This window comes from Mytilus trossulus, chromosome 1 (genome assembly GCF_036588685.1).
Source record: "Mytilus trossulus isolate FHL-02 chromosome 1, PNRI_Mtr1.1.1.hap1, whole genome shotgun sequence".
Taxonomy (NCBI): Eukaryota; Metazoa; Mollusca; class Bivalvia; order Mytilida; family Mytilidae; genus Mytilus; species Mytilus trossulus.
The window spans coordinates 59,523,119-59,595,207 of record NC_086373.1 but is presented as its reverse complement, the minus strand read 5'-3'; the positions used below and the strand labels follow the sequence as shown (position 1 = coordinate 59,595,207).

General features: G+C 32.3%; 1 protein-coding gene and 1 long non-coding RNA gene across 2 annotated transcripts; both read left to right on the top strand.

The window, feature by feature from the left end:
* The first annotated feature begins 14,633 nt into the window (after positions 1–14,633).
* Positions 14,634–15,800, top strand: LOC134709216 (uncharacterized). The gene is made up of 2 exons (XR_010105925.1): positions 14,634–14,723; positions 15,495–15,800. It is a non-coding gene; the product is annotated as an uncharacterized LOC134709216 (long non-coding RNA).
* Positions 15,801–38,229: 22,429 nt separating this feature from the next.
* Positions 38,230–51,797, top strand: LOC134709204 (uncharacterized). Its single transcript, XM_063569380.1, has 2 exons — positions 38,230–38,453; positions 50,887–51,797. Exons 1-2 carry the CDS (start codon positions 38,384–38,386, stop codon positions 51,594–51,596), a joined length of 780 nt encoding a protein of 259 aa, XP_063425450.1. The 5' UTR covers positions 38,230–38,383; the 3' UTR covers positions 51,597–51,797.
* Positions 51,798–72,089: the final 20,292 nt, after the last annotated feature.

The following is a 72,089-nucleotide window of genomic DNA, read 5'->3' as shown; positions in this document are numbered from 1 at the left end:
TTCGGCAAACTGATATATTATATCGATAAGTCGACTTTTTATCTCGATAAGTCAACTTTATTATCTCAATAAGTCGACATTATGGAAGCATCAAATCGACGTGTCTAGATAGTGAACACAACATGTCGACATACTTGTCGCGACAAGTCGACAAAAGATATCAAGGCAACTCGTCTTGAGGTCGAAATGAATGCCAATAACTGCCCTTGTCTTGTTGAATTGTCGAATTAATTATCACAAGTCAGCTTTATTTTCTTGACAAGTCAGCATGCAACGTGGTCGATCGAGACGGGAACCATCGAGACGAGATAGGTTAAAAAAATGTCAATCGAAAAAGGATGAATAATTAAAATTCTTCATACCATGTAAAAGTGTGAATTTTGAACCCCTTGACCTATTTTATCCCGCTTGAGCTAGCACAAATCTGATTAAAAAACACAGACAGGAATTTTCGTTTCGCCTGCGACTTCTGTCGCAGAAAGTGAGACTATTGATAGACAAAGCTATCTGGCGGCGGCAGCGTAAGCTCTTTACTTAAAAGCTGTATATTTCAGAAGGTAGAAGACCTGGATGATTCATACTTTGTATACCTTATGTTACGAACTTTCCGTCTGTCATATGCCCATTGTCCTTAACTTCATTTTCATGGTTCAGTGATTACTTGAAAAAAAATCTTCTTTTTTTTTGCAATGTTAGTTTCTCACTAATCTTATTATAAGCAATATATCAACTAGAATAACTGTATTTAGTTTGTGTGTACCTTGCAAGGTCCTCGTGTCTGTCAGACAGTTTTCACTTGACCTCGACCTGATTTCATAGATAAGTGAACAAGGTTAGGTACATACCTCAGAAACTATAAGCAATAGGTCTACCATATTTGGTTTGTAAAATGATTTAGTTGAACATGCCCAACTTACAGGTACAATGTATCATCTGACCTTGACCTCATGTTCATGGTTCAGTGGTAAAAGATATTTTTTGTGTTTTGCTCTTTTCTCAGATACTATAAGCATCAAGCCAATTATATTTGGTGTATGGGATGTTGCTAATGTATACATGTCTGTCTCGCGATAAACATCTTACCTTGACCTCATTTTCATGGTTCCTTGGTCAAAGATAAATCTTTTTATAGGTAACCTCGGAACAGACAACCTGTGTATATATTGACGGAACGACATACTAACTGTTCATTTTGTTCTTCAGTAGCTCGCGGATCACACGATACATGTATCTTATCTTGTACAATTTAGTTACACGCTTATCGATTGATATCAGCTTATATGTATATTGTAGCAGGTGTTCGATTAACGGATGTGTACTTACGTGCAAGTTCAGAAATTCCACTTATATGTACTTTTCGTGTTTGTCTTTCTCTCACTGGCGATTTTCTCTTCAAGGCACGATTTCTGTATAGAATAGAAACACGTTAAATTAAATATTAGTTTTCTTCTAGCATATTCTAGAAGATGTTTTGCAGTACAGATATTCATTTGATCGTACAGTGTATGCACATACTCATTTTTCAGAATTTCGCCTCAAATTTGCGAAGTATTTTATGGTAGGTTTTGTTTTGCTGTTTCCATGACAACGGCGCGCGCGCGGTCATTTTGAAAATTTCAAGGACAGATGACATTTCAGTAGCACTTAACCGGGAATCAGCTTAAAATTTGTAAGAAAATGGTACTCTGACGTTTTTCCCAATATGAGTCAATATTGCACTTTTATCCTTATCTCCATGGTAACAGCAGCAATCTCAAAAATTCCAACTGCAATAAATTCTACAGTTCATACTGTTGATACACAGGGCAGGTTTGGGGTTGGATCTGTAACGGTTGATTGACTATGAATTAATTAATGAATTATTTTCTTTTTTCACGTTTGGCCTGTTTCCATGGCAACGATAGCCATTTTGAAAAAAAAAATTAGATTTTACGCTTCCGAATGATGAGTTATAATGTCTGAAAAAATCATTAAATTTGGACCATTTTTCATTTTTTTTCACATTTTTGCCGTTTCTATGGTAACTCCGTCCATCTTGAAAATTCCAAACCTAAGTGCACATCTGCACATGGGAATTGTCATTATGGTGCAGTTTTATGAATGTATGCCAAGGCTTCTCTGAGATTTAAGCAAGAAAAAAGTCTGGAAGAATATTTCGGAACAAAAACATTATATCATCCCTATTTCAATAGGGGTGACATAACTATTCAAAGTAACAAAAGTTTGATTACACGTGCAACCAAATATAAAGCACTAAAAGCTATTACTATTATGAAGCTCTCATCTATTGATTGTTAAGATTACAAACTACATCGTGATATATTAAAAAGTATAAGAAGACGGGTGACAACATGTTAAAGAAAATTATTTGCATTTAATATTTCATTCCTAATTCCATTACCACACAACATCTTTTTCCAATATTACTGCATCTGGAAATTAGTAATAACATCACTTAACGTGTAGCGTCAAAATTAATTGCTTCTTCTATGACAAAAGTCGGATAAGATAGTTATCACTTCTATACGTATAAGATGTAACATTCTCAAATTTGAAAGGCCTTCTATGTATAGTAGTCCATTTTGTCAAGTAGTATTCCTCAAAAGTACATGTAGCTTCTATGCATTTTTTTTTATCAAGTTGAAATAGACACAATATGCATTTTATTATAACATCATTCCCTGTTTCCATTCTCAATTTTATTAAGTCTTCCATTATAACCCTGGTCCACCAATTAAACAACTAAAATCACAAATTAGTAGAACAAAAGTGCTTTTTATTTATATTGCTTGGACTGCAATATTCCAATAAAAATAACCTTTACTCACAAACCACTAATCTCAATATGATCCTGGGTAAAATACGACAAGCTTTTAAGAAAAGCTATTACTTGTTGTTTTATGTTATTCCAACATTTTATTATATAGTATTAAGTCATGTAAGGATTGGTTGGTTGGGCGGGTAATCAGATACTTTTTTTCAGATACAACATGTGTTGGGTTCTTCTACATTGGCTAAAGGTGTAGGGAAGTGTTGACATCTAAAAACAAAAGTGTTAATCCCGCCGCATTTTTGCTTCTTATAAGAACCATTTAAACATCCAACTAAAACCATTTATATTGTTTTAGAAATAACGCACCACAACGACCTTTTCTAATCTACAAACTATCGCCAGATTGTCTCCTTTACGAACCATTAAAACTCCAGCTAAAACCATTATATTGTTTAAGGAATAACGCACCACTATGACCCTTTAAATCGAAAAAACCATAGCCAGATTGTTTCTTTCAAGAACCATTGTAACTTTAACTAATACCACTTATAATGTTTTAGAAATAACGCACCACAACGACCTTTTTAAATCGACAAACTATTGCCAGATTGTTTCTTATAAGAACCATTTTAAATTCCAATTAATACCATTGATAAATTTATAAAAATAACGCACCACAACAACCTTTTTTAAACAAATGTACTGCACAACAGAATACAGAATCATAAACGCTAATGATAAGGAACAACACGCAGGGTGAAAATAATAATGACGCTTCATGCAATATTAAGTGAACTTCTCCTTGGTATATTCAAGCAAGCATGTTGTTAATGTTTGTGTCATTTTGGTCTTTTGTGGATAGTTGTCTCATTGGCCATCATACCACATCTTCTTTTTTTTTATATTATGGTTCAGTAAAGAAGTATATGGTGACATACAGCTGCCATCGAAATGACCAGTTGCCCAGATAATTATTTCGGCAAACTGATATATTATATCGATAAGTCGACTTTTTATCTCGATAAGTCAACTTTATTATCTCAATAAGTCGACATTATGGAAGCATCAAATCGACGTGTCTAGATAGTGAACACAACATGTCGACATACTTGTCGCGACAAGTCGACAAAAGATATCAAGGCAACTCGTCTTGAGGTCGAAATGAATGCCAATAACTGCCCTTGTCTTGTTGAATTGTCGAATTAATTATCACAAGTCAGCTTTATTTTCTTGACAAGTCAGCATGCAACGTGGTCGATCGAGACGGGAACCATCGAGACGAGATAGGTTAAAAAAATGTCAATCGAAAAAGGATGAATAATTAAAATTCTTCATACCATGTAAAAGTGTGAATTTTGAACCCCTTGACCTATTTTATCCCGCTTGAGCTAGCACAAATCTGATTAAAAAACACAGACAGGAATTTTCGTTTCGCCTGCGACTTCTGTCGCAGAAAGTGAGACTATTGATAGACAAAGCTATCTGGCGGCGGCAGCGTAAGCTCTTTACTTAAAAGCTGTATATTTCAGAAGGTAGAAGACCTGGATGATTCATACTTTGTATACCTTATGTTACGAACTTTCCGTCTGTCATATGCCCATTGTCCTTAACTTCATTTTCATGGTTCAGTGATTACTTGAAAAAAAATCTTCTTTTTTTTTGCAATGTTAGTTTCTCACTAATCTTATTATAAGCAATATATCAACTAGAATAACTGTATTTAGTTTGTGTGTACCTTGCAAGGTCCTCGTGTCTGTCAGACAGTTTTCACTTGACCTCGACCTGATTTCATAGATAAGTGAACAAGGTTAGGTACATACCTCAGAAACTATAAGCAATAGGTCTACCATATTTGGTTTGTAAAATGATTTAGTTGAACATGCCCAACTGACAGGTACAATGTATCATCTGACCTTGACCTCATGTTCATGGTTCAGTGGTCAAAGATATTTTTTGTGTTTTGCTCTTTTCTCAGATACTATAAGCATCAAGCCAATTATATTTGGTGTATGGGATGTTGCTAATGTATACATGTCTGTCTCGCGATAAACATCTTACCTTGACCTCATTTTCATGGTTCCTTGGTCAAAGATAAATCTTTTTATAGGTAACCTCGGAACAGACAACCTGTGTATATATTGACGGAACGACATACTAACTGTTCATTTTGTTCTTCAGTAGCTCGCGGATCACACGATACATGTATCTTATCTTGTACAATTTAATTACACGCTTATCGATTGATATCAGCGTATATGTATATTGTAGCAGGTGTTCGATTAACGGATGTGTACTTACGTGCAAGTTCAGAATTTCCACTTATATGTACTTTTCGTGTTTGTCTTTCTCTCACTGGCGATTTTCTCTTCAAAGCACGATTTCTGTATAGAATAGAAGCACGTTAAATTAAATATTAGTTTTCTTCTAGCATATTCTAGAAGATGTTTTGCAGTACAGATTTTCATTTGATCGTACAGTGTATGCACATACTCATTTTTCAGAATTTCGCCTCAAATTTGCGAGGCATTTTATGGTAGGTTTTTTTTGCTGTTTCCATGACAACGGCGGTCATTTTGAAAATTTCAAGGACAGATGACATTTCAGTAGCACTTAACCGGGAATCAGCTTAAAATTTGTAAGAAAATGGTACTCTGACGTTTTTCCCAATATGGGTCAATATTGCACTTTTAGCCTTATCTCCATGGTAACAGCAGCAATCTCAAAAATTCCAACTGCAATAAATTCTACAGTTCATACTGTTGATACGCAGGGCAGGTTTGGGGTCGGATCTGTAACGGTTGATTGACTATGAATTAATTAATGAATTATTTTCTATTTTCACGTTTGGCTGTTTCCATGGCAACGATAGCCATTTAAAAAAAAATTTAAATAGATTTTACGCTTCCGAATGATGAGTTATAATGTCTGAAAAATTCATTAAATTTGGACCATTTTTCATTTTTTTTTCACATTTTTGCCGTTTCTATGGTAACTCCGGCCATCTTGAAAATTCCAAACCCTAAGTGCACATCTGCACATGGGAATTGTCATTATGGTGCAGTTTTATGAATGTATGCCAAGGCTTCTCTGAGATTTAAGCTAGAAAAAAGTCTGGAAGACTATTTCTGAACAATAACATTATATCATCCCTATTTCAATAGGGGTGACATAACTATTCAAACTAACAAAAGTTTGATTACACGTGCAACCAAATATAAAGCACTTAAAGCTAATACTAATATGAAGCTCTCATCTATTGATTGTTAAGATTACAAACTACATCGTGATATATTAAAAAGTATAAGAAGACGGGTGACAACATGTTAAAGAAAATTATTTGCATTTAATATTTCATTCCTAATTCCATTACCACACAACATCTTTTTCCAATATTACTGCATCTGGAAATTAGTAATAACATCACTTAACGTGTAGCGTCAAAATTAATTGCTTCTTCTATGACAAAAGTCGGATAAGATAGTAATCACTTCTATACGTATAAGATGTAAAATTCTCAAATTTGAAAGGCCTTCTATGTATAGTAGTCCATTTTGTCAAGTAGTATTCCTCAAAAATACATGTATGTTCTATGCATTTTTTTATCAAGTTGAAATAGACACAATATGCAATTTTATTATAACATCATTCCCTATTTCCATTCTCAATTTTATTAAGTCTTCCATTATAACCCTGGTCCACCAATTAAACAACTAAAATCACAAATTAGTAGAAAAAAAGTGCTATTTATTTATATTGCTTGGACTGCACTATTCCAATAAAAATAACCTTTACTCACAATCCACTAATCTCAATATGATCCTGGGTAAAATACGACAAGCTTTTAAGAAAAGCTATTACTTGTTGTTTTATGTTATTCCAACATTTTATTATATAGTATTAAGTCATGTAAGTCATGTAACCCCGCCGCATTTTTGCTTCTTATAAGAACCATTTAAACATCCAACTAAAACCATTTATATTTTTTTTAGAAATAACGCACCACAACGACCTTTTCTAATCTACAAACTATCGCCGGATTGTCTCCATTACGAACCATTAAAACTCCAGCTAAAACCATTATATTGTTTAAGGAATAACGCACCACTATGACCCTTTAAATCGAAAAAACCATAGCCAGATTGTTTCTTTCAAGAACCATTGTAAGTTCAACTAATACCACTTATAATGTTTTAGAAATAACGCACCACAACGACCTTTTTAAATCGACAAACTATTGCCAGATTGTTTCTTATAAGAACCATTTTAAATTCCAATTAGTACCATTGATAAATTTATAAAAATAACGCACCACAACAACCTTTTTTAAACAAATGTACTGCACAACAGAATACAGAATCATAAACGCTAATGTCTGAGTAATGATAAGGAACAACACGCAGGGTGAAAATAATAATGATGCTTCATGCAATATTAAGTGAACTTCTCCTTGGTATATTCAAGCAAGCATGTTGTTAATGTTTGTGTCATTTTGGTCTTTTGTGGATAGTTGTCTCATTGACCATCATACCACATCTTCTTTTTTATATATATTATGGTTCAGTAAAGAAGTATATTGTGACATACAGCTGCAATCGAAATGACCAGTTGCCCAGATAATTATTTCGGCAAACTGATATATTATAACGATTAGTCGACTTTTTATCTCGATAAGTCAACTTTATTATCTCAATAAGTCGATATTATGGAAGCATCAAATCGACGTGTCTAGATAGTGAACACAACATGTCGACATACTTGTCGCGATAAGTCGACAAAAGATATCAAGGCAACTCGTCTTGAGGTCGAAATGAATACCCATAACTGCCCTTGTCTTGTTGAGTTGGGACAACATTTCTAATGCGCCTTGAAATGAGGAACTCAAAAGTCACGTGTAAAGAAAAAATCTCTGTGTAGTGATATTGGACATGTTTTTACTTTTAACAAATGACTGAACTTAATTATTTGTGGTGATAAGGAAAGTAGAGGGACATAGAATAAATGTGTAAAAACTATGGAGCTATTGAATGTGTTCAAAGTATTAAATTTTCAAAAAACTTGTTGTGTTAAAAAGGGGATATTTTACCACAAGGAGCCGCATCACAAAAGGATGTTCGGGGTTTGCTAATTTACGGAAAAAGTAATCGCACTTCGTACCCCGAAAATTTAACCACATATGTGAAAATGTCGCAACTTCGAAACGAGCTATTATTATACATATCCAAGTTTACGATATGGACTGAGCTACAGGAAAAAACGTTACCATTACGGCCTATGGAAAAACAATTAAAGATATTGAGCCAATTTACAAAAAGATAAATCAGAAGTTTTCAGAGTGGTCTATGGATGATTTCACCTTGTACACCCGGGAAAATAATGAAAATGATGGTTAGTATTTTTTTATTTATACCTAGATATCCCAGATGATATAGATAACCATTATAGATAAATACCAGCAGATACTCAATGAAATTTTCGCTTTTAGAAAGCATTACAGACACGGGGCTGAACACTTTTTTTATGTACAATTCTAACTTTGTTTACACCCCCGAGAGATCCGAAAGGAATTTGTTTATGAATTGAAAAAGGCATGAACAAACATAATAGTTTTATCTGTAAGTAAACATGACACAATACAGTCTTTGTTATGTAATTATCACTCCGGTTTACAGGAATAACTGATAATCAAGGGAGATAACACACTTCATACGAGTAAAGTGAAATACATCATCATCATGTGCTTTTATCCAATAATTTGACCCATGGTCAGTCAGTAGATATCATATGCAGTTAATAAACAGACAAACATGTACATGTATTAAAGAAATCATGAATTATTATTTGTAATGCACACTAGCAAATCACAAGATATTGTCTTTTCTCAGTGAAAAAGGGGGAGGGTCAACACACCTTTTGAAAACAATATTGCTGCACCTTTTCAACTATTAAGCTAGTTAGCTACCACTCGTTGCTTCTAATATAAAAGATTTAAATGAAGGTTGATAAGCCACAAGGGAGAAGCATTTTTCTTTCTTTGCGATAAAACGTTCAAGAATTTGATTTTTGCTCTCTCAATAATACTTATGTATTTAAACTAGTGTTGTCAACGGTTAACCGGTTAACCGGTCGAACGACCGAATACCGAATACTAAAAAACGCTAACCGGTTAACCGGACATTTTTTCAATGTTAATAGATTTTATATATATTAATTTTTTTATCGAAACCATTAAAAAGTTATGTTTTATTTAAAAATTGTAATTTTTAGTAATTAATTTGACAGATCAATTGTCGGTGTCATCCTGGTTTGCCCACTTTTAATTCCATGCATATGTAAACATAGGGGGAATTGTTGTTTTAACAATTATAGTTAATTTCTAAATAAAAGTCATCATTTTTACCTTTTATTTTACCTGTAATTTTTATATAAATGATACAAAATTCTGCTAATAAATCAATGAAAATCTGCAAAAATATTTTTTATTTTAATATTTTTGAGCAGGAAAATGTGCAGAATTTGACATTATACCTCTTATTTGATCTGTATTTTTTTAATTAAAGATACTACATTGTATATTCTGCTATTACTTTTATAATTTATTAACAAAAAGTTTTAATTGTTGTCACATTCTGAAAAATAATAAATTAAAGAATAATATATATATTTTTATTATTTAAATAAATACACTGCTCTGAAATTAATATAACAGATAGAATATAAATGCAACTGCAGCTTAACAAATGCACAATTTGAACAGTAAATCTGTCTCTAAGAGCTCTGAAAGGTAGCATTTTCTTATTTTAAAACAAATCAGAAGCTAAGTAAGGATACATCGCTAAAGAAATTCAGTAACAGCTTCATTTAGAAAAAAATATGAGACAGCAACCAACAACACAGATGGTATTCCCAACTTTATTAAGTGTATTTGTTGAAAGGCACAGAAATGTCGACTACAAACGTATGATAAAGAACATGAAACATCACTTGATTTAAAAGAAGAGCCGCAGTATAACCTCTTGTTCCACCCCAACTCGTTGAGGACGTTTTGCAAAAACAGTTTAGAAGTCATTGGTGAAGCTGACAAAATACTTGCTACAACATTACTGACTGATTATGTGACAGAATTCTGGGTTAAAGTATATCGCTTTCTATGGAACACCAAAATTATGATGAGACTCCAACATGCCCATCCTACGAGATAAATGAGTTAATGAAGAAGTACCAGGCACTAATAGAAAGAAATGTTATCCAGTATGCAGGAGGAGCCCGCCCACCAAAAAGGAGAAGATGCAAAGTAATAGACACCAGATACCGACAAGGAATCGTCAGAGTGATAGACTATTCTGACATAGCATCCCCTCATCTCAATTTCAATTGAACAACTTAATGAAATATTGTTTTAGTGTCTTTTTAAATATAATGTTTTGCCAATTTTTTTCAAATTGATATGATATATAAAATATTCTATTGCCCTTTAGTATACATACAGTGCCCATGTTACACCTTATTACTTATTTTACCATGACAGTGCTTTATTTATTCCCTGTGTAATGCACTTATAAACTTTGATTCATATATCATATAAATTATGTTTGCAATATTTGTATTGCAGTTTTTATATCATGAAAATCATTCAGAAACTAAAAAAATATGAAGACACTTTTATTACTGAATGGCATTCAATTGTTTTGTCGTTAGTTGTATGTTATATGATAATATTGAATTGATATCAAATTATTGAGAGAAAACATATTTGATTTATTTATTATTTTTCTTTAAAAATTATAATAAAAAATAAGTAAATATAGTAAGAAAACACTGATAAACTATATACCTAAGTTGGAACAGACTATACAATTGTATGCTCATTAAACCTTTTGTCTTTTTTGTTTTCTTTGCTATTAGATAATTGGTAGGATTAAAAGTGGGCAAACCAGGAGTAAACCCAATTGTCCAGTCTATTGATTGCTATTGTTAATCCGGAAATAAAACCCATTAAATTAATTAGAAAATGTCGCTCAGCTTGGAGCAAGATCTCAATGACACATAATTAGTATACATGTTATTATAACAGTTACTTTAAATCAGTAATACGATTAAATTTTACGATTCACTTTATTATTTTATTTTTGATCTAATAGCGTGTAGACCTACTTCGATATGTGCACCCTCCGTCGTGTAAGGCTTTGTAATACTTTAAACGAAATGCTAACTAAAATATTGAGAAATGCAAACCAATGTAAATGTAGTTAATGTATACGTGATAGTACGAGTAAGAGTAACATGCTTAATTATTTCAAATTGTAACACTTCACATTAATTTTGGAGACAAGAGAAAAGAGTAAATAATCGTTTTCAGACATATTCGACTTCGTCCTCAGTCAATATACTTCTTTCAGGTCAATATATCCTTGTATCGACCTCATACAAAGGCTATATTTGTATAATAACATCACTTAACGTGTAGCGTCAAAACTAATTGCTTCTTCTATGACAAAAGTCGGATAAATAGTAATCACTTCTATACGTATAAGATGTAACATTCCCAGATGATATAGATAACCATTATAGATAAATACCAGCAGATACTCAATGAAATTTTCGCTTTTAGAAAGCATTACAGACACGGGGCTGAACACTTTTTTTATGTACAATTCTAACTTTGTTTACACCCCCGAGAGATCCGAAAGGAATTTGTTTATGAATTGAAAAAGGCATGAACAAACATAATAGTTTTATCTGTAAGTAAACATGACACAATACAGTCTTTGTTATGTAATTATCACTCCGGTTTACAGGAATAACTGATAATCAAGGGAGATAACACACTTCATACGAGTAAAGTGAAATACATCATCATCATGTGCTTTTATCCAATAATTTGACCCATGGTCAGTCAGTAGATATCATATGCAGTTAATAAACAGACAAACATGTACATGTATTAAAGAAATCATGAATTATTATTTGTAATGCACACTAGCAAATCACAAGATATTGTCTTTTCTCAGTGAAAAAGGGGGAGGGTCAACACACCTTTTGAAAACAATATTGCTGCACCTTTTCAACTATTAAGCTAGTTAGCTACCACTCGTTGCTTCTAATATAAAAGATTTAAATGAAGGTTGATAAGCCACAAGGGAGAAGCATTTTTCTTTCTTTGCGATAAAACGTTCAAGAATTTGATTTTTGCTCTCTCAATAATACTTATGTATTTAAACTAGTGTTGTCAACGGTTAACCGGTTAACCGGTCGAACGACCGAATACCGAATACTAAAAAACGCTAACCGGTTAACCGGACATTTTTTCAATGTTAATAGATTTTATATATATTAATTTTTTTATCGAAACCATTAAAAAGTTATGTTTTATTTAAAAATTGTAATTTTTAGTAATTAATTTGACAGATCAATTGTCGGTGTCATCCTGGTTTGCCCACTTTTAATTCCATGCATATGTAAACATAGGGGGAATTGTTGTTTTAACAATTATAGTTAATTTCTAAATAAAAGTCATCATTTTTACCTTTTATTTTACCTGTAATTTTTATATAAATGATACAAAATTCTGCTAATAAATCAATGAAAATCTGCAAAAATATTTTTTATTTTAATATTTTTGAGCAGGAAAATGTGCAGAATTTGACATTATACCTCTTATTTGATCTGTATTTTTTTAATTAAAGATACTACATTGTATATTCTGCTATTACTTTTATAATTTATTAACAAAAAGTTTTAATTGTTGTCACATTCTGAAAAATAATAAATTAAAGAATAATATATATATTTTTATTATTTAAATAAATACACTGCTCTGAAATTAATATAACAGATAGAATATAAATGCAACTGCAGCTTAACAAATGCACAATTTGAACAGTAAATCTGTCTCTAAGAGCTCTGAAAGGTAGCATTTTCTTATTTTAAAACAAATCAGAAGCTAAGTAAGGATACATCGCTAAAGAAATTCAGTAACAGCTTCATTTAGAAAAAAATATGAGACAGCAACCAACAACACAGATGGTATTCCCAACTTTATTAAGTGTATTTGTTGAAAGGCACAGAAATGTCGACTACAAACGTATGATAAAGAACATGAAACATCACTTGATTTAAAAGAAGAGCCGCAGTATAACCTCTTGTTCCACCCCAACTCGTTGAGGACGTTTTGCAAAAACAGTTTAGAAGTCATTGGTGAAGCTGACAAAATACTTGCTACAACATTACTGACTGATTATGTGACAGAATTCTGGGTTAAAGTATATCGCTTTCTATGGAACACCAAAATTATGATGAGACTCCAACATGCCCATCCTACGAGATAAATGAGTTAATGAAGAAGTACCAGGCACTAATAGAAAGAAATGTTATCCAGTATGCAGGAGGAGCCCGCCCACCAAAAAGGAGAAGATGCAAAGTAATAGACACCAGATACCGACAAGGAATCGTCAGAGTGATAGACTATTCTGACATAGCATCCCCTCATCTCAATTTCAATTGAACAACTTAATGAAATATTGTTTTAGTGTCTTTTTAAATATAATGTTTTGCCAATTTTTTTCAAATTGATATGATATATAAAATATTCTATTGCCCTTTAGTATACATACAGTGCCCATGTTACACCTTATTACTTATTTTACCATGACAGTGCTTTATTTATTCCCTGTGTAATGCACTTATAAACTTTGATTCATATATCATATAAATTATGTTTGCAATATTTGTATTGCAGTTTTTATATCATGAAAATCATTCAGAAACTAAAAAAATATGAAGACACTTTTATTACTGAATGGCATTCAATTGTTTTGTCGTTAGTTGTATGTTATATGATAATATTGAATTGATATCAAATTATTGAGAGAAAACATATTTGATTTATTTATTATTTTTCTTTAAAAATTATAATAAAAAATAAGTAAATATAGTAAGAAAACACTGATAAACTATATACCTAAGTTGGAACAGACTATACAATTGTATGCTCATTAAACCTTTTGTCTTTTTTGTTTTCTTTGCTATTAGATAATTGGTAGGATTAAAAGTGGGCAAACCAGGAGTAAACCCAATTGTCCAGTCTATTGATTGCTATTGTTAATCCGGAAATAAAACCCATTAAATTAATTAGAAAATGTCGCTCAGCTTGGAGCAAGATCTCAATGACACATAATTAGTATACATGTTATTATAACAGTTACTTTAAATCAGTAATACGATTAAATTTTACGATTCACTTTATTATTTTATTTTTGATCTAATAGCGTGTAGACCTACTTCGATATGTGCACCCTCCGTCGTGTAAGGCTTTGTAATACTTTAAACGAAATGCTAACTAAAATATTGAGAAATGCAAACCAATGTAAATGTAGTTAATGTATACGTGATAGTACGAGTAAGAGTAACATGCTTAATTATTTCAAATTGTAACACTTCACATTAATTTTGGAGACAAGAGAAAAGAGTAAATAATCGTTTTCAGACATATTCGCTTCTACGAGATCAAGATTTTTAAATATTTTTTTTTCATTCTGAAGTTGATACAAACGCCATAGTAGATACGGTGTAAAGTCAAACTTCGCAAGAAATACCCACAGACAAGCCTTAAACTGCTTAAGGACAAACTTCAATCCAAAAAGCGTAAATTTATGACTTGGATGCCATGGAAGGTTGTCACGTTGACTCTCATACCAAATCTTATAACTATGTGTAGGATACTAAAGATTTAAGGTTTTCAAACACCAACTTAAACTACCTGTTAACCGGTTAATCGGTCGAACGATTATCCCAGTAACCGGTTAGGCAATAGTGTACGATTTGACAACACTAATTTAAACCAAATAATAACACAGCCTGAGTAATTTTTTTGGTCTTATTTCAGTTCCAGATATATCATTACTTTTTAACCTGAGATGACAAACTAGAGGTTTTAAAAGGTCCTGAATAACTGGTAAGCATTTTGTTTTATTTGGCAAGCTCTAAATTGTTTATTTATGGTATTTATGCAATTCAAATTACACTCGGTATGTTAAAAATATACTGATATGAAAACTGTTGCTATGGTCTTGGCATTAAATGAAAATGCTTGGTTACTGATCTTTTCGACTCCATATTTCAAGTTAAACCTTGCGGCAACTGTTCCTCTTGTAACACTGCAAACCATAATTAGCATTATTTTTGTATGTCGTTATTTAATGACGCCATATTACGTGTGATGTCACAATGTTTCCTTTAAAACCTCATGCAAATATCTCACTGATAAAAGATTTTCACTGAAATACATGTAAAAAACATTTTTTCTCAAATACAATCATGTGAAAGAACAAGTTTTGAAAATTTGCACTTCATTGCACTCTAATTATATGATTCAAATGACTTTTACAGTAGTTTATAATGGTTTCTACAGTATAAAATACCAGGTTTCCACTGGCTAGAATAATTAAGTATTTTGGTGTTTTTTTTATGAAATCTTCAATTTTGCATAATTTCTCTGTCAAAATGCACTTTTAGGCACCAGAAAATTTTATTGAATGCTTTAACAGGGTCTGTGCGTTGTAATTTAAGGTTACATTCAGATGTTTTGTCCTTCTTTTGACTAGTGAAGGTATACTGTAAGAAATAAATTATGCATACACTTTGTATTCAAAATAAATAAATATAGCGATAAAAGTGTCATTGCCTTATAGTGCTGAAAGTTTGAAACAACTTTATTTTTTTTCAGAAATGGACAAAAATACACAGATTTATTCAGAATGTCATACCGATGAAGATCACATAAAAATATTTGTAAAAATCAGAACTATGGATTGCAATATGGGACAACATCCCTAATGCGCCTTGAAATGAGGAACTCAAAAGTCACGTGTAAAGAAAAAATCTCTGTGTAGTGATATTGGACATGTTTCTATTTTTAACAAATGACTGAACTTAATTATTTGTGGTGATTATGAAAGTAGAGGAACATAGAATAAATGTGTAAAAACTATGGAGCTATTGAAGGTGTTCAAAGTATTAAATTTTCAAAGAACTTGTTGTGTTAACAAGGGGATATTTTACCACAAGGAGCCGCATCACAATCGGATGTTCGGGGTTTGCTAATTTACAGAAAAAGTAATCTCACTTCGTACCCCGAAAATTTAACCACATATGTGAAAATGTCGCAGCTTCGAAACGAGCTATTAAACATATCCAAGTTTACGATATGGACTGAGCTACAGGAAAAAACGTTACCATTACGGCCTATGGAAAAACAATTAAAGATATTGAGCCAGTTGTCGAATTAATTATCACAAGTCAGCTTTATTTTCTTGACAAGTCAGCATGCAACGTGGTCGATCGAGACGGGTACCATCGAGACGAGATAGGTTAAAAAAATTTCAATCGAAAAAGGATGAATAATTAAAATTCTTCATACCATGTAAAAGTGTGAATTTTGGACCCCTTGACCCATTTTGTCCCGTTTGAGCTAGCACAAATCTGATTAAAAAACACAGGCAGGAATTTTCGTTTCGCCTGCGACTTCTGTCGCAGAAAGTGAGACTATTGATAGACAAAGCTATCTGGCGGCGGCAGCGTAAGCTCTTTACTTAAAAGCTGTATATTTCAGAAGGTAGAAGACCTGGATGATTCATACTTTGTATACCTTATGTTACGAACTCTCCGTCTGTCATATGCCCATTGTCCTTAACCTCATTTTCATGGTTCAGTGATTACTTGAAAAAAAAGTTTTTTTTTTTTTGCAATGTTAGTTTCTCACTGATCTTATTATAAGCAATAAATCAACTAGAATAACTGTATTTGGTTTGTGTGTACCTTGCAAGGTCCTCGTGTCTGTCAGACAGTTTTCACTTGACCTCGACCTGATTTCATAGATAAGTGAACAAGGTTAGGTACATACCTCAGAAACTATAAGCAATAGGTCTACCATATTTGGTTTATAAAATGATTTAGGTGAACATGCCCTACTGACAGGTACAATGTATCATCTGACCTTGACCTCATGTTCATGGTTCAGTGGTCAAAGATATTTTTGTGTTTTGCTCTTTTCTCAGATACTATAAGCATCAAGCCAATTATATTTGGTGTATGGGATGTTGCTAAGGTATACATGTCTGTCTCGCGATAAACATCTTACCTTGACCTCATTTTCATGGTTCCTTGGTCAAAGATAAAAAAAAATTATAGGTAACCTCGGAATAGACAACATGTGTATATATTGACGGAACGACATACTAACTGTTCATTTTGTTCTTCAGTAGCTCGCGGATCACACGATACATGTATCTTATCTTGTACAATTTAGTTACACGCTTATCGATTGATATCAGCTTATATGTATATTGATTATTGTAGCAGGTGTTCGATTAACGGATGTGTACTTAAGTGCAAGTTCAGAAATTCCACTTATATGTACTTTTCGTGTTTGTCTTTCTCTCACTGGCGATTTTCTCTTCAAAGCACGATTTCTGTATAGAATAGAAGCACATTAAATTAAATATTAGTTTTCTTCTAGCATATTCTAGATGTTTTGCAGTACAGATTTTCATTTGATCGTACAGTGTATGCACATACTAATTTTTCAGAATTTCGCCTCAAATTTGCGAGGTATTTTATGTTAGGTTTTTTTTGCTGTTTCCATGACAACGGCGGTCATTTTGAAAATATCAAGGACAGATGACTTTTCAGTAGCACTTAACCGGGAATCAGCTTAAAATTGGTAAGAAAATGGTACTCTGACGTTTTTCCCAATATGGGTCAATATTGCACTTTTAGCCTTATCTCCATGGTAACAGCAGCAATCTCAAAAATTCCAACTGCAATAAATTCTACAGTTCATACTGTTGATACGCAGGGGCAGGTTTGGGGTCGGATCTGTAACGGTTGATTGACTATGAATTAATTAATGAATTATTTTCTTTTTTCACGTTCGGCCTGTTTCCATGGCAACGATAGCCATTTTGAAAAAAAATTAAATAGATTTTACGCTTCCGAATGATGAGTTATAATGTCTGAAAAATTCATTAAATTTGGACCATTTTTCATTTTTTTCACATTTTTGCCGTTTCTATGGTAACGCCGGTCATCTTGAAAATTCCAAACCCTAAGTGCACATGTGCACATGGGAATTGTCATTATGGTGCAGTTTTATGAATGTATGCCAAGGCTTCTCTGAGATTTAAGCTAGAAAAAAGTCTGGAAGAATATTTCGGAACAATAACATTATATCATCCCTATTTCAATAGGGATGACATAACTATTCCAACTAACAAAAGTTTGATTACACGTGAAACCAAATATAAAGCACTAAAAGCTAATACTAATATGAAGCTCTCAACTATTGATTGTTAAGATTACAAACTACATCGCGATGTATTAAAAAGCATAAGAAGACGGATGACAACATGTTAAAGAAAATTATTTGCATTTAATATTTCATTCCTAATTCGATTACCACACAACATCTTTTTCCAATATTACTGCATCTGGAAATTAGTAATATTATTAATTCGTATATTTTAACAAAATTGATTCGTTTAGGGATAGTCACATGTTAAACTATATTTTCGAAGGTAGAGAGAAAACGGCGGATAGCAAAAAGCATTTTGACCGGCAAAAAGCATATCGCACGGTTATTTTTAGAATATCTAAAAACCCGATATACTTTGTGACGTCATGTAATGAATTTCAGGATATTGTTAAACGTTTTGAAACACATGATATCTGTGATCGATTATTTGACGAAAAAAATCTTCAAATACATATGGATGTCCCCAAAAAAAAGTAAATGAAATAACAACTAATATGTTGTTATTGTCAAGGAGACAAGTTAATATCTATAGAATTCCAACAAACCTAAATGACGATTTTGATACAAATATGGTCGGAAATTAATAATATAACAAATATAGCCTTTGTATGAGGTCAATACAGGATATTTCGACCCAAGAAGTATATCGACCTCGGACTTCGTCCTCAGTCAATATACTTCTTTCAGGTCAATATATCCTTGTATCGACCTCATACAAAGGCTATATTTGTATAATAACATCACTTAACGTGTAGCGTCAAAACTAATTGCTTCTTCTATGACAAAAGTCGGATAAATAGTAATCACTTCTATACGTATAAGATGTAACATTCTCAAATTTGAAAGGCCTTCTATGTATAGTAGTCCATTTTGTCAAAGTTGAAATAGACACAATATGTATTTTATTATAACATCATTCCCTATTTCCATTCTTAATTTCATTAAGTCTTCTATTATAACCCTGGTCCACCAATTAAACAACTAAAATCAAAAATTAGTAGAAAAAAAGTGCTATTTATTTATATTGCTTGGACTGCAATATTCCAATAAAAATAACCTTTACTCACAAACCACTAATCTCAATATGATCCTGGGTAAAATACGACAAGCTTTTAAGAAAAGCTATTACTTGTTGTTTTATGTTATTCCAACATTTTATTATATAGTATTAAGTCATGTAAGGATTGGTTGGTTGGGCGGGTCATCAGATACTTATTTTCAGAAACAACATGTGTTGGGTTCTTCTACATTGGCTAAAGGTGTAGGGAAATGTTGACATCTAAAAAAAAAGAAGTGTTAACCCCGCCGCATTTTTGCTTCTTATAAGAACCATTTAAACATCCAACTAAAACCATATTTATATTTTTGAGAAATAACGCACCACAACGACCTTTTCTAATCGACAAACTATTGCCAGATTGTTTCTTTTAGGAACCATTAAAACTCCAGCTAAATTCTTTTATAATTTTTAAGAAATAAAGCGCCACTATGACCTTTTAATCGACAAAACCATAGCCAGATTGTTTCTTTTATGAACCATTGTAAATTCAGCTTATACAATTTATAATGTTTAAAAAAAAAAAAAAAAGAACGACCTTTTTAATCGACAAACTATTCAGATTGTTTCTTATAAGAACCATTTTAAATTCCATTGATAAATTTATAAAAAGAACACACCACAACAACCTTTTTCAATCAAATGTACTGCACAACAGAATACAGAATCAAACGCTAAATAAATGATAAGGAACAACACACAGGGTGAAAATAATAATGACGCATCATACAGTATTAAGTGAACTTCTCCTTGGTATATTCAAGCAAGCATGGTACAGTATACACATACACAGAAATACAAGTATTGAGATACTCATAATGACTAGTTTTGCAATATCCGTGTCAGTATCTATCTTCCCATACCTTTCTTTCCGTACAATGTGAACAATTTAACGAGAACTTAAACAATTTCGAGGCAAGGTTCGCTCAATTCGTAATTTTGACGTGCATGATAACTTATTTCTCCATTAATATAGAACGGTTGTAGAAAATATTGCATTTCAAAATAGAAAATAGTTGTATATGTATATATATTCTTCGATATAAAAAAAAATAAAAATAAGGAGAAACCTATCTTTCTTCTGTATATTGATGTTCCGTCATTGTGCCGGATGTTAGATACCATCGAGTCCGAACAATTTTTGCCGGTGTGGTTTAGACACAGTGAGTACGTATACATGCAGCTTTAAAAAAACACCCATATCAAAGAAAATTCTATTAAATACCTTCCTATGAAATACTGCTGCAGTAGTGAGAACTTAGTTTAGCAACCGTTGTCGCATTAAATCGACGCCGATTTCTTTAGGTCTAGTTCACACCTATTTTGACTAGTCTTTTAAATTAGATTAAATAGTTCATTGATGAGATTAAAAGTAACAAGGTTCTAAAATTGATTTTTTTTTAAAGATATTTGCTTAATAATTACTTATAAGCTAGACAAAATATTTGTCCGTGTGTATAAATTAATGATGTTTATTGACTACCATATATTTTTTTTATATATACTAGTAGTGTCCGAGGTCTGTTAAATATGAATTTATAAAAAGAAATAGCAAAGGTTGCAATTTAATGAAATTATTTGCTATATAATGATTGGTGATTCGCTTAACGCCGCATCAACACAAAAAGACTATTTCGTTGTGAGAGCGATTTTAAATATCATAACCAACCGTTTAAAAAAAAAAAAAAAAACTTTCAAATTACTGAAACTATAGTTGAAAGTGAAAATGCTTTTCACATTGCAAATAAAAAAAATCAATAACACAAAAGTCATGATAAAAGCCTGAAATCATTTAAGACAAATACAATATTTAAATATCTTTTTAAAAACAAAGAAACAATTGCTTCAACAGCAATATCAACATTATATAAGTCATGCATATTATTTATATCATAATCGTTCCCCCCCCCACCCCCCCACCCCGAATATATGAAAAGTCATTACTTTCAATTAAAATGACTTTAAGCAAAGTAAACCTACGATTTGGATTTCTTTTTTAAAAGATACTCGTGTGTAATTTTAGCATGATCAAAATTTTCCCCCCGAATATACATGTATGATAAGTCATTACATTCAATTAAAATGATTTTTAGCAATGTAAACCTACGATTTGGGTTTCTATTTTAAAAGATACTCGTGTGTAATTTTAGCATGATCAATACGGCATCTAGACATAGCACACTGATATTTCCTGCTTATAGATTATTTTAAGATTAACTTACCTATAATAGTTGGTTTCATTTCATGGAATGTATTGCCGTTCTTTTTATTCCATGCATTTTCCCACACATTTAAAACATATTCTTTAAAATCATTATATAAATAAATATTTAACATTTAGATATTGGGTCGTTCAGGACATTTTTTTGCTGCCAAATCTATAAAAAAAAAATGATGTCCAAATTTCTCATTACGTAACGAATTTTTAGAATTTACGGGTTTTTAATTTTGGTGTTTCGTATTGCTTGAAGACATGATATGAATTATATCAGTATTTTTTGTAATTTTACTTTTTATTTGATGCTGATTGCAAAAAAAACTGTAAGATTGTATTTAGCATCCTAATTTTTTTAATTTTTGAAGTGTTGTTGACAGACCTAAAACCTAGCACAATGATATATTATAACATCACGTGAAAACTGAAAAGTCTTGCATCTATCAACAAGTTGGGCTATACAAACCTGAAAAACTAAATTCTAAAGAGAAATAGTTCGTTTTGCCGATAAGATGATGGTTTATTGTGTTTATTGGCACGAATACTGCCTTCTACCGAGCAATTAAGTAAATAATCTCATCATAGATAGTGGAATTACAAATCGAAAAAAGTAGACCGCAATACCACACGGCTGAAAATTCGCATGAAGATAGAGTTAACATTATTCTTTTATTTTAGCCTTGTCGTAGAGTTTTCCCAGGGTGCAGTTTTGTGTAAAACTGCGTTAAAGTTAAATTTTCGATTTTTTCTCTCTCTCAGTTTCAAATACGAGAACGCTTATAATAAATGCCGGAATTTAGATATCATAAAAAAATGGTATCAGCTGAAAGAGTGGTGTATCAGCTTTAAATGTATTTGGCACCAAAGTTTATTAGCATATTTAACATTTAGATATTGGGTCGTTCAGGACTTTTTCTGCTGCCAAATCTAAAAAAAATTTGCTTTCCAAATTTCTCATTACGTAACGAATTTTTAGAAATTACGGGTTTTTAATTTTGGTGTTTCGTATTGCTTGAAGACATGATATGAATTATATAATAATCTTTGATTTGACAGAAACAGTAATAAAATAAATAAAAAGTATCGCCTCAGCTTCTACAGTAAGGAAGGATAGAGAAAAAAGTGAGCGGAGAGTTGTAGCTCTAATTTAATTGGTATAAAATAGATAAAGCAAAATGTGAGCGGAGAGTTGTAGCTCTTTTATTGCTATAAAATAGATAAAGCAAAACAGATTAAAATAAACAACATATCAGCAAAAAATCCAATAGAGAAGACCTTTCTATGATGTAACTGAAATAATAGGTTTTATAACGTGTATCCAATCAACAGGAAACGGATTTTAACATTCATTATGTTTTAAAATGAGTATTTACAGAAGTTAACATTTCGTAGTCACAATTCCCGTATTTTGTCAGTTGCAATCATACATCTTTACAAAACATCTTTTAATAGAGGGAAAATTTATCGCGGCTTGGATTGATGTCGGATACCGTTCTGCCTAACTTGCGATGAAAACTATTTGTCAAAGATGATTATTTATTATCTGTATTTTGTGGAAATAACAGAAAGTTAATTATTTGATTATCATATATTTAAGTCTCTCAAGAGCATTAATCGCTCATCTTTAATTTTTTGCTTAAATCTTTAATCAATGATTATTTTTGCTTTTCAATAAATATATTAATGAGTGGCTTAATAATTCCATTTAAATATTCTTTGTATCTTTCATATTTTATTCAAAAGCTTTAAAAAATGCGCTTTACACCTATGTTCCATTTAAGCCATAGTGGCTATCATGTTTCTTAACTTACAAGGAAATAAAATACAAAATTTACACTTAGTCTAGATACTGATTTTGATTCGGCAGTTACAAAAGAGAAGTTATTTTTAAAAATAAGCAAACTTTATGAACAAATTGTTAAAAAAATGTTTTTAAAGGCAATAATTCCTTAAGGGGTCAATTGACATTTTTTGAACTTATTTGTAGATCTTACTTTGTATCAAACAATTTTGCTGTTTATCTTTTAAATTATCAAAACTATTATTCAAGATATAATAATAACTAAAATTACCAATTTATTGGCAGCAACCCAACAATTGGTTGTTATATTCATCTCGTATATTACGACTGATAAAACTTAACCTAACGAACATATTTAGATCACATCAGATTTGCTCTAAATGCTTTGGTTTTTGAGATATAAGCCAAAACTGCATTTTACCACTATGTTCAATTTTTGAAATGGCGGCCATGTTTTTTGACGAAACAGACAAAAGAACTCAAATTTTATCCCTGATACCCTAATGACCATTCAGCTGGAGTTTGTTAGGAGTTCGTTAAGTGGTTTAAGAGGAGAAGATATTAGAAATAAATTACACTGGACGGATGAACACGGACGCCAAAACAAAATAATTTGAATTTAATGGAAAAAATTAAATCTATTTTCATAAAACATGCATCAAAGTGCTCTTTGGTCATTTAATTGAACATTTCAGATATTTTATTGTATATGTGGAATCTATTCAGTAACCCGTTCAGACTCGATCACGCGGCAATTCAGATTTGTCGCAAGGTATAAACGCTTGTCAACAGCTATAGACCGGATGGTGTATTACTGTTGTCAATAGTAAAACTGTTGACAACCTTAAAGTCATAGGAAACGAGTAAGTGGTGAAAAATAATGTTTATCCAATTATTGAACCAATGCGTGTATACATCATAAACTTAGTCTTTTGTGCACGATTTTATCCTTTTTTACGCAAATATATCGTAAAATCGTCATTTTTTTCTCTCTCTGTCTGTTATGAGGTGAAAAAAATGACAGCTACGTAATTGTCGTTTTTTGAAGCCGTACTTTACTGATTTTCGCTCACAGTAAACTTGTCCTAAATGTGGATAAACTAAAGAATTTCCTTCAGATACAAGGATATGTACATAAGTTTTATAATAAAAACTAGCCATTTAGTAATAAAAAACATATAATGCATATTGTTTTGTTTTTTTTTAATTTAAGGTTTCATAGGACTTTAAGACGAACCTTTTTTATCAAGTAGTTCGAGACCGTATATATATATAAAGTGATCAGAAGTTTTTTTTTATTATAGTTAAAGACCTATGGTAAACTATATTTGTTTACCAACAAAACCCGAAGTCCTCTGATTTAAGACCGTAAGGTGACCTTTTAATTAGTTGTCAATAGTTGGTAACCACATAGTACCTAAAGTTATTTAATTATTATTTTATAAAAATTAAAAACGGTTACCGTATTAAGGTCACCTCATGTTTTTGAAGTAAACGACCGCATGGCGACCTTTTAATTAGACAAGTTGTTAATAGTTAAAAATGGTCACTTCATGTTTTTGTAGTAAAAGACCATATGGCGACCTCTAGACAAGTTGTTAATTATAGTTTAAGATCGTATGATGATGACCTCCTGTTAAAATATGTGTAGTGAAAACCGGTATGTTGATATCTATATAGGTGTGGACTCGCTAATGATGACAATAAATAGGCGATAAGGGACCACTAGTTTTCAATAGTTAATGACTGTTAAGTGACCTGTAGTTTTTTTTATACTTAAAAGACCGTATTGTGTCTCATCCCTTTTGCAAATTTACGCAAATAAAATATGTTTAAACTAAACCGTATGGTCACCTCAAATCGTTTATAGTAAAAAATCTGTTTTGTGACCTTTAAGTGTAAATCATTAGTTAAACCATTATAGATGTAATACCCATTACATCTATGGTTAAACAGCGTATTGAGGCCTCTACATGTCAATAGTAAATGCCGGTATTGTAACCTCTAGTTGTCAATAGTTGAAGACCATATGGTGACCTTTGGTTTATTTTCTATAGTTCACGACCGCATTATGAGGGGGTCCATTATGGTCACCTGAAGTTTTTATATATAGTTGTGGTGACCTACGGTTGGAGACCGCATAACAACCTTTAATTGTAAATTGGTGAAGACGGTATGGTGACTTTTAATTGTTTATTTTGATTAAATGTGTGTGTGGTTTTGTTTTATTTAGCCTTTTCTTTCATATTTACCCCACATCTTACATTTTACTCGATGTAAAATTTATCAACGAACCCATAAGTAACGTTCACACCCGTCAGACGATAAAATAAAATTGTCGGATAGTTCTCTTTAAAAAAAAAAAAAAAAAAAAAGTCACACAGACTTAATTTAAAATTCTGTAAATGTTTAACTTATAAAGAAAGTCGACTTACAAAGTACATAAACGTGGCGTGATTCTTCAACTTCAATCTTGCTATTTGACAAAGGTCTAGCCAAACACTTTCATTTTTATGAAAAGCAAACATATTTCAAATAGATCACGGACTATGATTCTATGATCATTTTGGTCTCTTGTGGAGAGTTGTCTCATTGGCAATCAAACCACATCTTCTTTTTTATATAATCAATAAATAGTACTTCAATTGTACAAATTAAACCAGGATTTTATTTTTCACAGAATCTGAAAGGACCTCACTGATACATTGACATAAAATACAAAAAACATAAGTTTGATGAAATTGGAAAAAAACAAATCTGTTGATTGTTTGATAATTATTTACTTTAACATTGTATTGTCAAGTATCTCTGACGTATTATATCGTGTGTCATCATTCAATTGTAGTAATCCTAACGGAGTTAAGTGATCTAAAATAGTATGTAATCAGAATTAACTAGTTCTTTCTATCATCTTTGGAATTATTAGGGTGGTTAAATGGCCTTTTGCCCTTTTTGTAATGTAAATACGATACAAATCTTTTTTTTAAGTGTTAGTAGCATGACTGTTATGTTATATCATTTGTACATGTGGATTGCGGAAGTAAGAAATGCAAGCAAATTTGTTGTATTTTATCTATTATTTAAATTGTTAATTAACTTGGAGATACTAAGAATATAGCATCATTAAAAAGAGTGCAAGACCGGAAAGTTAAAGTCACAACAAAAGATTTTTTGCGAGAAAAGAGTGCGTTACGCAATTTCTTCTGGTAACACAGAACTATCTAGTAAGTTCATACCTATATGATATAAGTAACTTATTACAATATGATATAAGAAACTTATTACATTCGAGATGACAACTACGCATTAGTTAACCAACAGCAGAGCGCAAAGGACTATCTGAGACCATAGGAACCACGTAACAGTATAAACATCAAGTACTATTACATAAGTAAAAACATAAAGATATTGAATATAAAAGTTAACTATACCAAAGCCTACAAGAAAGCAAAACGAAAAAAAACCCCAAAGAAAGTCCAAGGAAAGAAAAACAAAGAAAGACACAAAAACTATGAAGATTGACGAACCAATTCGTTTGAAGTTAAAAGACTGAAAAAAGAAGAAACCATGTTTCGAGTATGTCATTTAACGAGGCATATAACTCAAATGGAAAACTTTACTTAGTACAAAAAGTAAAAGAACTATTAAGTTCTGAAAAAAAAACTTTTCTTCTTCGTTAGAGAATTTGTCTGACAGATAATTTGACCATCCAAATAAAATGATCTCTATTATAGCACAGGACATGCAAAGGAAAAAGTAGTATCAGCATCATTGTTCATTTTGTTTTAAGTACTGACCTGGGATTCAATGCACATGTAATATTCATTAAGTTTACACAATGGACTTCAAGACTGTCTATAAAGCTAATTAGATTTGTTAATTTAGACCGAAGTAAATGTCTATTAGTCAAATATAAAAAAGAATGACCTTTCACTGTTAACTATATATCAGCTAATGTCGCCATAAAGCTGACCTGAAGTGTCTAGTTCAAGTTTTTGTAAACCCGAAAGGATATTTCGGAAGTTGCATTCCATAATGCAATATTATTAGTTTCCAGCATGAACACTCGATCAGACTTCAAATCGAAAACAAAAGCAGTGCATACATATATGTATATGAGACACCAACCCGACAATACAAATATTTCTTTTAGAGATCTAATTTAAAAGTTGAATAACTTTACATCTATAAACAGGCATCATTCTATAGCTATTTGGCGGCAAGGTTATTTGTAATATTCTGAAATTATTTAACATCTGAAAGCGGTAATTAACTATTACCTTTATTCATTCACCCCATATTTCATTTATGTTGTATGTACATTGTGTCATAGATTAAATGTATTCGTTAAGTGTATGTTCACTTGTGTTAGTATGTCTTTTGTTGAGGTAATCCATTTCCATAGATATTTTATAGTGTGTCTTTCTATGTTGTGATGTTACATTACTATTTCAGGTACTAAGTGTAAAATTTATCGTATGTCTAAAATATTCCTTAACAATGCAACTAAATATTTTATCGTAAGATTCAATTTTTTTGTGAAAAGGGCTACTGCTGATGAAGGACTTGAGCTTACCTGATGAAGGACCTACATAGTTGTAAGCTTTTCTGACGAAGGACCTGAGCGTACATAATGAAGGACCTACATAATTGTAAGCTTTTCTGACGAAGGACCCGAGCGTACCTATTGAAGGACCTACATAATTGTAAGCTTTTCTGATAAAGGACCCGAGCGTACCTAATGAAGGACCTACATAATTGTAAGCTTTTCTGACGAAGGACCCGAGCGTACATAATGAAGGACCTACATAATTGTAAGCTTTTCTGACGAAGGACCCGAGCGTACATAATGAAGGACCTACATAATTGTAAGCTTTTCTGACGAAGGACCTGAGCGTACATAATGAAGGACCTACATAATTGTAAGCTTTTCTGACGAAGGACCTGAGCGTACATAATGAAGGACCTACATAATTGTAAGCTTTTCTGACGAAGGACCTGAGCGTACATAATGAAGGACCTACATAATTGTAAGCTTTTCTGACGAAGGACCTGAGCGTACATAATGAAGGACCTACATAAGTGTAAGCTTTTCTGACGAAGGACCTGAGCGTACATAATGAAGGACCTACATAATTGTAAGCTTTTCTGACGAAGGACCTGAGCGTACATAATGAAGGACCTACATAATTGTAAGCTTTTCTGACGAAGGACCTGAGCGTACATAATGAAGGACCTACATAATTGTAAGCTTTTCTGACGAAGGACCTGAGCGTACATAATGAAGGACCTACATAATTGTAAGCTTTTCTGACGAAGGACCTGAGCGTACATAATGAAGGACCTACATAATTGTAAGCTTTTCTGACGAAGGACCTGAGCGTACCTATTGAAGGACCTACATAATTGTAAGCTTTTCTGATAAAGGACCCGAGCGTACCTATTGAAGGACCTACATAATTGTAAGCTTTTCTGATAAAGGACCTGAGCGTACCTAATGAAGGACCTACAATTGTAAGCTTTTCTGATAAAGGACCCGAGCGTACATAATGAAGGACCTACATAATTGTAAGCTTTTCTGACGAAGGACCTGAGCGTACATAATGAAGGACCTACATAATTGTAAGCTTTTCTGATAAAGGACCCGAGCGTACCTATTGAAGGACCTACATAATTGTAAGCTTTTCTGATAAAGGACCCGATCGTACCTATTGAAGGACCTACATAATTGTAAGCTTTTCTGATAAAGGACCTGAGCGTATCTAATGAAGGACCTACAATTGTAAGCGTTCCTGATGAAGGACCTGAATATAAACAAAAATGTTGTGTTTGCTACATGTGTATTCACATTTTATTTTATATTGGTACTAGATATTTTTAAAATCATACCAAGCCATTTAAAACCCACAAATAAGCTATGTGACATATATGCTGAAAATGAATACACAACATTTTATTTAAACAATGCAATAATTCTCTTAAATACTGAAATGGGTATTAAATTCTAAAATGTTATGCTTGAACATGATGAACCTGAAGAACTTTATCATGTAGCCCTAAATTCATGTATATTCAAGTATGGTTACTAAAATGCAAAAATTGTAAACATATTAACAAACAACACAAATAAAAAACAAAACAAAGAATACAACAAGGATGTCAATAATCTGGAAAACCTGAAATACGTTAAAAATATTTTACCAGAATGGACCAATATTTAACAAATTGCAATGCTGTTGACAAACAATGGGTAGTTGTGTGGGTTCGGTTTCACATAACTATTTCAGTTTTTAAAAGAAAAAATCCTGTTTTAGTACAGGTTTAACTTTTTTTATATGCAAGACAACTAAACACTATCATCACATGACCTCAATAAATAAATTAAAATGTAGATGAAATTATGACGAAGCAAAAGTTTGTGTTGACAAAATTAAAATTTCATGGCAGGACGGGGACGTTGAATTACCATGTGGTCTATCAACTGCTTGGATTTTAGCTTCGATAAAGGGTCAATATCTCGCTGTATACCGATCTGATCTATGGAAATGATGTAAGGAATATTGTTCAGACCTTTCTACATTTGAATAAATAAATATGATGAAAAAATAATGGGATTTTGTGAGCTTAGAAACCTGCTTTTCATGAATGTCTGTTGAAAATGGCGCTGAATGATGCGCTTCCTTTTCAAAGCCGCAGTTGCAGTTTGACAAGAAGTGATGGGTAATTATGCAAATAATTGGGGACATCCATCATCATTGATGCTATTTTTGGTCATTTTATATTTAAATATAGATAAGGATGCAAATGTGTCAGTTTTCTTCAGAAGGGGAAAATACCCGCCATATTTTTATCTTCCAAAACAACGTAGTCACTTGTCATTTTCAGAAGCTCGTTTCTTGTAAAATAAAATCTCCTGAGAAGAAAAAATAGCGTAGTCACCTGTAAAACTTACCTAAATCTAATTGATGATGAAATGACACAAGTTTAATTGTCTTTAATAATAAATTTCTTGAAAAATTACACGTACAAAAGTCTACCTCAAACCATACTGGAAATCTAATGGTTTGAATACAGTTCATTACGAACAGCGCAAAGCTCGTCGTGAATGGAAAAATAACAACAAGCCTCGTAACAAATGTAACCGCCTTTACAAAGAATATAAAGATAAAAAAAGAATTTTCAGGAAACGTAAACGTCAGTCCGAAAAACTATGGCGAGAGGAAAATTATGAAGACATTAAAAATGCGGCAGAAGTTGACATTGGAGAATTTTCAGAACAGTACGTAAAATGAGGAAACAGGGACAGACAACAGATAAACTTGTTTATGACGATACCGAAGCAAAGACACCTGGAGATATATGTATGTTATAGGGGAAATATTTTAAAATTTATACTCTATAAAAAAGAAGAGAACTGCTTTGACAGACAATTTTACGGGAAAATTTCCCAAAAAGTCCATGATCTTTTCAACAATAAATACAAATGTTATATTGATACTCTCGACAAACCGATTACTGTAGATGAAATCAAAGAACAGGTACGATCTTTGAAAGCCGGTAAATCGCCAGGGCAAGATTATATATCAAATGAACACATACTATATGGTGGTGAAAACTTATTAAAACATCTGAGTGTATTATCTATACTGTTAAACGAGAAGACCTCATTTTGGGTGTCGCTTCTCTTCTTTCCACAATAAATTAATCAACACGCCTCCGTTTCCTATGGTACAGTGCATAGTGCCATTTGTCATCCATTCATATGATTATTTAGATTGAGTTATTTATGGAGAAAAACGAGAAAAGGCATCCGGATATTGTCCCGTCATTGGACGAAATTTTAAGTCAGATTAGACTTCCGGTTTGCGTTTTTCTGTATACTTTGAACATACATATACAAATAATAAAGTGTATTTTCAGAATTCTATCTGCTATCATTTTCAAGTTTACTATCCACGGCAGTCACAGAGTTTATTAAATAGAGAGGGTCTGTATACTATATCAATGACCACTACGGATCGATTAACAAACTTCGAATTTAAAGTAAATGCACTATATTTATATAGTAATGAATGTTCATAATATACAAATAAGCACTAAAAATATGCATGTGAACTTTTGATACCTTTTCTGAAATTCTCCAGTCATTAAATCTTTTACAAAATTCATTGATTACAAAAAAAAAGAAGATGTGGTATGATTGCCATATTGAGACAACTCTCCACAAGATACCAATATGACACTAGGTTATCGTACGACCTTCAACAACGAACAAAGCCCATACCGCATACTCAGCTTTAAAAGGCCCCGAAATGACAATGTAAAACAATTCAAACCAGAAAACTAGCAGCCTTATTTATGGAAGAGGGATAAAAAAAAAAAGCATTTTCCTGTCCCCAATAACCTTTGACTTATGATACTTTTGCTGAAATTCTCCAGTCATTCAATATTTTACAAAATTCTTCCAACAACACTTTACATACTTTAAACTACGCTCTGAATGCCCGCGATTTCGCGGGTGTGTTCTAGTACAATTTAATTCTCTAACAAGAATACTTACCGTTATCATTTAGACATGGAATAATTATACCTCTTTATAAAGGAAATAATAAAGACAAAACAAATCCAAATAGTTATCGTGCAGTTACTTTAACTTCTTCATTAGGAAAACTGTTTGATAAAACAATTTTGAATCGTATTCATAAACTCCTTGTTGATATCAATAGTGTGATGCCGCATCCACTGCAGTTTGGATTTGTAACAGAACATGGTGTAATACCAGCTATTTACACCTTGAAAGAAGCAATTCATTATTATCTTGAACGTAATTCGATTGTTTATGCCATTTTTCTTGACAACGAAAATGCCTTTGACCGAGTGTGGCAAGATGGCCTACTTTACAAACTGAAACCAAATTGGAATTCAAGGTAAATTGTGGAATCTGATATATATGTCGTATAAAACTGCAGCAGCACATGTGCAGCATAGTGGACTATCAAGTCAAGTGTTTCGGATTGAACAATGAGTAGGTCAAGGCCGTGTGTTGTCTGCCTGGTTATTTTCCTTATTTATCAATGACTTGATTTTTGAACTCTTATCAACACATTGTGGACTACTTGTATGCCCGATAAGCATACCAACAATCTTGTTAGCTGATGATACAACTTTATTAAGCGCAACTGTAAATGATGCTCAGACATTATTAAACGTTGTTAACAGCATATGCGCTCAAATGGCGGTTAAAATATAATGCATCGAAAAGTAGTGTTTTGACTTTTACACCACCAAAAAAGACTCTCAACAATTATGACTCTGCAGCATGTCTTAACCTAGGTAATATTGTACTCGAAAGAAAACGTACTTACGCTGGAACACTTATTAGCTCAGATGGAAAAACTTTCGATAGATCAGATAAATCCAGAAAAAAGTTAAAACAGAAACTTCACTCACTATATACTGTTTTCCTGTTAATCCACGAGGGATGAGTGCCTTAACTAATAACTTGACATGGAAAAGAGTTATTCTTACAACTGCACTTTATGGATGTGAAACTTGGGGTCAGCTACCCTACGGTGAAACTGAAATGTTAGAAATAACTCAAAGATATATCGTCATATTTATGCTAATGATGGATAAACGTAGTCCGACTGACTCTTGTATTAGTAATGTTGGTTTGTGGTCTGTCGAAGGATATACTGATAAAATGAAACTTTTGTTTTTTGGGAGACTGTGTCGTGCAAAATCGACAACAATACATAAATGGATGTTTAATTTTCGTATGGGACAAATATTAACCGGTGAGGCCAGTCAAATATCATTGACTTACGATTATATCAAAATTTTGATGAAATATGAATTTGATGTTTTTGTTGAAAACTTTGTGGCTGAAATTTTTTTCCAAACAAGCTACTGTGGAGCAAAATTGTAAAACAGACTTTAGACATATACGAAGAAAACAAATGGAAACACTCAGTTGAATAGCGATCAGAACTTAAGCGGTACCACAAAATATATACATGTTTGACGGAGCATCGTTTGTTACGACTAGCGGTAACTTATCCATCTCTAAATTCAAAATTTATGACGCTTGTGAAATTAGGATCCATAGCTATATAAACAGGCAAATGCTCTTTGTGTAACTTATATAATACGGATATACTTATGCATTATACACTTTGCTGTACATCTCTTTTACAAATTCGGACAGAAATGTTTTACAAAATTGTTGATATTCTTGACGTAGAAGATTCTGTTCGTTTCTTTAATCAAGATGATGACGAAATTGTTGAGTCGTTACTTGGAAGTATGAATCATACCATGTAGACTATAATTGCTGATGTAAGGAGCCTCTTGATGTGCCACATAGCAGATTATATGTATAAACTTTATCAGGTCTTTAATTATGATCTTTATAGTAACATATTTGATCTTAACTAATGTTGTTCTTGTATGAAATTGGTGAATTATAAACGTTTTGTTTTCGACTCTATTTCATATGTAATTATGTAACTACCGATAGACTTTTTTTTATTGCTGTTTATATACTTTAATATTGTTTAGAATATGTAAATATGTTAGTGTTATGTTCTTGATTCTGTTCTTATAATATAAATTGTAATATCTTCATATATGGAGGAAATAAAGACAATCAATCAATCAATCGTAAACGATGTAAACAAATTACCGAGATGGCGCGTTACTGTCGCTGTCTAATGTAAAAATCGCGATTGTCGCCCCGGATATTTTGACCGTTACGTCATATGGAAGGAGGCGCAGAACCGATCCGTGGCTTTCCCACTGGCTGTTCAGTGGTTATCGTTTTGTTAATTTAGTCAATAAGTGTTTCTCGTGTTTTAGACCGTTCGTTTTCCGTTTGAATGGTTTTACACTAGTCATTGTTGGGGGCCATTATAGCTTGTTGTTCGGTGTGAGCCAAGGCTCAGTGCTGTGAATTGGATGGAGAATAATCTCATTCGTACTCATACCACATCATCTTATAATATACATGTATACTGCAAATTTCTGTGTAGAACGAATTTAAGGCATATACCAACCGAATCCTTAGTCGAAGATTAAACTTATTCCGTTTTACTCTAATATGAGTGCCTTGTAGCGAAATGTGGATTAATGTTGGAAATGTACTATATTGTAGTAAAGCAAAATATATTGGAAGTTTTTGTATGCAAAGGAATAAAGACGTAAACATATATCATATATGATAGCAAAATACCCATTGCAGGCAGGCTTGTGGTTTGTTTTCATATGACGAAGACATCTTGGTTGGTGTCTGGCGCTGGCATGACAGTAACTTCTAGTAATTCTTTGATAACTTATGTTGATCATTGTCATTTTACTTAGCTTCGAATGTTACCTATTCTGACATCTGAATCTACCTTCTTTTAAACCAAGTTTAACTGTGTGTGTTAAACTGTGTTTGTTCCACATTTGTAAGCAGTATAGAGGGAGGACGAGACTCACATAACAGGTTTTATAAACTCTATTGAATGTGCAAATTTAGTCAATAACAGTCAAATATCATTAAAAACAGCAGTACAACTAATTAAAGACAACCTGACAATTCTACATAATGATGAATTTTAATCAGAACTTTTTAATGACAGAAATCAGCCAAACGGAAATAAACTACCGTAACGAACTTATCGCTTATACAAAGAAAATGTGAAAAATGAACAATACATACAGCGTACCATCCCACGTTCCGTGAGACGAACAATGACACTTTTTAGAAGTGCCATTGGCCATTGAAACGGGACGATTTGAACGCAGGTACCCTTGAATGAACGGTTATGTCAACTTTGCGACCATTCAACCGTAGAAAATGAAATACACTGCATGATGAACTGTCCGCTCTATTCTGACATTATATTTGAACTTTTCCAAAATGCTTAACAGGTGATTGACAATTTTGAAATATAAACAACTGCACAAAAGTTTACATCTTAAATGAAATGGAATGAAATCCAACAACTTTTGGCTAATACACTCCATGAATGAGACTTACAAAAATTACATAATATTTTTTAAACTTATTGTATTGATTTAAATTTCATTTTTTTGTATTTTTACTTAAAGTTTGTAAATCTTTACTTAACGTTAAATTTTTACTGACATTTTCTACTATTTTTTTTACTGAACTCCAATTGAATTTTTAATGAACCTTTACTAAATTCTTACTGATTTTATACCTTTTTTTTTCGTTTGTGTATTTTTACTAAATTTTAAGTAACCTTCACCCTAGTGGCGTTTTAAAAGCAAACTAAACTCTATTTACATTTCTATTGAATTGATTGTTGATTTCTATTAGTAAGTTCTATATTATTATTTTGATGCATTCATGAATATTTATTTTATAATTGTATGTACATATTTAATAAGTTTTAAATCATGTAATGCATGACTATGTCTTTTTATAAAAACAAAAACCACAACAGTATAACTGTTATAATAGCTTTAATTTGTAATATGTCTCGTAAGTCTTTATAGGCTGGGTATTGATACTTTTTTATGATGTTATGTATTTTAATGTAGATCAATATGTGACACCTTAATAAACTATTATTTATCTTATCTTATGAAGCAACTGTTGTTACTATCCACCAGAGTCAATATAATGTGGATAAAAAATATAACAACTGATACTGATATCATTTATGATCACTCCCGACGGCCAAATTACTACAATTGTCTTCACAGTATTCCTACATTTTAAGGTGCGCAGACATTTCATCACATTGATTTGTAACGTTGAGATGTGAAGTGAAATCGGTTTGTGAAGATCGATTGCAATATGAAGTAATCATGTAATTACTGACAAGTTCAAGATTCTATTGAGACAGTCTTAATACAACGTAAACATTCTTTACAAGGACTTGTAATTATTATCCAATTTATTACAATAATTTTACAGGGCTTTAAAATCATGAGAAACCTAGAAAATGATCGTGATAAAGCCATTTTAGGATTCTAAACAAAATATTTTCGTTTTGTTACACATTTCTTAACACGAAATTACAAGCAATTCCTTCTTTGTGAATACTTATTATTATCAGTGTTGCAGTAAACGCATTCTTTAAAAATCTATTTCAGTTTACTAATTAAGGTCATTACCAGTGTACAATGAAATAATGACAGGATTGCTCACAATTGAAAATGCGGAGGAAGGTGAATGTGCTATTACTAGATTTATTTCACTTAAATGGGCGGGGTTTAAGAAGTTCGCTTATTGAATACCAGTCCATTTATAGACAGGAGTTTTGGGATACACTCATCAATGAGGTGTCCAGTCATACACTCAGTTATTTTGTATATGCGTTTGGTGACACTGATAGGTGATTAGAATTTAATAATAAGTATAACGGCAATCATCCTTATACATTGTAAAACACATCTTCAAATAGACTGTCCTCATGCAAATTAAAAAATGAGCTCCGCCCCATCAGTTGAAATAACATTGGTAATACTAAATTGTTCCAATGATTGCATGCGTTAACTAAGATGTTTCAAAACATGTACCTATACATGGTGCTATATTAAAACATCACTTATCCTAACCTATATCTAACCAACACTTTATATAATACGAAAATAAATGAACCATAACCTTCAAGCAAAACAACCCCTACGGTAAAATCTGGTACTGACGTGCAGTCATCGTTGCCTTCAATTGATCCACAAGATATATATTTGGAGTGATGTACGTATATAGTGATAACTATGATGCTTTACTTGAAATTTGTATTAGCTTCTATTACTTTGTCTTTTTTATTTAATATATTTCGATATATCTCGTGTATATAAAGCAGAAAATTAATTGTTGTGTCCCAAATAACTTTGGCCAAAGCCTACTCAAACACTTTTAATTAAGCTCTACTTCACAAAGTCCTTGAACTTATTTTTGCGTTTTTCTAATTGTGTTCTGTTTCCCTTTTGACAGCTATAGACCTTTCACACACCTTACGTGTCATTTTTTTGTAGCAGTGAATAAATAATGAGTACAATCCTTTTTATATATCTTTAGGAGAAAAACAATCTATTTTTATTAACGGCTGTGTAATTGTATATTGATGTACACTATAAAGGTCGTAGAGTATATGTTGACGTTCGTCCTTACGTTATGCAACTGCCTCTTACCGAGTTTGTGAAACTTAAAAGCAAATATGCTACAACGCCATGGAAAATATAGAATAAGACTAAAAGAAATTTACACATAACACAACATATATAACGACTGAGCAACAACGCCATATCAATGAGGTTCTATGTTAAAATGTTCACAATACATGATAAAGATATCTTTAGGAGAAAAACATTCTATTTTTATTAACGGCTGTGTAATTGTATATTGATGTACACTATAAAGGCCGTAGAGTATATGTTGACGTTCGTCCTTACGTTATGCAACTGCCTCTTACCGAGTTTGTGAAACTTAAAAACAAATATGCTACAACGCCATGGAAAATATAGAATAAGACTAAAAGAAATTTACACATAACACAACATATATAACGACTGAGCAACACCGCCATATCAATGAGGTTCTATGTTAAAATGTTCACAATACATGATAATTGGCCTTTAAATGGTTTCAAAGACAAAAGAAAAACGACTTTTAAATCTGATTCCCTTCAAACAAGAAAATATTTCAAGGCTGATGAGATTAGTGTTACATGGCTATAAAACCCAATGTCTGCACATTTGAGCTAAAGAAATAATATCCGTCAATATAACTTTTAATTTTAAATCAAAGTCTTTATGGAGCTTTTACGTATGTTTTCATATAAAGTCGTTTTGTTATCAACAAATTATTACATATAATATGTCTACATCAACAGTATAAAGAGGATAAACACTCATTTTTTACGATATAAGAGCATATTGTTATATTATAAACGCTCAAGTCCTACTACCCATATAATTAGTTTATACTCAGATGACTCTTTAATCCGATACAGGATTAGATTGCAGATAAATATTACCAGCCCATCAACTGAATTTGATAATTGTCAATGCTAACTATCTATTGGCCTTTTTTTCCTTGTACATGTACGTTGTTCTGCCTACCAGTGATCACCAATAATTTACATGAAATTTTAATGCTTGAACCTCTAATTATCTGAATAACCTATCTTATGACTATTAAAGAAAAAGAGAAGGCGTTGATCATCGTATTTAAATAATTGTGGAATGATACGCGTGTTTTGTGGGACATAATGATTCTAGGAGTACTGGTGTTAATTACACTGGAACGATTCCCTTGTAATGGCATTCCTATATCTCAAAGTAAGTTAAACAAATTTAACGTTTTTAATATTTACTGCAATACAATTTTTACAACCCTTTTATTTGCAGATGGTAATTAAAAAAAAAAATGATATTTTTTTTTTCGTTCTTATAAGCTTTGAAAATTAATTGATACAAAAAACATCAAAAGTTACATGGATTTATTTTAAAATAAATAAATAATTAAATGTTTAAACTGACGGTTTGATTATCATTTTAATAATTTGTATTAAATCAAAGCAAATCATACATGCGGAAACGTATTAGAAGTTAGAACATAAGGGTAGCCTATAAATGCTTATATTCACTTCTATTGAACTCTCATTGGCAATCCCGTCTACTTATTTATATAAATTATATGCCTTGTTCCTATCTTTAAAAACATGACTTGAGGTTCTGTAATGAAGTTAACATCTGAACTAGGTAAAGCAGTTGACAAATAAAGGCAACAGTAGTATACCGCTGTCACAATTAGATTGAGAGAAAACAAATCCGTGTTACAAACTGAAACCGTGGATCAAATTCAAATGTCTTTCTTCCCAACAACTGGCCTCATGTCAAAACAATAAAATAAAATCCAGATATTTCATCACAATAAGCCCCTAACGTGTGAAATATTACAAAAACAAGAATGTTTATAAAGTACACGAACGCCCCGCTGCCACTCTTATTTTCCATGTTCCATGGACCGTGAAATTGGGTCAAAAGTCTAATATGGCTTTAAAATTAAAAAGGTCATATCATAAGCATCAAGTGTACTAAGTTTCAAGTTGATTGGACTTCAGCTTCATCAAAAACTACCTTGACCAAAAACTTTAACCTGCGAACGAACAGACGGCCGAACGTAACCACAGACCAGAAAACATATTGCTCCTCTACTATCGTAGGTGGGACATAACAACATTGCATTATCTCCAATAAATCGGTAAAATATGCAAGTGAGAAATTGCCTTTAAAGGGGCACTGGCTACGAGATATTTAAAAAAAAAAATCCAAAGTTAATTTTTTAACTTTGAGGGTAAATTCACATTGCGATAAGACGGGTCACGGTACTTGTCTATCCCAAATTCGTGATATGCCCTTACTGCGATCTACACGATCGTACTACGATCATCAAAACATGCAATTTTTGCAGATCGTAGTGCTATCGTGGCCTAGTGGGACTGCGGTATTAGGAAAGTGGTTAGTGTCCAATATGTCTCTGACAAGCGTATAAAAATCAGTTGGATATGATTTGACCCATTTGATCAGCATAAAAAGCTCCGCACGAAATAAAAAATTTAAGACAAAAGACGACAAAAGCTGAACTTAGAGTGCTTGTAGCTACAGAATTCTCTGTAACATTTAGTTGAACATCATATTATCACAGACTAATAACGAATCGGTACACATTCAACATATTGTGTGCAGACATATTAAGCAGTCTTAAAAACGCGTGACATATTGCAATGCCAATATATATGTACATAATATCAAGCTGAAGATTTGGGGCAATACGTTTTCATACCTTCAGACATGCAGCAATGCAAATTTGTCAGAAACAAAATCAGTCTAAAGGTATAATCATGCTTCATTCTATATTAAAAAAGTTCTTCGCACTTGCTCCTCATTTCAACGGAAATTGATAATCTTGCTTCAGATATTCATAATTTGCATCCAGTGTTAGTTTTAGTCATAACCTTTTATTTTTGAATTGCGAATTTTATACGGTGGTTTAGATTTTCCTTTATGATATTTTTTTCCCGTATATGATTTACTTTGTTTCTTCATATCGTTTGATAGTGCGTTTGATACTCATAATCTTGAAGACAATAGTTTATGTAATCCCACTATGTGAATGTTATATTTCTTATAACATAATTCTTTTTATTTTCCATTTCAGCTATTTTACAATCCACCAAAACATATATGTAATGACCTCCAGTTTTAGATTCAAATGTATTATCATTTTGATTTATAGTTCCTATTTCACCTTTAAGTTAGTTGAATATGGACAGTCTACCTATTTACACTGGGGCGAGATGGGAATATGTTTCCGTTAATAAATTAACAGCGTGGGTTACATATGAGACAAGATAAAAAAGAAGATGTGGTAGTATTGCCAATGAGACAACTATCAACAAAAGAGCAAAATGACACAAACATTAACAACTATAGGTCAACGTACGGCCTTCAACAATGAGCAAAGCCCATACCACATAGTCAGCTATTAAACGACAACCACTGAATTACAGGCTCCTGACTTGGGACAGGCACATACATAAATAATGTGGCGGGGTTAAACATGTTAGCGGAATCCCAACCCTCCCCTAACCTTGAACAATGGTATAACAGTACAACATAAGAACGAAACTCCCTTTAAGATGCTCATAAGTAAATTTATGATTTCATTCTCTATTTTTAAATAAGATGTTTAAGATAAGCTGACTTATAAAACGATTATTTGATACGTTGCTAACAAATGAGTTTTATAATTAAAAACTTTAAGCATTTGGACGTTCAGGGGATTATCGTTAATAAGATCTCTATTATCAATATTGGAGGTCACGTTAAATACCAGATAGTCATTAAGGTGTAATACCACCATTGATTTCCCCCTATAAGTCTTTGTCACATTGGCACTTTTAAATTTTGTTTACAGTATTTACCTTTATTTCCTCCAAAGAAATTATTTGCATGAATAAAGTTTAATCTTTTCCAGTGCTACAGTGAAAATTTCACACCACATTTCAATGCATATAAGAAAGTAACTATTACCGGAAGTAAACAACACAATTTTTACACTGTTACTTACTGGTTACCTGCTTTGGTAACTATGTAACGTTAATCTTGCAAAATATTTTATAAGACCATCAAATCAAAAAAGAATGATGCTTTCACTCACTCAACATTCATGTTTATGACTCAGAATAAAATAAGTGCATTTAAATGCAGGATTAATTTTCTTCAACTGTCAAATTCAAGGAATATTTTTTTTAGACCTACAACCGGATGTGACGTTCCATGATTTGGTGGTATTACACCTCAATCACGGAGAATTTTCAAAAGGAATCACTTAATTAATAACTGTGCACAAGACATAATGGCAATATGCATTCTGCACCACAAATATGCAGGATACAAATGTGAACAAAAGTTAAAATAAATATTAGGGCGAAAACAAACCATGTAATAGCAACAGTTAAAACTTAGTAGTCTATTTAAAATTCCCTGATCATCATCAATGAGCCCAAATGAGAATATCTTCAGAGTGGGTAAAACTTATAAGCTAGAACTTTTACAGCGGCAATCTTCTAGATAGTAATTTGCTTACCTTTTATGCACAAACTCAAAGGTAATCTACATGAAACTTTGGTGCATGATGATTTTTGTTATTCTATTTTCTACATTTGAAAATACCTGAACCAAGTCAGGAATATGACAGTTGTCCATTCGTTTGATATATTTTTTCATTTAATTTTGGACTTTCCGTTTTGAATTTTCCTTGGTGTTCAATTTTTTTGTGAAGTTACTTTTTTCTGATGTTCTGACATTTTCGTTGATCAGTGAAAACACCGAAACGAAGTTGTTTAAACAGTTTCGTTTGCAATGCTCTTGTGCATTTGATGATGATTTTACAACGAACGGTTGAATTATGGCAATAGCTTTCAATGATCATTTGAGCAAAGTAGTATACAATATAAAAAGACAGTGACAGCTGCAATTTCCGAACACCATCGATACATAGTTGTTTCATTTACAAACAAACCACACCTCCACTTATTGTAGGTAATATTATTTAGTTGGTGTTACTTGTGTCTGTGAACTGATATTTTATTGTCATTTTACCTTATTATTGATAAGGTCATTGTAATCTGTGAAAACATATATTTTATCAATCAACAACGTATTGGAAATGGATAATCGATCATATAAGAAAGATTTTATGACCAAAAAATCCCAGTATATGTTTTACGAAGAAATATCTTCCCATGTGATAATAGCGAGTCTGACGTAGAAGTCTTGAGACGTAAGCCAAATGTTACCCTTACATGTGTAATAAGCATCAGGGAAATAGTTTAACAGAATAGTGTTTTAAGAAATGTACGGCAAATTTTTCCTTAAGGAATGATGACTAAAATGTAAACACCGTCTTTGGTCTTTTGAAACCATTTATAACTCCTTCAAATTGAACAAACCGCACATAATTGCATAACATTTTAATCATTGATTGACAGCATGAGGCTGTACATATACAATGACTAAAATAAAGAAAGGGTTATCGCTTTTTTTGTTCATTGCAAATACTTAAAACAGGCTTATAGAAGCCTTATTTGACGCATTTCACTCAATCACTGCATGGAATTATATGTGTTTTGAGAACTGAAAAAAATTATTCATAGCATATAGAAATGAGGTTTATCTTATTAAAGGAGATATAAAGAAAGATTTAAAGTAATAACTTACCGACTTCATAGCTCACTTGGCCCAATAGAAGTTAGCTATTGCCATCATTTGGGTTCTTTTAAAAAATGCTCTCCCTATAACTGGTTTGGGATTTTTCCAAACCCCTACGTTGCTGTTTCTTTATTCATACATGCATAGTTATATAATTGACCCATCGACTAACGTGGCCGCAGATTCTATTATTATATAAGAGATTTCTGCATAAGTTTATATCTTGAAATATTAAGAGATAAACTAGTACTAAATAAAATCATTATAGAAACCAGGATTGACATTTTGTATATGCGCGTTTCGTCTACATAGGACACACCAGTGACGTTCGAATAAAAAAAGTTATAAAAACAAATTGAGTACTAAGTCGAAAAACACCGAAGACTCAAAATACCGAAAAGTTTTGCCGTTACAGGTAAGGTAATCTATTCTTGAGGTATGAAAGCCTTAGTATTTAAAAAGTTAAAGTTTTGTAAGCAGTTAATTTATAAATATGACCATATCAATGACAATTCGACTACTAGGCTGGTATTGACCTTGATGACCATAATTTGACTTCTGTGTTATAAGCTGATAGATTATGATATAGCATTAAAACTAATTACGACTTTGACATCATGGATATAATGTATGACTTTGTTTACCAAAATTGATCAACATTTCCACGTATTTAACTAGTCTACCGTTAAAGAACAGGCATTGATTTCTTATCATTAAAGGTGTTTTCCTGACCTTCATTCCAGTGTATACTGAGTGTAACAACCTGACACAACTTCGACGTGCACATTTTTTTTAAAACTGACATCAATATTTTCTTACAATATTTCTTTTAGGAAAGTAACAAAATTATATATATATATATATATATATATATATGCTTACAGGATATTGTTAGTCGTAAAGTATAATGACTCATTTGCACACTACCTTTGACAATATATTTCATCTTGAAAATAAGACAAAATTACAAAATTGGCCAGTGTAAAGTCTTCTTTGTGTAAATTTAATCTGACATAAGGTCTTCTACTTTGAAATGCTTTTGTTCCGTAGGTAATTCTTTAGAACGTTTCTCAACACGTGATGTTCAGGATACATTCAATTGCCTGTTCGTTACTTAACGTCCTGTAACCAACATTCCATGCAAGTGTTAATCGAGAACATATCAACAAAAAACAAATGATAGTTCCGTAATAGAGGTCGTCCGGGATAATGATCGGGGAAATAAAGACTGCCACTGAAAAATGAGGGTTTATTGGAAAACGAAAGACATTTTATCTTGCTACAGTCCACATACGCACCCCTCAAAGCGATGTTGAAGGGTTTGTTAAGCAAATACATCAGTAAGCTTTCCATTAATTAGTCTAGTTAATGTCTTTTTTACAGGTAAATTGTGCCACAAAAATATATAAATAATTCAGAATGTTCTCTTTTCTTAAAATGTATTTGTTTTCTTATATTGCGTACGTCTTTGAACTAATTCTCGTTTAAATTAAAGTGATAGGCTAACTAGACCAAGCAGTTATTTTCTTGTGATGGGACTAAACAGTTATATATTGGTATTTTTTTTCATTAAAGGAGTATTTGTTTTGCTATGTTTTCCTTAACATACAAGTACAGTTAGCTATAAGCTATTATAGCGAATTATTTGATGTGCCTTTAAAAGGTAGGTGCCATACGATATTTACTTTAATGACTGTCTAACAATCAAAGAAATGTGTCAATCATGAAGTAGCTTTAAAGCAGAAATATGGAATGGCATCACCAGATAGAGATTGATATAACCTACGAAAAATCTATGATTAGTTATCGTAGAAATATGATGACAGACGGACAAGTATTCCCATGCCTATTTGGCGGTATATAATATAGTTTTATTTCCCCACAAAAGTGAAAATGCCTTATCTGTATCTAAAATATCTAATTTTGCACTTAAATTCGTTATAATTTTAAGTAGATATATTCTTCATATACTTCATAATACTTGACACTTGTTCTGTATAACTTGTCACTCGTGAATTATTTTCGTGTGAACTGATCACAAAATCTATTATATTTATTATCATTACAGGAAAAATAATATTATTAGGTGATTGAAAGAGACTTTGAGTAGATCGATGTTATATTAATTTATTTAAAATGAAATATACGAAGAAAGTAACACTATCGAATGGTTCAATTTTATGGCAGTGAGCTGGCACTTTCAATAGCATGCCGACTAAAATTTTACCAAACTTATCTATGATCGATCCCTTATGTAAAATTAAATGGGTTAATTTCAAATTGTACACAAATATATTTCATTTAGTAATTATTGTAAAACATGTATACACTATATATCGCCATACAAGATTTGAAACTTAACTATAATGATACAAGAATCTTTTTCAACAGATGTCTCAAATTGGATGTAAGGTAATCTATGATAATCAAAGACTATTTAATATTGACAAATAATATATAGCGATTTATCATTAGTAGGATCAATGTTCAGAAGGGTTATATTTTATGAAAGGCAAATCCATGATCATAAAGATATAACTAGACATCACTTGGATAATTACAGTATTACTAAGTTCAACTAAAGGTCGTTTCTAGCGAAATAATTATCATACTTTTTTTTTATAATACTTTTCCTCTGAAAATTGAAATATTTCCACCTCCTCCAACTTATTTGTGCTATTTTTAATAGTTAACTTTTAATATAAATAAACCATTCACGTAGTCAAGTATTTATTCATCTTTGGTTATGACAGGAATTTGGAAAATAAAATTTGAAATCATTTTATAGTTTATAAAATTAAACAATACCCTAGAATGTAAACAGTTAAATCACAAAAATACTGAACTCCGAGGAAAAATCATAACGAAAAATTCCTAATTAAATGACAAAATTAAAAGCTCAAACACATCAAACGAATTGACAACAGCTTCCTATTGGAAGCTTGCATACAGTGCTATTAAAAAACCCATCTGCGTTTCATTCGATAATCTCCACTCCAATACACATTAGCAACCCATGGTGACAGCAATACGGTATATATACACGTATTGTTCTTCGACTGACAGGTATACCGTTTACAAACTAGGGGTCTTTTCAGCTGTGTGGGAAATGCAAGTAAGCAGCCACGTCCGGTCTGAATGGGGAATGCTTCGTGTAGCATTTTCCTGTTACAGTATAAATCATTCCAAACTTTATCCCAGAAGGCCAGTACTTCGGTACTGGCATGAAAATACGGATTGTTTGTGTTATAAAAATTTGCTGTTACAAAATATTAGAAATTATTATAAATTAAGGAATGTATCTCCCTCACGGATTTGGCTATACTTTTTGGACCTTTTGGATTATAGCTCTTCATCTTTTATATTAGCTTTGGATTTCAAATATTTTGGCCACGAGCATCACTGAAGAGACATGTATTGTCGAAATGCGCATCTGGTGCAAGAAAATTGATACCGTTAATTTTATTACTACCACTGGGTCGATGCCTCTGCTGGTGGACTATAAGTCCCCGAGGGTATCACCAGGCCAGTAGCCAGTACTTCGGTACTGGCATGAAAATACGGATTTTTTGTGTTATTAAAATTTGCTGTTACAAAATATTAGAAATTATTATAAATTAAGGAATGTATCTCCCTCATGCAAAGCTCTGATTCCTTTCACGAATTTGGCTATACTATTTGGACCTTTGGATTATAGCTCTTCATCTTTTATATAAGCTTTGGATTTCAAATATTTTGGCCACGAGCATCACTGAAAAGACATGTATTGTCGAAATGCGCATCTGGTGCAAGAAAATAAGTACCGTTAATTTTATAACTGGACCTGCCTACAGTATTTTAATATTTTTTTTCTCGTTTAGATCATGCATAAAATATTTGTCACTAATTGTTAAGCAACAATCAAACATGTTCACAGTTAAAATCATCGTTTGTTGTTCAGTATTAACCATACAAATTAACTTCAAATTATAACATAGGGGAACATGTAAAAATATTTCAAAACAATAAAGCTGACACGTTCAGAGGGAACGAAAACACTGAATCTAAATATTCAAGAAAAGATTATAAACTTCTGAAACTTAAGATGCTTTTAAGCTTTTCCAGGTGCAAGTGTTTGTCTGTACATGGGGTTAAAAAAGTGATGTTATAACGGTCTTTAAGTCAAAAAGCTATATTGAATCTTAACTCACCTAACGTTTTGAATCCATGTTGTAAACTGTCCGATTTGAACAAATGTGCCTCGGTTTTAAATTTGTTATTAATGGTATTGTATGACTATTTAATATATAATATATCAGCAATATATCCTGTAGACTTGATTTTTATTTAAAGTTGAAATGTCGAACTATATATAATTCATTTTTCGAATCCATGCATCATCCTGAATATATTTACTATATTTTTTGCAAAATGGGGGGAAAGAAAAAGTCACACATTCACCCAAAATTAGGTTCAAATTTTGTGTTGCTTATTTTTTAGTTTGATATGTTGTGTCATGTGTACTATTGATTGTCTGTTTGTCTTTTTCTTTTTTAGCCATGGCGTTGAGTCAGTTTATTTTCGATTAATGAGTTTGACTGTCTCTCTGGTATCTTTCGTCCCTCTTCTACAGTCCCTCGTATTGATAACTATTGACATATTTCTGGAACTATTGATATTTATCCACAAAAATTTGCAGATAATAGTTATCAAAGGTACCAGGATAATAATTTAATACGCCAGACGCGCGTTTCGTCTACATAAGACTCATCAGTGACGCTCAGATCAAAACAGTTCAAAAGCCAAACAAATACAAAGTTGAAGAGCATTGAGGACCCAAAATTCCCAAAAAGTTGTGCCAAATACAGATCCAATTTAGGTGCCTTTCGCCTCATTTTTTGGTAAAATTAATTACAATGTTCGTGCTACAATAATTTGGAAAAATACAGTACAATAATGTCCAGACAAATGTCTGGTAAAGTGTAGATGTTATAAGAAAACGGACCATAATGCATCCATTATATAATCTTGATGTTCCTGTACACCAACTATAAATATAAATTTTCATCTATTCAAAAAAGAATTTAATTCCACAATAACTTTCATATTTGAAAAATCCACAGGGCCAAAATTTGAAACTACACAACTTACTGTGGTGTGTTTGCTACTTATTTATAAATTTAGTTCAGATACTAGTATTAGAAATTTTACCAACTTGAAGTCTTAATTCCTTTTTCATATTTCTTGACTACGTGTTCCAATTGTTAACCTTATCATTCAAATGGGAAAATTACATTTAAACATTATTTTTGGCGAATATTCATATCACAAATTTAGATTATTTAACCAGTTTATGACAATTTAGAATGTTTCCACCATCCAATTACTTGTCTAATGATCTGTTCTTAAATGAAAGGCTTCGATTATCTGGATAAAATAACAATTTTTCGAAAACGACAGAGAAAAGAATCCTTATGTTTTTATTGAAGTTATAAGAATAAACCGTTAGGGAGAATCCTACTAAAAGTTAAATCAACTTTAATTGTTTTGTAGTATGTCATTGTGATTTGACATCTCGTCAGTTTCATCTTGCAGTAAAAGTATTTAAAGTCCTGAATAAAAGATGACAGTATAGTAATGAGATGACTTCCCAACAAGAGAAAATTACCAATTTGAAACAAAAACCCGTAATCAACATACATATTCTTTAATAATATTAATGTTAACACCATTTGTCAGATCTAAATAATTTTAATAATACATTATAATAATACTATTTTAGATAAGGATACTGGCATCAAGAGCAAATTTCTTGAAGGGCATACGAACAACGGTAAATATTCAATGATAGTTCTACAACTTGAATAGTTTGCTACATTGTCGAGTTGACTTAGTTATATGCAAAAAGTAAAACAACAAAAATACCGTTACCTAACCCCGGGAGAACCCGATACTACACAAGTTACATATACACTTATTGTATGTTGACATACAATGTCATTGATATGTTTATTTTTGTAAATGTTTATATTAGTGTTGGAAAAAAATAAATTATTGCATACGTTTTTGTTGATTGATTTCCACGTTTCCATAACCTCTTGAATTTTTTTTATATTTAATGCACTTGAAAAACGTACTTGTTCTTCTAACGATTGTAATTCGAGTAGCTCTGATGAGTCTTTCATAGACAAAACGTGCGTTTTTGCGTATAAAATTAAAGAATCTAGTGCCTTTGATGAGTTTTAACTACCACATAGTCGAAGTGACTTCTGGGGGACGTTCGTGCAAATGGCATCAGAGTACTTTTGTGTTTCCAAGACATAACATAGATGTTTTTTTTTGGAATATTCGAAAACCATTTTTTTTTTATTAATCCCTGACAAAGATCATAATAACTATTAGCATACTTTGTTTTATTAAACTCTTTTCAATTTTGTAGCCTTTCAACTATGTTGATTTTAGCGCCACTTAGCAGTCATATTAAGAAGAAACCCGCGTAGCAAATTACGATTCCTCTTCTATTGGAATGTTACTAAAGGTAGTAAAAACATTATTGAAAAAACAACCGCAACTATTGTAAATCTGGGAGCATAACTAAGTTGTGACATTTGTAGCACATTCATTTATTTTGTGACAACCTTTAAATCTAATTTAATGTTATTGTGATTAAAACGGTCATTTTTAAAACAGGAAGTAACACATCTGAATAGCCTGAACAATCGGAAACCCGGTTGAAATAGAACAAAAGAATCGAAGCTCTTTGTTAGAGAAGGCGGTAAATGTGTACTGTAATGTTTACTATAGTGACAAAAATTTTAAAAGTTAATAGAAACAAACAAAATTACAATTTTCTTCTCAATTTCGAAGTGTTATTTTAAAAAACACCGTTTGCCTATTAAAATTTTCAATTTTCAATTTTCTACGAGTGTGTAAATGAACGGCGTAATAGGGAGATAATTTTGACGAAGTAGAATCCGGACTGTGAAAATAACATTTCAGTTGTGTCTAGATCTGACCCTCTCAATGTTGGAAGAAGACTGACTTTTAAAAATCATTTATTAATTCTATTATGTTTATAGGAAATCTGTTATCGCTGTCATTAATTTGTGATGATACGTGAGAAGCTGTTACATCATGAGAATTGTGGAAGTCATACTGTTGAGTTAACATTAACTTCATTTCAAGTCACCCGATATACAAATATCGAAAAAGGGATTGCTGCTGTCAAAAAGCTTTCAAATTCTAATGTTACATGTATCAATTCTGATTATTGAAAAGTGTTCATAAATCAGTGCTGGTGATAGTGTTATAACTAATTGTAAATATAACGGAATTTGATGAGACTGTCATTAAAGTGAGAGGGTTAGCGCTTTAGAACCAGGTTTAATCCACCATTTTCTACATTTGAAAATGCCTGTATCAAGTCAGGAATATGACAGTTCTTGTCCATTCGTTTTTGATGCGTTTTGTTATTTGATTTTGCCATGTGAGTATTGATTTTCCGAATTGATTTTCCTCGTAAGTTCAGTATTTTTGTGATTTTACTTTTTGATAAACGGAGCTATTATTGTTCATTTTGTCAAATCGGATATATTGTTTAACCGTTGTTCAAAACTAGTTCATCCATTTAGAATATCAAAACCAGGGGAAAATCGGTAGTAGAGTTGTAGTCAAAATCTTAAACTAGAAATAATCAAAGATCAACAAGTGACATTCAAATTTCCAAACTAGCTTATACACAGTTTAAAAAAACACTATTTAAATTTAATTATAATAATTTATAACTTTTATCAACATGTCTAATAAGTCGGGGGCATCTGAATGGTTTGCTCATTTTCAATGATTTTTTTTTATAAATACATCACATATGCGAGTCGTTTCTTGGACATGTATGTCTGAACAATAATCTGAATGTTATTTGTTAATATTGACATAAAGACTTAGCAAAATTCAGAGCTGAAACTTTCTTTGTAGAAACATTATGTACATGATAAGATTTTTTTGTATACCTTTTCAGATGGTGATCTTGATTTTGTATCCTCTGGAAAACAGATGAACTTGGAAGAAAATAATGACAGAAAAATGCAGCTTCTACTAGATTACCATGACTATGTAGATTCTGAAGGATTTGAAAATCCGGAACCAAAGCTAGACTTGTTTCAACCGTTAATAAATGATGGAACACGAATCGTAAGTAACGGAAAAGGTAGGCAGTTTGGAGTCGGGGTGAATTTTCTATCTGAACCTGATGAATCATTTTACAGCGAATACTCGCTGACATCCGACAAAGATGCACTTTTTCAACTGAATAGTCCTCTGATCGAAAATGTTTATTCCGCGATTGATATAAACTTGGAACCTCACAGTAATATACCGTTGCAAAATAAGGATATACAATCGAATAAAAAATTGGAACTTATAGATATATTGAATAATATTCGGAGCATAGAGGCTTACAAGAAGTCTAATACACCGATGGAACACTTTGGAGGATTAGTGGGTAACAATGACCGTACAGAGTCGAGGATTGAGAACACGATTGATGTTGGTCATGACACACAAAAACTTATATCGAACAAGAAAAAACGATTTGTTATTAGTTTCAGCGTTCCTCCATTTAAATATCGACGACGTCGTAAAATTAAGGGCAAACGAATACGCCGAATTCTTAGAAACAGACCTTTCAAAATAGACCCAACATATTTCCTTCTTGGAATCGGAAAATGATATATCAATTCAATGCGTTTTTCTTTTTCATAAAGAGGAACAACACGATTCGCATCTGGAGTTTACGAGCAGTGTTAATCTGACCAAATTCAATTTTTTTTTTCTGATTTTTTTTGACAATGTTATGCACATACTCAGAAGTTTTTTTAAAAGTATATAGATGACAAGTGGATTGTACAAGCATGATATTTGCGTCCTTTTCCAGTCTGATTGTATAGAACATAATGTTAGAAATTATTATAATGTTTAAGGCTCTTCATCCGGGAAATATTTCAAAACGAAACAAAATGTAAGTCAACGTACGCGTGCACGATTAAGATAAAGATAAAAACAAAATACCTCTATCAACTGATGATAAACGAACGTTTTCAAATTATTATTGTGTCTTGAATTTAGGAAAAATATCCTTGATTTGTTTTATTATACATACAGCATAATTCGATCCACAGCATAACACGATACTTTTGGTTTCATTGGCACATATATTTAAATAACGAATCGGTTCAAAAAGACTTGGTTTTGTCGCCTCAGGTTTCAGTTGATTGTCTCAATTGCTATGTTTTTTCACCAAGTTATTGTAATTTAAACAGAGGACCATTATCGAGCTGATAATTTTATATATATTGTATTGCTCATGCTAAGTAGACATCATTGATGTTTTAAAAACTTAGGAGACACATGATTAAAAAAATATATTTTGGATATTTGTTTCATTTTAAAATTTGCATCATGGTCTAAATTTTAACTGTCAGAATAGAGAAATAAAACATAACCTACATTTGTTTGCACCTGTTCTTTGTCAGGAATCTGATGTTCAGTAGTTGTCGTTTGTTGGTGTGGATCATGGAGTTTTTAGTTTTTTCATATTTCCTGTTTGACTGGTTTTACACTAGTAATTTTTTGGCCATTTATAGCATGATATTCGGTGTGAGCCAAGGCCTCGTCTAAAATCCGTACTTTGATCTATAATGAATTACTGCTAGAAATTGTATTTTGAATAAGGAGTTGTCTCATTGACAATTAAACAACATCCTCTCATATCTATATATCATTACTTTTTGTTTGCATTGATTGTATCTTTTGATATATTAGAAGTACCTTTTCTTGGTAAGATGGTTCAATATTTTTTCTATAAGCCTACTGAAATATCTAGAGATAGTTGAGTACATTTCAATTTTTAGAATCAATTTTTAAATTGTCTTTAAAGCTACTGCGACAATCAACTACTACATTTAGTGGAAGGCCATCAGTTCTTTCTTAACGCATGTAGCACATCCTTGAGCCGTAATGAAAGAGAAATGTTTCACAATGTATTATAACATAACGCTAGTTAAACAAACTTGATTTGATTGGTCGATAACATCAACTATCGACCAAAGTGTAATCTGCGCATTATATAATGTAGCTTAGTATACACAGCTGATTTTAAAGATTTCAATTTAAAACAAAATTTACATGACCTTATCTTCGCCCTATTTCTGCATGCAGTATTCCATATATTATCTCAACAAAGTTACGAAAATAAACTGAAAACGCCATGGCTAAAAAGGAAAAAAAAAACCCCAGACACAATAATACTCGAAACTTAACATAGAAAATACAGACTAATCAACACGAACCCCACCAAAAACTTGGGGGGATCTCAGGTGCTCCGGAATGGTAATGAGGTCTTGCTCCACACATGGGAACCGTTGTGTTACACATGTTAGTACAAACCCGATGATAAGTCTAATTATGTAGGTCACATTCTCCTAAAAGGGAACGGGATTGTGTTAACGATTTAAAAAAACCATATCCGCTATCATCTGTAAATAGAATATCCAAAAAAACGACCAATCAATTCGTGATGCCTTTTTTTGCCTTTTAGATCTCATCAAAATTTGTATTAGAGGATGGCACATACAAAGCGCTGCGTAATGAATAAAACCATGTAGTGTATTTTCAAAACCGCGTTTTGATTATTTTGAATTTATACAATATATTTCAATTGTTTTACAAGCAGTTTAACATATACATACATCTTTGGTTAAAATTTTAAAAGTGTTTTACATGCAAATCTCCTTGCAGCTACTTAATTTTGAAAAAAACCCATTAACATTAGACCAAATTAATACTAACCACAATTAGCTGAGCGTGCAGTCAACCAGAACTAATAACATGACAAACATTTCTATAAGATGGCCGTCATCTAGATACTGAGAGTTGTAAACCAAACAATACAGTATATTTTTTCCGATTTTTTTTATGACTCGTGGTTGCTACGTTTACTGAACACTGTGGTTGATAATCTACATTTGATTGATTGAGTGTTGCTTAAAGTCCAGTGGCAAATATTTCATGCATGTTCAGGACAATTCTACATTTAAAACTATGATGATGGTTCAACAAGCTATACACACAATATGGTTTCTAGTGATATTTCTATTTCATGGTGTGATTAATTTCTGTCGGACGCTGCTCTCCTATTAATTAAAATTAAAACTTAATACTCTTGAATTTCTTATTGTGCCTTCTGATCTTCAATTTTAAATCTTCTGATATTTATTGACCTTCTGAAAATGTCTTAGGTTTACATAAAAACGTATAACAAAAATACTGATGTCAAAACGGAATTTCCCTTTTTAAATGGCAAAATCAAAAGCTCAAACACATCGAACGAATGGACAACTTTCATAGTCCTGACATTGTACAGACATTTTCTTATGTAGAAAATATTGGATAAAACCTTGGTTTTATAGATAGCTAAACCTCTCACTTGTAGTTTGTCGCATACAATTTCATAATATTGACAACGTTAACGGAATGTATAAGTACAGGGCCCACCATATGTAACCAAGAAACACAAAAAGGCATATAGAAAAAGCATATTAGCAAAAATACCATATCAAAGTATCAAAATGATGCAGGCGAAGGACAATCGTTTTTGGTCTTCATACTCATAATAATATAATTGAATTTATTTGATGTTACTTGCTTTGATTTGAAAATTACACGTTGATGTAATTGTTTTGTAATGCATGTTAATTGACTTATGAATCTGGTGTTAATAACGTGTAACCTCACCATAGGGTATATTACAGACACCAATTGAATCCTTTAATTATGATTCCTTGAGGCCTTGTTTAATTTTTACATTTATTTACAAGATTGCATCAAGAATGAACAAATAGCTCAAAACACCGTTGCAATGATAACACCAATGAATAATAAACTATTGTATCATCATGGTATGAATATTAATGCGAACTTTCAAACTGTTATCGTTTACAGGATTTGAAAAATAATACAGCGAGATGATTAAGATGATTTATACCTAATTGTCAAATGGCGTGATATTTATATAAATTAGTATTTGGATCTAATTGATAATTTTAGTGTTCTTTTTAAAAATAAATTTTCATTCAGTTTCATTCATCACGTCTCGCTCTAAAGCTTCAATGAAGAAATCGTATTTCCGTGTGACAGAATGCTATGATATATGGCAACTTTCCCTTGCTTAAAAAATAATCAGGATACACATTCAATAAAGATAGTTTTAGCTTATGAGCAATCACGAATTAGTATGGTAAACAAGAATAATACGCACTGTTGGGTTAACAAGTCTTGTTCTACAGTGATTTTACTAACTGTTTTATATTTTAATTGAAATTCCAATATGCCTTTTAATTTTTGTATGTTTCAGTATGTCTGTCCTCTACGTTAACGAAGTGTAATACTGTGAACGACAATACCTTTTAATATATGTTATAAAAGGCCAGCCTTGCAAAAAGTCATTATTTGCAATGTTGCGTAACCAATTGCAAAGAATAATAATCGACTTAGTAATTCCGGAACACGTGTTCAAAACTTTACATGAACCATTTGATTGCTTAGACAGACTATAGATGTTGCCTAGTAAGATTTATATTGTTTTACTCAGTTGACATAACAAATGATTAATAAAAGTACTTGTTAGAGATATAAAAACAGTGTAATATTCTATTCTAACCAAGGGCTTTCAAATTAAACTATAATAAAGAAGGAGCGTGCAATTAAATGTTCCCAATGACGATCCCATTAGTTGCCATATGTGTTTGTCATTTACCTACAGACTATGAAATCAATTCCTTTAAAAGACGCCTTACTTATTTAGCATCGTATTAATATCACATCTGCGACTTCTTATTTGACTTTGAATTAACAATAAAGTCTTAAGAAAAAAAAAAGAAATTTGTTTCATACTACTCAAAATACTCCCATAGGCTTTGTATACAAAGCAACATGTCCTGAGAGACATTAGGTTATTAACTTCCAACTTGGTTTATTGGTTGTTTGGTTCGAAAAGACACAATTGATAGATATTACTACTCACAAGTTATCGTCTTCTCGTGTATCTATACAAAATAATCTTGAAACATCTGGTCACAGGAAAATGGTATTAATGAAAAGGTTCGATAACTTATTTGCATAAAACCTACTACTAGTATACAAAATACCTTCTCTCTTTCCTGATACAACGAAATCATCAGAAAAGAGCAGTTTTTAGACCTACGGTGAATATGCAAAATCTGAATGCGAAACCACATAGTTCATACATTTAGCTTGTATAGTTACTACATGATTTTGTCAAGTTACATGTGTCTTTTGATCATATATGCATTTGCAGTATTAACACTTTCAAAACTGAAACACGATCACTGTTAATATTGTTTTACAGAGTGAATTCATAAAAAAAACATTTAAACGACTACTCCTCTTCTTTTTCATACTGTTTACTTCTTGAGTAATTGCATTGAATGAAGAATGTGTTCCTTCCTTTATGTTGTCACAATGAATTTATTTACACTTGGAATACTGTGTAACATGAATACTAACCATTTGGAGTTGCGGACTCTTAACGTTTGGGTTATCATTTTTGTTTCCTGTTACTAGACATGCTATACGATAAAGAAACTGCAAATTTGAAAGTGATTAGTTGTTTCATACCAATTACTTCAAGGGAAATACAATCATTGTTGTCGATCGATGTCATAGATTTTTTTTTGATGATTTACCATTTTCAAATAAGATATAGTGATCGTGCCATTTAATTACACCATATATGCTTGCCAAGTATCAACTGTATATGAATACATTGTAAAATGTTCGATAAACAATAGTAATATATCTTTTTTTTTCAAAATGAATTAAATAAAATAGACGTTTAATGTCCTGTAATATCAGAGCAAGTGTAACAGCAAAAATCTAAATTAATCAAACAAAACATTATCCTGGAAGTCATGTTACAGCCTTCAAAAACTGTTACTCGATGACATTATGTATATATGCTAAATATCTAACAACTTTCCTGCAGACGTTCATCTACATTACATATTATGCATTGTGACACCACTACATACATTTACTTCGACTATAATTAGTTATCAATGCTACCAGGATTATAATTTAGTACGCCAGACGCGCGTTTCGTCTTTACAAGACTCATTAGTGAGGCTCATATCAAAATAGTTATAAAGCCAAACAAGTAAGAAGTTGAAGAGCATTGAGGATCCAAAATTCCAAAAAGTTGTGCCAAATACGGCTAAGGTAATCTATGCCAAACAATGTTGGTCGTTGCTACAAGACAATTTATGCGGTACTTTAGTTGTAGACGAAAACGCGAGTCTGTTACAAATACAAAATTTCCATCCTGCTATCTATGATGAACTTATTTACAACCACTGGGCCGATGCCACTGCTAGTGGAAATGGGGAATATGGCAAACACACCAACCCGACCAAAGAGCAGACAACAGCCAATGGCCACCAATGGGTCTTTAACGCAGCGTGAAAATACCACACCCGAAGCTCAGCTGGCCCCAAAAAAAATTGTGTACTAGTAGACAAAACAATTTTGAAACATACAAGATTACCATAAACCAGATGCTTCAGAAAATGTTAATAAACTGTATTAAAAGACGCCTTATGTATTAAGAATCGTATTAATATCACATCTGCGACTTCTTATTATACTTTCAACAAACAATAAAGTCTTATGAAAAAAAAATCGATTTTTTTTTAATGCTATTAAAAATGCTCCCATAGGCAGTCAGGTGCATTACTTAAACAAGTAACAATTAAAATTACCTATACAAGTAATGTTGAAAACGAGGCTAATTTAAATATAACTTATATTATTTTTAGAGGTGTCCAAGAATACAGATTTTACTAGCTTTAAATAATTTTCACAATTATCTGGTTATTTTTCCCCTTGATATATATAAACTAATTCTTCTGAAACACTAATTAACTTTCCGACGCACTTATCTTTCATACCGACGCTTCTGGGTCAAAGATTGGTCTCTTGGGACTATTAAATTATCATTTTCCTCTAAAATCTTGAAGGTAGACTGATATAAATAGATATATACTTGTGAATTAATTAAGACCTGAAGTTATTTATAATTTGTAACCTAAATCAATCAAATATGTGCCTTAGATAAGTGTTATTGCTATTTTTTTCAAAAATGTTTAAAATTACTTATTCAGGTTATATTTTTGTCATTATTTTCAAAGTAACCCTTTATCTCTTTACTCCTCTCAAATCTGATTCATTCTTTATTTTATGATATACAATGTTGTTTAAAATCATGAAAACTACATTTAGTGTAAGTTTCTATTGAAAATTAAAATAACTCTATTAAGTAATTTTATTATTTTGAAAATAAAAAATTACTTATATAAGTAATTAAAAAAAATAACTTGTTTAAGTAACGCCCCTGACTGATAGGCTCTGTATACAAAGCAAAACGTCCTGAAGGACTGCCGATTATTAATTTTCAACGTGGTTTATTGGTTGGTTTGTCCGAAAAGACTCAATTGATAGATATTACCATTCACTAATTTTCGTCTTCTTTTGTATCTATACAATTTATTATTAAAACATCTGGTCACGGGAAAGTCGTTTTAATAAAAATGTTGGATTACTTACTTGCAAATACCTATAATACAGAATATCTCCTCTCTTTCCTAATACAGGGTTACTTGTCTAATCTTACACACTGGAGGACCAGAAAAAAATGTCGAATTAAGCAGGGTGTCTGAACACTTAGTTTTTTCTGAAAGGATTGGCATATTTTGAGACCATAAAAATGTGTCGGTTAAAGCAGGGTGTTGGAATACTGAGATGTCGGATAAGGCAAGTTACACTGTACAATGAAATCATTAGAAAAGAGCAGTTTTCGCCCTACGGTGAATATATGACATCTGAACGTGAAACCACATTGTTCATAAAAAGGATACGTAAAACATATATATACTTAAGTTGCATACTTACTAAATGATTAGGTATATTTACACGTGTCTTCAATAAATGGTAATTTTTATAAATTTTCTGTTTACAAAACTTTGCATTTTTCGAAAAACTAAGGATTTTCTTACCCCAGGAGTAGATTACCTTAGCCGTGTTTGGCACAACTTTTGGGAATTTTGGATCCTCAATGCTCTTCAACTTTGTATTTATTTGGCTTTTTTACTATTTTGATCTGAGCGTCACTGATGAGTCTTGTGTAGACGAAGCGCGCGTCTGGCGTAAACAATTATAATCCTGGTACTTTTGATAACTATTATTAGAGATTTCTCAACATCTTACGAACGGACGAAACTCGACGAACGTATCGTTAGGGAGCAGTCATTGTGTGCAGTAAAATATTTCTAACGATATTGTAGCATGTTTAAAGACAACAATAAACAATTATATACTCTTTTTGCAACCTTGCATTTTATTGTTTTGGTTAAAGGTTAGTGGTCTGATTAATTTTCTGTTGTTCAATGTTACGTGTTCATACGTTGAGTTTCGTTAGTTTACATGTCAAATATATGCGTTTGATGTATCTCCCTTACCCATTAAAAAAACATTGTTTTTCTAATGTCGTTTATAAATAAAACCTTGCATCGTGTGCCACTGTGCATTTTATTTATTGATTGTTTGATTTTTAACGCTCAGGAGCAGGAAGTTAACTCAATGCATATCACGACAATATTAGCATTTAGTTTCCCTTTGTTAAAGAATTGATAAGTTATTGAGATGATAAAACTTTAGTATGTTTCATATATTATATCAACACGTCTTTGCGCTAACCCAGCACAAAGTTCTACAACACATGACAGTTGCCATCTTGGGTGACGTTACAAGGAACCAATGACCCTAAATGTTTTCAATTCTTTGATGACATGCGCAGCATAAACACGCCTGCTCTTGTGTAGTCTATTAAATTTTCTCATCCTCCTTTTTTCTGTCGCATCTGCCCGAAATATTTCGGCAGCCTTATATGGCACGATAAGACGGGGAGTGTTTGGGTATATGCTGTCTCCTAAAATAAAGTACCCTGCTGGAAAGTCTAAAGGTAAACCAGGTCCAATTGGTCCGAGTTGATGATACGCATGAGCGTCATTTTCATGTCCAAGAAAGCCAGAATGGATATAGCAAATATTCTTTTCGTTGTCAATTATCACCTGAAAAATGAAAAAAAAATATGAATTTACTTTTTTAAAACAATAGTTTTCATATGGAATTGAACAATTTTTTTTATACCAAAGTAACCATAGTACAATTTTAAGATTTCAACCAAATGCTAGGCTCATTTTTCAATCTGTTCGCATATTCTTTTTAACAGGTTAAATGTATACATTGACTAGTAAGCAGCAGGGTCAATCAAGTTCTGGTACAAAAAATATCATTTTTTTCTTTTTAATATTGTTAAATTCATTTATAACTGATGTATAAAATAAACAGGTTATTCACTAAACATTTAATCAACCCTATCCTTATTATTTTTATTTTTTTTATTGTTGGATTAAATCTATGGTCGAAGTTTTTTTTTGGAAAAAAGGGGGGTGTACATGGACATGAACACCAGTGTTCCAGTTTATGACCACACAGCATGCACTTGTGAGAGTGATTCATTAAAGATATTACAATGTAATAAATTGAAAAAAAACATTGATTTCCAAAAGGTCTATATGATTTTTTTTAATTTATTTTGATAAATAAGGTGTGTTTACATTTAGCTTTTCATGTTATTTATATACGGATAACCGTTTATCTCACATGTGTGTGAATACCATGATAATTACGGTGCCCACTGTAAAATTCCTGCTGACGTTCAACCGTTAGAACTAGAACCTCATGAGAAGTACCATCGATGGAAGCTACGAAATTTGCCATTTCTCTCCAATGTCCTTGCTTCGCTATCCATTCTTGTACGCTCGGCCAAGTAACAAGTGGTGAACAAACTTCCCAAAGTAATACCCAAATGTTGTTAATAAGTTTGCCTACATTGGCTACACCAAGTCCGAAAGATAGAGATAACAGGGTATACGTCGGATATTGTCTTAACCAAATCAATGTTAAAAGCACTCTGTTTTTCAGAGAAACATAACTATTTCCAAATCTAATCAGGGGAATCCTTTGTGATATCATAATTACTAAATTATCAAAAGAACGAACAGTTTCTCCGGAAAGAATCCAAAATTCATAGGAACGGTTGCAGAGAGTTGCATACATATTATTCGTCGTTAGTGGTTCCTGGTTTTTCTTGTTCTAAAATTCTATCTCGGAGGCGAATATTGAAAAATGGTAAAGGCATTGTTACAAGTCCTAAATATTCCTGGTACATCTGAAACAGCAGTAAGATACAAAATAACTGTTCGTCTGGAATGTATGGTGGTGTTGGACAAGCCATCAGTTTAAAGCTAAAATACATCAAAAGCAAAAAAGCGAATGCGTTCTCTTCTTCATTCATCTTGGAATGAATAATAAAAGGTCTGTTCGAATGGTATACGGTCCATTTTTGTCTGCGAAACCATAATGCTTTTAACTAAGCTTGCTTAATTTTTATCGATTTTGTTCTGGTTCAGCAGTTTGAATAGCCAACGACAAATGTGTTCGCGGTTTGCTATTTCTTGCCGGCTTTAAAAATTTGATAAGCTGGAAACGCATTATATTTTTTTTAATACCGGAATTGGCTTCAAATGAGTTTGTTAAAAATAAATTGATATTGTTATCAAAGCAAACATTAAACGACTTATTTGATTTCAAATAAAGGCAACAGTAGTATACCGCTGTTCAAAACTCATAAATCCATGGACAAAAAACAAAATCGGGGCAACAAACCAAAACCGAAGGAAACGCATTAAATATAAGAGGTGAACAACGACACAACACTGAAACACAACAGCACACAGAAACGGACCAAGCAACAGACAATACACCACGAGAATAACAAATAAAACATCAAAACCAAATACATGAATATGGGATAGACAAGTACCGTGCCACGTCTTATCTCAAAAATAAGAGAAAACAGAAACGACTCAACGTTAAAATGCAACACACACACACACACACAGAAACGAACAATATTATAACAATGGCCATCTTCCTGACTTGGTACAGGACACTTTTAAAGGGGAATAAAAGTGGTGGGTTGAACCTGGTTTTAAGGCATGCCAAACCTCGCACTTTAATGGCACAGTTAAATATAACATTGAAATGAAAACAAAATATTACAGGACTACAATACAAATAAAAAGCAGAACATATTAGACAAAGAAAAGCATGATTAATAGATAACAAAAAGCATCAGGTTTAAAATTCAATACGCCAAAAACGCGTCTAGTCCACACGAGACTCCACAGTGACGAAAAAAAATACAAAATTGTACAGCACTGAAGATTAAAAGTTGAAAAGGTTTTGCCAAATACGGCATTGTTTGTATGCCCAGGATAAGAACATTCATTGTCTCATTGGCACTCACACCACATCTTCCTTTATCTATATTATATAAAACAATTCACACTATTGCAAACAGTAAATTTTAACAAATGAATATGAAAGAGATATACATAATGAAACTGAAGTAAAAACTAATTACAGAAAACTAAACCCGAATACATAACGCCTGAATATACAAGATCGAAAGTGAAAAAAGTACAAAGTTGTACAGCACTGAAGATCAAAAGTTGAAAAGGTTTTGCTAAATACGGCATTGTATTATGCCCGTGATAAGAACACTATTATATAGAACGATTCATGCTATTGCAAACAGTAAATTTTAACAAATGAATGTGAAAGATATATTCATAATGAAACTAAAGTATTAACTTATTACAGAAAACTAAACCCGAATACATGATGCCAAGTTCAATACAGCATAGACACACCAGAATCAGTTCATGCGTTAACGCAATTAAAAAAATGACGTCACATACGATGGCGAAAAGGCTAACGTTATGCTACATTTGAATTTATAAAATTTAGAAACAGCATGACGTCACACATGAATCCAGGTACTTTTGATAACTATGAAAAACTATAATTTAAAAGTGAGCTAGAATTAGGATTGCTTTAAGATTATATTAAAACTAAATACTGATAATTCATTAAAACAAAATGCATATTGCAATACTTATTAATAGCAATTAACTGTAATATATATATGTCCAGTTTGTTATGAATCCAACTTCAAACGTAATAGACCACTTTCGAGTTCATCCGTCACCGGCAAAAACTCGTCAATTATACACGCCTTTATGACGTCATTTACCAGATAGAGGGGCTCGCCTGTATCCCTGCACTTTTTACGTTCATCAAGCGTCTTAGTGATCGTCTTTGTGCAGGATAAACTAGAAATAATGGTTGCTCTGTAGGTACTTACTGACATTTCCCTAATGACAGCAGTGTTGATTGTCAATTTTGAGAATTCAATTTGCCGAAAAATTCGTACAATATAGAATTATAGTTTTCCAACCACTCGCTCAACATTGGAAGGAAGTGACGACGCCCCTAAACGCACAAATGACGATGATAAAGGCGCGTATAATTGACGAGTTTTTTCCGGTGACGGATGAACTCGAAAGTGGTCTATTAATCGTACAAAATTAAATATAATTAATAAAGGCGGTGATTTAATATTTCTATCCGTAACACCTAAATATAATAAAAAGACGTCAACACATTTGACAAAATGAGAAGATGAGAATTACAAATATAACATTAAACATATAAACTAAATACATGAATTTGGGATAAACAAGTACAGAAACACGTCTTATAGTAATACGAATTCACATACAGCAAAACAGTCACAATCGGGAATAAGTCACGTTTGGTAATTAAAAGATAAGACGACATAATGACAAACCACAATCTACCATGTGGTAAAAATGTCCTTAGCTAGTTTGGTTAAAGAGACCTCATATGGATCCACCAATTCGTGATGGTGTCCATAAAATTTACGAAGTGTCAATTTTAATCTGTCCTCCTCATAACTTTGTTGGAGCAGTTTCTGCGTAAGGAGCACACTCCTGTTTATGAAGTCCGTATAGTGTGAACAAGCACGTGAATAACGTATCAATTGTGATATGTAAACACCATACGAAGGAGCAGAGGGTATGTTACTGCTAAGAAATGGGAAATTGATAATTGGGAAGTTGAAATCGTCCCGTTTATCATAGATTTTCGTGTGAAGTCGTCCATCTACGTCAATATTTAGGAAAAGATCAAGGTATGAAGTAGTCCTTCTAGTATCAGTAGTATCCTTAATTTCAAGTTCACTAGGATATATGAGATGTAAGTATTGGCTGAAGTATGGGTTGTTCAATGATAAAACATCATCAATATATCGGAAAGTAAAATTAAAGAATTTCGCAAGGTGCTTTTTCTTTTTGTCTTTTAGAAGGTTTTGAATAAATTCTGCTTCATACGAATACAAAATCAAATCAGCCAGCAGGGGTGCACAATTAGTACCCATTGGAATACCGACTGTCTGTTGAAATATAAATCCTCCAAACTCAACAAATATATTGTCGATCAAAAAGTCCAGCATTTTAATAATATCATCTTCAGTATATTTTCTGGAAGATTCAGTGTGATTTTTTACAAAATATGAATTATTGTATCCCAAAACAAGAAATTTGTATCTACGATTCCCATTTTTATAGAAAAAGCTCTGTTTTATGAGATGGTGAAGTCGATCTTTCAACTGAGACAATGAATGTTCTTATCCTGGGCATACAAACAATGCCGTATTTGGCAAAACCTTTTCAACTTTTGATCTTCAGTGCTGTACAAATTTGATTAACCAATACATATTTTGTTTTGGGTCCAGCTGAAGCCAGTTTTTCGGGCGGTCAATTTTGTCGGTGTTTTGAAGACTTATGGCTGGCCCACGGCTGTATTCTGCTCTTTGGTTGGGGTGCTGTCTAATTGACACTTTCCCCATTTCCATTCTCAATCTTAAAACTAAAAAAACTGTATAATAACTGAAATTCACACTTGAAAAATACTCCCCAAAACAAATGAAGAAAACTATCATCTATTTATTACTTTTAAAAAGTCCAACAGTTTTATTTTTTTTCGATCCCGCAATTTTTTTCGCCTATGTTTGGTCCTCACGCTTATCTCAACCGAAACGGAAAACAAATAATCGAACAGATTGTTCTATGCACGAGTGGTTGTCTTCGAAACATGGCTGAAAAGAAGAGAACGCACGTGGAAATATCAGTGGAGGAACAGCTTCTAATTGTTAAAGGTTATGTAGAGAACAGATGCAACTGGCCTTCTGTGTACGCAAACGTTAAACAGGCCATAGACAGACTACCCGAGAAATGTCAAGCCTTCTACAAAGATGGGCCTTTTGAAAAAGTTAAGAGAAGAATGTCAGATCAGATAACCAAATTGTCATCAAAAGACCCGTTATCTATACAAAACGAAGCACTCGGACAGCTTATAGCCGAAATTATGACTAACGATAGCAGATATACTAAAAAAGGCCACCCAAACGAAAAGAAACTTAAAGCAAACATCAAAAGGAAATTTTCTATGTATAAGTTAAAGTTTCAAGTTTAAGAAATGGTACATCTAACCACAATCTAAATTTAAGTTTCATCGCGTAAATTCAAGAAATTTAGAAGTTTAAAAAAATGTGGTAAAAAAAAGTTGAAATTCAAGAAACTACTACATGTTGTATGCTTAGAATTAAAAAAAATACTAAAACACACCCGCGAAATCGCGGGCATTTAGAGCGTATTTCAAGGATGTAAAGTGTTGTAGGAAGAATTTTGTAAAAGATTTAATGACTTGAGAATTTCAGGAAAAGTCTCAAAAGTCATAGGTACTTGGCGACAGGAAAATGTTGTTTTAACCCTCCTCCTTTATTTCCAAAATTCCCATTTTTTGTTTTCTATTAATTTCATTATGAACATACATTTAGTGTACATGTATTATGAACATTCCAGTCAGGAGCCTGTAATTCAGTGGTTCAGTGATATTTGTTTTTCGTTCATTTTTTGTACATAAATAAGGCTGTTAGTTTTCTCATTTGAATTGTTTTACTTTGTCATTTCGGGGCCTTTTATATCAGACTATACAGTATCGGCTTTTGCTTATTGTTGAAGGCCGTAAGGTGACCTTTTAATGTTCATTTCGGTGTCATTTTGGTCTCTTGTGGAGAGCTGTCTCACATCTTCTTTTTTTTGAAAAACATTTAGTGACTTGAGAATTTCAGAAAAGGTCAAAAGTCATAGGTAATTTGGGACAGGATAATTGTTTTTTCTAGCTCGGCTCCTCCTTTTTCCACAAAAAAATCCTTTTTTGTTTGTTTGTTCTCTATTAATTTTAATGACACATGAATAATTTTACCGCTTATCTGTATATTATAAACTTTCATTACAGGGGGTCGAGGAAGAGGCGGATTTATGGGGCCCGCCCCCCCCCCCCCCTTTCTGGAAAATAATTGGTTGCTTATATAGGGAATCACTGAAGCATGACCGGAGTGGGCCCCTCTTAGGCAGTCAACGGGCCCCTGCGTATGACAATTTCTGGATCCGCCACTGCGGAGGGGCCCTGATCCCAATATCCCGGGCTTCTGAATAAATATTATACAAATTAAATATCTCGACGTCCCGAAATGGTCAATCCTGAAATTTCGATCTTAAAAACACCCATTCCAGACGTCCCGAAAGTGTATTTTCTTTTTACAGTCAATTCTCAGTTTAATAATTGATCCACAGCGGTCATTGATATATTATTCGGACCCTCTTTATTAAATAAACCCTGTGACTGCCGTGGATAGTAAACTTGAATATGATATCAGACAGAAAATACACTTTATTCATAGTATATGTATTTTTTTTCAAAGTGAAAAGAAAAACGCAAACCACTTTATTCGTAGTATATGTTTTTGTTTCAAAGTAAAAAGGAAAAACGCAAACCGGAGGTCTAATCTGACTTAAATTTCGTCCAATGACGGATATAAGGCAGAAAATACACTGTATTCGTAGTGTATGTTCAAAGTATACAGAAAAACGCAAACCGGATGTGTAATCTGACTTAAAATTTCTCCCAATGACGGAAACATATCCGGACGTCTTTTTTCTCGTTTTTCACCCAAAATAACTCAATCTGAATAATCATCTGAATGGATGACAAATGCGATTATGCACTGTACCCATAGGACACAGAGGCATAATGATTAATTTATTGTGGAAAGAAGAGAAGCGACACCCAAAATGAGGTCTTCTCGTTTAATAGTATAGATATGGTATAACAGTATTAGGAAAACTGTTGAACAATCAAAAAACTTTGTTGATTTTTAAGAAACTGTTTAATGTGATTTCAAGAAACTTTCATGAAAATATTAAAAAAACCTGTTGAAATTTCCTGATCAATTTTTTCTTGAAATTTTAACATATTTTCTTAAATTCTACTCATTTTATTTTTAATTTTGATCTAAGAAATTTGAAATTGCGACGCAGTTACTCCAGTATTTAAAACAAACCACACACACACACAAGCATTCAAATCCCTTTCTTTTCTCCAGAAACATACCGGTCCCCTACCTACTATCCCCCTTCATTTCAAATGCTGGATCACAATAACATCTACAAATTGCGGATACAAATATATGTTTTTATCTGTCCCCATGAACAGTGTGTTCATAAATTTAACAGTCGTCATTCTGTATTTTTTTTTATTACAGAAAGGTAATGGTGAGCTTGTAGCTGATCATAGAAAAATTGCGATTCCAATATATGATGAGATAGATGTTGTGCCAAATGATCAGGCGGGGGTGAATCATAATCAGGTGGTGGTTAATCAGGAACAGGCAGTGGTTAATCGTGATCAGGCGGTGATGAATCATGATCAGGTTGTGGTGAATAATGATCAGGCGGTGATAAATAATGATCAGGCATTGGTGAATCGTGATCAGGCTGTGGTTAATCAGCAACAGGCAGTGATTAATCGTGATCAAGCGGTGGTGAATCATCATCAGGCTGTGGTGAATAGTGACCAAGTGGTGGTGAATAACGACCAGGTGAATAATGATCAGGAGTTGTCGAATAATGACCAGGCGGTGTTGAATAACGACCAGGTGGTGAAAAAAAATGTACAAGACGATCACGATAACGGCCCAACCCCACCAAAGAGGAAACCTGTATCAGATCTTGCAAGAGATGCATATGAAAAATACATTAAGATGCAGGAACGTGTACCACAATTTGAGGATAAAATGTCAAAGTGTATGGACAAATTTTTGTCTATGTAAAATGGGTTGATTAATACAAAATATCTTTGTTTTGTTTTGTTCGCCAGCTTTTTAGATAAAAATAAATGGTACGATCGTTTGTAAATGATGAATTTGTTTGAATTTATTAGGGTGTTCAGTTTACACGTATTGAAGCAGTCAAGGTTTTAGTTAAGTTGTATAAATTGAAAAAAAAAAGATATGGTATGATTGCCAATGCGACAACTCTCCACAACAGACCAAATGAAACAACAATTAACAACTAAAGGTCACTGTACGGCCTTCAACAATGAGCAAAGTGCATACCGCATAAACTTTTAAAAGACCCCGAACTGGCTGTTGTAAAACAATATAAATAAAAAAAATACCGGCTTAATCTATGAAAAAAAAAATGAACGAAAAAAAGTTAACAAATCAACAAACGACAACCACTGAATTAGTCTCCTCATTTGTAACAGGTATCGTTTGTGACACTACAACATGAGAACAAACTGAAAAAATCAGTTGATGAAGGCTTAACTGATCAGATGGATATAAATAAAAATACTAAATCATCTGACAAAAACACAGATATATGATGTTAATTTTCAAGAGAGTGTAAGAGTAGCCTGATTTGGTATGAATTTTGGTGTCTTCTTTTTTTTATAGTTAAATTTAAGGTCTATGTTCTGCTTTATTGAAAAATGAAATGGTACGTATACAGGACTGATAATGATTAACCAAACAGAATAATTGAAGGTACATTTTTTGTGTCGTGAAAAAGGTTTTTATTTCAATGTTGAAGGATTTTTAAAATAAACGTTATCTTTTTAAGGGATAACAAGATTCTTTCGGAAAGTATGAGACAAAAAATATGCTTTTCAAATTTCGGTAACAATCTTTGTTTCCAAAAATGAAAAACAACACGACCATTTTCACGGAACCAGCACACTTTTTGGTTTTAATGAAGCACGCATTCGTGTGCGAGATTTTCTCGCTGTGTTACATTTTTGTAAAGACCCATCGGCTGTTTTCTACTCTTTGATAGGGTTGTTGTCTCGTTGACAGATGCTCCATCTTCATTTTATTCGTGCAATTTTATTATAGTTTCTTTTTTTAATGGCTCGCGGCTGATAATTTGGTCACATACAGATACAGAGTTGATGTTTCCAGTGTTACAGATCTAACGCCAAGTGCTGTATATGTAATTTAAAATTCTCGCGCAGTAGATCTGACGTCTACCACTGTAGATTTACTCTCCAGCGCTAGAAAGGTCCATCATAATAGTGTATGCAGGAATAGATGAAAAAGGTTTTAACATCGCTATATATATTTATTTGTTTTAAAAGGATTTTTTGTGGGGGGGAGGGGTTCTCAGTAATTGACATAAAAATTGCACTCGATAAATCGTAAATTAGTAGTTTTGTGTATTCGAATTGAAAATATGAGTGATATAGCACCAACAAAACTAAAAGTAATAATTATAGTTATTATTAATCGTTTACATTTAAAAAACAAAACACCTGCCTAAATTACTAAACATCATTTACAAGTCAACTGGCTTATTCAAACATTTATTTCAACTTTTTCTTATATTTATCTTTTTGCAAATTTAGCTTGATAATAAATCATTTAAGGCGAAGAAGTGCACATTTGGATTTAAGAGGTTTGGGGCAACAAAGTTATCTCGGATGCGAGGATGCTTTTTTTTTCAAATTAAAAACCGGCTTATTCATAGAGGTGTACAGTCAAAGATTTATTTTATCCTTTTTTGCCCTGGAATTTTCACCTTTAATTTGAGCTTAAATAAGTTTTTCATGAATATTTATTGCCTCTCCCATCCCAACTAAAATACACTAAAGTACAGATCTGAGACTATTCGCAGTGAATAGAATATTTCTAAAACTCAGAATGGTTTAAAAAAAACCTGCATGTATGTTTTTGTTTGGTAATGTTTTGATTATGCGGAAGACATTTCTAACGGAAGTTCACAGCCGATAGTCCAAAATTAATGAATAAATAAGCGATCCCTCTTTTTTCGTTACGGCAAGTTACGTCAAGTTAGGGCGATTTATGTTGAGAAACCTCTAATAGTTGAAATCAACCACATGATCCTTAAAATTCGATGAGAATTTATTTTAAACCTTTGGTCCTATATGCATCTGCAATACTTTCAAATTTGTTATTAATGTTTTACAGAGTGAATTCATAAAAATTCATTTTATATTGTCATAATGAATTCATTTACACTTGGAATATTGTGTAACATGTAATATTAACCATTTGGAGGTGTGGACTCTTTATATTTGTGTTATCAATTTTGTTTACTGGTACTAGACATGCTAGACGATAAGGCGGTAACAAAACTGCAAATTTGAAAGTGATTAGTTGTTTCATACCAATTACCACAATGGAAATATTATTGTTGTCGCTCGATTTTTAAATAGTAAACATTCTGGTAGTAATTTCCGATTTTCAATTAAGATATAGTGGTCGTGCTATAGCACCATTCATGCTTTTCAAGTATCAGACAGTGTAAAATGTTCGATGAAAAAGAGCGACAGTTTTTATACCCCCGCTTTAAAAAAGGTTTTACCTCTGTCTGTCCTTCCGTCAGTCCGTCCGTCCCATGAATATTTTTCGTCGCATTTTTCTCAGGAACTACAATACAAGGATTTCTGAAATTTGGTTTCAGGGTTTATCTGAGTCAGCTATACCGTGTGATGCGTTTTCAGATTGATCACTTGACAACTTCATGTTTACCGAACACTTGTATGATTTTACACATGATAGCCAAGTTGAAAATTTTCGTCACATTTTTCTCAGGAACTACAATACAAGGATTTCTGAAATTTGGTTTCAGGATTTATATATAAGTCAGCTATACCATGTGATGCGTTTTCAGATTCATCACTCGACAACTTCCTGTTTACCTAACACTTGCATATTTTTACACTATTAATATTATTCACTTGCGGCGAGGGTATCATCAGTGAGCAGTAGCTCGCAGTTTCAGTTGTTATTTCAAAATGAATATAAACTAGAGGCTCTAAAGAGCCTGTGTCGCTCACCTTGGTCTATGTGAATATTAAACAAAGGAAGCAGATGGATTAGTGACAAAATTGTGTTTTGGTGATGGTGATGTGTTTGTACATCGTGACTTTACTGAATATTCTTGCTGCTTACAATTATCTCTATCTATAATGAACTTGGCCCAGTAGTTTCAGTGGACAATGTTAATAAAAATTTACAAATTTTATGAAAATTGTTAAAAATTGACTTAAAAGGACAATAACTCCTTAGGGGTCGGGTCAATTGACCATTTCAGTCATGTTGATTCATTTGTAGATCTTACTTTGCTGAACATAATTGCTGTTTACAGTTTATCTCTATCTATAATAATATTTAAGATAATAACCAAAAACAGCAAAATTTCCTTAAAATTACCAATTCAGGGGCAAACACCCAACAACGTGTTGTCCGATTCATCTGAAAATTTCAGGGCAGATAGATCTTGACCTAATAAACAATTTTACCCCATGTCAGATTTGCTTTAAATGCTTTGGTTTTTGAGTTATAAGCCAAAAACTGCCTTTTGCCCCTATGTTCTATTTTTAGCCATGGCGACCATCTTGGTTGGTTTGGCGGGTCATGCTACACATTTTTTAAACAAGATACCCCAATGATGATTGTGGCCAAGTTTGGTTTAATTTGGCCCAGTAGTTTCAGAGGAAAAGATTTTTGTAAAAGATATATAAAATTTACGAAAAATGGTTAAAAATTGACTTTGAAGGGCAATAACTCCTAAAGGGGTCAATTGACCATTTTGGTCATGTTGACTTATTTGTAAATCTTACTTTGCTGAACATTATTGCTGTTTACAGTTTATCTCTATCTATAATAATATTCAAGATAATAACCAAAAACAGCAAAATTTCCCTAAAATTACCAATTCAGGGGCAGCAACCCAA

Bases quoted from the DNA above. Each gene is read 5' to 3' on its own strand.
- LOC134709204 (XM_063569380.1), top strand. From the start codon at position 38,384: ATGATTCTAGGAGTACTGGTGTTAATTACACTGGAACGATTCCCTTGT. The intron at 38,454-50,886 runs GTAAGTTAAACA...ATACCTTTTCAG, and splicing joins TGGCATTCCTATATCTCAAA to ATGGTGATCTTGATTTTGTA.